General features: G+C 39.1%; 2 long non-coding RNA genes across 2 annotated transcripts; one reads left to right on the top strand and one right to left on the bottom strand.

The window, feature by feature from the left end:
* Positions 1 to 22,728: 22,728 nt before the first annotated feature.
* On the bottom strand, positions 22,729 to 55,245 carry LOC103550996 (uncharacterized). Its single transcript, XR_544921.2, has 4 exons — positions 54,919 to 55,245; positions 48,826 to 49,142; positions 47,193 to 47,350; positions 22,729 to 23,784 (listed from the first exon to the last, which is right to left on the bottom strand). It is a non-coding gene; the product is annotated as an uncharacterized lncRNA (long non-coding RNA).
* LOC139075814 (uncharacterized) lies at positions 23,687 to 67,697 on the top strand. Its single transcript, XR_011526675.1, has 2 exons — positions 23,687 to 23,805; positions 67,113 to 67,697. It is a non-coding gene; the product is annotated as an uncharacterized lncRNA (long non-coding RNA).
* Positions 67,698 to 72,089: the final 4,392 nt, after the last annotated feature.

Raw genomic sequence — 72,089 nt, 5'->3', positions numbered from 1 at the left:
TTTGGACCTTAGATAGATTACTAGGTTATTAATGAAAATCAGAAATGAAAAAAGAGCACTCTGGCGAGTGGTGGTGTTTTAGATGATACCTTCAGTTTGCAGCATGTTGCACTTGAATTGCTTATGACTTTCAGGCAGAGATATTGAGCCGAAGGTGCACAGAGTTCCCATATACCTCCTACCCCCACACATGCACAGCCTTCCCAATATCAACATCCCCCACCAGAGTGGTACGTTTGTTACAATTGATGAACTTACATTGACACCTTATCACCCAAAGTCCATAGCTCAGGTTAGGGTTCATACTTGGTGTTGTACATTCTATGGATTTTGAAAAATCTATAATGACGTGTGTCCACCATTATAGCATCACACAGAGAAGATTCACCATTCTAAAAATCCTCTGGGCTCTACCTGGTTACCCTTCCTTCCCCCTAACCCCTGGAAACCACTGCCTCTTTTTAATGCCCCTATAGTTTTGCCTTTGCCAGAAGTTAGAATCATATAGTATGTAACCTTTTCAGATTGGCTTTTTTCGCTTAGTTGTATGCATTTCAAATGCCTCCATGTCTTTTCACGGTTTGATAGCTCATTTCGTTTTAAGCACAGAATAATATTCGATTGTCTAGATGTATCACAGTTTACCAATCTATCTACCTACTGAAGGATATTGTGCTTGCTTCCAAGTTTTAGTAGCATGAATAAAGCTGCTATAAACACCTGTATGCAGGTTTTTGTGTGAACATAACTTTTCAACTCATTTGGATAAATATCAAGAAGCATGATTGCTGGATCATGTGGTAAGAGTATGTTTTTCTAAGTTTTGTAAGAAACGGCCAAACTGTCTTTCAAAGTGGTTGTACCATTCTGCATTCCCAGCAGCAATGAATGAGGGTTCTTGTTGCTCCATGTCATTGTCAGCATTTGTTGTTATCAGAGTTCTGGACTTTGGCCATTCTAATATGTGTATAGTGGTATCTCATTGCTATTTTAATTTGCAATTCTCTGATGACGTATGATGTTGAGCACATTTTCATATGCTTATTTGCCATCTGTATATCGTTTTTGGTGAGATTCATGTTCAGATCTTTTATCCAATTTTTACTTGACTTGTTCATTTTTTAATTGTTGCGTTTCATGAGTTCTTTTTATATTTTGCATAACAGTCCTTTATCATATATGTCCTTTTCAAATATTTTCTTCCAGTCTGTAACATATATTTCAATTGTCCTGAGCAAGCAGTTTTTCTATGTCTGATAAAATGGCTAAAATATTCATAGTGACCTACCACAGCATATTTCAACTTTCATTTTGAAATAATTTTAGATTTAAAGAAAACTTAGTACAGAGAGTAGTGCACAGAGTTCCTGTGTGTCTTTTACCCAGCTTCACTTAATGTTACCATCTGATATAACCAAGGTGCATTCAGAAACACTAAGAAATTAACATTGACACGACAACATTAACTAAACTATAAACTTTATCTGATGTCAGTAGTGTTCCCACTAATATCCTTTTTCTCTTCCAGGATCCAAGGATTCGATGTTGCATATATTTGTCATGTCTCCACAGTCCCCACGAATTCACAAGATTCTTAACCTTAGTTTTCATGAACTTGGCCCTTTTGAATAGTACTGGTCAGGTATTTTTTTAGAATGTCTCTCAATTAAGGTTTTCATATATTTATCCTGATTTTACTGGGGTTGTGATTTGGGGGAAGAATACCACAGTCGTGAGGTGTCTTCGTTATATCATATAGTATCAAGAAGTGCATAGTATCAACATGACTTATTACTCATCATGGTAACTCTGATTACCTGGTTAACATGGCACATGCCAGGTTTCATAATAACTGTAGCTACGGTAACAGTAAAGTTGATATTTTTCCCTTTCTATACTCTGTTCATTAGGCACAAGTCACTAAGTCCTTCCCCCATCAAAGGAGGAAAATTAAACCTCACTCACCATGATTTTTTGAAGCTCCCTTGTCCAAAATTAGCTGTCCCTAGATGTGTGGGTTTATTTCTGGGTCTCGATTCTGTTCCATTGATCTGTGTGTCTGTTTTTGTGCCAGTACCATTCTGTTTTGATTACTACAGCTTTGTTGTTTATTTTGAAATCAGGGAGTGTGATACCTCCAGCTGTGTTTTTTTCTCTCAGGATTACTTTGACTATTTGGAGTCCTGTTGTTCCACATAAATTTTAGTATTCATTGTTCTACGTCTGTGAAAAATGTTGCAAATTTGATATGGATTGCATTGAATCTATAGATTGCTTTAGGGAGTATGGATATTTTAATTATGTTAATTCTTCCAATCCAAGAGCAGGGAATATCTTTCCATTTCTTTGGATATTTCTTTCTTCTAATTCTTTCAACAATATTTTGTGGGTGTTGAACCATCTCTGCATCCCTTGAATAAATACCACTTGATCATGGCATATGATCTTTGTAATGTATTGTCGTATTCGATTTGCTAGTATTTTGTTGAGGATTTTTGCGTCAATGTTCATCATAGATATGTTCTTTTTTTGTGTTGTCTGTCTCTGGTTTTGGTATCAGAGTAATGTTGGCTTCATAGAATCAGTTAGGAAGGTTTCTCTCCTCTTCAATTTTTTGGAAGAGTTTGGGAAGGATAGGTATTAAGTCTTTGAATGTTTGATAAAATTCACCAGGGAAGCCATCTGGTCCTGGACTCTTATTTTTTGGGAGGTTTTTGATTACACTTTCCATTTCCTTACTGGTAATGGGTCTATTCAAATTCTCTATTTCTTCTTTATTCAGTTTTGGAAGGTTGTATGATTCTAAGATTTTATCCGTTTCATCTAGATTATCCAATTTGTTGGCATATAGCTTTTTGTAGTATTACTTTATAATCTTTTGTATTTTTGAGGTGTCTGTTGTAATTTCTCCTCTTACATTTCTGATTTTATTTATTTGAGACTTCTCTTTTTTTCTTGATCAATCTAGCTAAAGGCTTGTCAATTTTGTTTATCTTTTCACAGAACCAGCTCTTAGTTTCAGTGATTTTTTTCCATTTTTTTTCTAGTCTCTATTATTTCTGCTCTTATTTTCATTATTTCCTTCCTTCTACTGACTTGGGGCTTTGTTTGTTGTTCTTTATATAGTTCCTTTACTTGCACTCTTAGATTGTTTATTTGAGATTCTTCTTCTTTATTGAGACAAGCCTATATTGCTATAAACTTCTCTCTTAGAACCGCTTTTCCTCTATCCCATAAATTTTGGCAGGTTGTATTTTCATGTTTGTTTATCTCCAGGTATTTTTTGATTTCTTCATTTACCCGATTGTTGTTCAGTAACATCTTATTTAATCTCCACCTATTTGTGGCTTTTCCAATTTTCTTCTTGTAGTTAATTTCTAGTTTCATACCATTGTGATCAGAAAAGATACTTAGCATTATTTCAATCTTCTTAAATTTATTGAGACTTGTTTTGTGGCCTAACATGTAATCTATTTTGGAGAGTGTTCCATGTGCATTTGAAAAGAATGTGTATTCTGCAGTTTTCGGATAGAATGTTCTACATATATCTACTAAGTCCATCTGATCTAATGTGTCATTTCAGGCCAACGTTTCCTTGTTGATGTTCTGTTTGTATGTTTGGATGACCTATCCATTGATGTAAGTGGAGTGTTAAAGTCCCCTACTCTTACTGTGTTACTGTCTATTTCTCCTTTTATGTCTGTTAATAATTGATTTATATATTTAGGTATTCCTCTGTTATGTGCATAGATATTTATAAGTATTATATCCTATTGTTGGATTGTTCCTTTTATCATTATATAGTGCCCTTCTTTGTCTCTTTTACAGTTTTGGTTTAAAGTCTATTTTGTCTGATATAAGTATTGCTACCCCAGCTTTCTTTTCATTGCCATTTGCATGGAGTATCTTTTTGCTTTCAGTTTGTGAGTGTCTTTAGGTCTGAAGTGTGTCTTTTCTATGTAGCATATATATGAATCTTCTTTTTTTATCCAGTCAGCCACCCTATGCCTTTTGATTGGAACATTCAGTCCATTGACATTTAAAGTAGCTATTGATAAGAATGTACTTATTGCCATTTTCTTACTTTTTCTCTGGATGTTCTAGTAGTTCTACTCTGTTCCTTTCTTCTCTTGCCCTCTTACTTTGTGGTTTGATGGCTTTCTTTAGTATTATGTTTGGGTTCCTTTCTCTTAATTTTTTGTGTATTTATTACAGGTTCCTGGTTTGTAATTACCATGAGGTTCATATATAATAACCTACATATATAGCAATCTATTTTAAGGTGATGGTATCTTTAGTTTGACCTCTTGCTAAAAGCTCTACTCTTTGATCCCCTCCTCCCACATTTTATGTTTTTGATATCATATCTAATCTCTTTGTGTGTGTGTGTGTGTGTGTGTGTGTGTGTGTGTGTGTGTATCTGTTACCCTCTTATCATGGAAATAGATAATTTTGTACTTTTGTCTTTTGATCTTCATATTAGCTTCATAGGTGGTTGATCTGCTACATTTACTCTATAATTGCTTTTACCAGTGATTTTATTGCTTTTTCCTTTTTTGATAGTCTTCTTATTCCTATTTGTGATCTTATCCTTTCCACTTAAATAAGTCCCTTTCACATTTCTTGTGTGGCTGGTTTCTTTAGTTTTTGCCTGTTGGGAAAACTCTTTATCTCTCCTTCCATTTGGAATGATAACCTTGCCAGGTAGAGTATTCTTGGCTATAATTTTTTTCCTTTAATAATTACTTAAATATATTATGCCGCTCCCTCCTAGTCTGTAAGGTTTCTGCTGAGAAGTTAGATGATAGCCTAGGGGGTTTCCCTGTATGTAACTTGTTGCCATTCTCCTGCACCTTTTAGGATTCTCTCTTTATCTTTAATTTTTGACATTTTAATTATAATGTGTCTTGGTATGGGCCTCTTTGGGTTCATCTTGTTTGGTGTTCTCTGTGCTCCCTGTACGTGGATGTTTGTTCCTTCCTTAGGTTAGGAAAGTTATCGGCTATTATTTCTTCAAATAGATTCTCTGCCCCTTTGTCACTTTCTTCTCCTCCTGAGACACCCATAATATGGATTTTAGTGTGCTTCTTGTTTTCCCAGAGGTCCCTTGGACTGTCCTTGTTCTTTATAATTCTTTTTTATCTGTTCAGCTTGGGTAATTTCCTCCAGTCTTTTGTCCAGCTCACTGATCCATTCTTCTATATCATCTACTCTGCCATTGAGTTTCTCTAGTGAATTTTTCATTTCCAGTATTGTATTCTTTATTTCTGATTGGTTCTTTTTTATGTTTTTCCAGCTATTTGTTGATTTTCTCACTGAGTTCATTCATTCTTCTCCCAAGATCAGTAAGCATCCTTATGACTTTTAGTTTGTACTCTTTGTCAGGTAGATTGTTTATCTCTGTTTCATTTAATTCCTTTTCTGAGATTTTGTCCTGTTCCCTTACTTGGAAGATATTCCTTTGTCTCCTCATTTTTCCTCTTTCTCTCTGCTTATATCTACATATTAGGTAGGTCAGCTATGTCTCCTGATCTTGGAGAGGTGGCCTTATGAAAGAGATGCCTTATGAAGCCCAGTGGTGTGCTTCCCTCTCGTCACCAGTCCCATATATGCCAGGAGGTCCCTTGTGTGGGCTATGTGTGTCCTTCTGTTGTGGCAGGGTTGCTCTTGCTGTAGAATGCCCAGGCAAGCTAGGCTGTCCCCCGGCCATCTGGTTGTAATGCTTAGCTGTGTGTGGCTCCTATGGACTCTTCAGTCACTTTATCATGTGTGGGGAGCCCCAGCATGTTGGCTGCAAGGTTTAAGGTCTAATAGCAGATTCCTGTTGCAGTTTTTCTGTTTGAATGAATAGGCCCACAGCATGGCTGGTTGCTAGGCTCGGGGGCTTATAATAGCTTAAGGCCTCCAGCCTGCATGGCTGTTGTCATCTCTCTCAGAATTACAGCTGAGTGGGTCCAGCCCCAGCTATAGGAGCACCCAATTGTTTTAGGCTTTGGAAGGTGTAATTAATCCCATTCATGACTGTTTGAGAAGCACAAGTCTGCTGCAGCTAACAAGCCCCACTGCCCACAGGGCCACACACCCTGTCAACACCTTCCTGCCTCATGCGTGCACCCTGACCCACTAAAGTAGACCCAGTCACCCCACGGCAGAGGCCTCACACACTCCATGAATACAGGCCTACCCCTTTCACACACCCTGCCCCACAGAGTTGACACACATGCCTGGCTGCAAAGGTTCCATGCACCTGGCCTATGTGGACCTACAACTTGTCCAAGGGCTTGCTGTTGGGTAGGGCCAGTCCCTAGGGCAGCTGCCTGCTGTGGCTGAGCTGGATTAAATGCATGCTGTAGTGAGCAGAGTTGACCCTGGGCTAACATGCCAAGGGAAGAACTCCAATGTCATCTGACAGCATCTGTGTCAGCATACCTGTACTAGGTCACAATAATGGTTGACGCCAATGTCTCAGTCTCTGGGGTGGTCTCACCTCTCCCCAAGATACACCCAGAGCCTATCAAGTGAATCTCTTTTCACCAAAGGGCAGTGTACTTTTATCTCTGGTGATTTAAGGTTTCTTTCCAAAAGGGGTGAATTCATGCATGGGCCCTTTAAGATCAGGCACTTTTTTTTCCCTATGTCTGATAGTTTTTCTGGGAGTATTCTCCATTGTAGTTAATAGCCAGTAAAGCCAGATATGACACTTGTCTAAGTTGTGCTGAGTCCAAAAGCTGCTTGTTGTGGTAATGCTCCCCTGCTCAGATTCCCTACTCCTCCAGGGAAGGCTTCATATGCTAATATTGCTCCCAGCCAGCTGTGAGGCATCATGGCTCAAGGTGGCTTTTTTCTCTCCAGAAAGGAATTTCTGCCTCTTTTACCTCAGCCAACACTGTCCCTTTTTGTGGGGGTTCTTTTTATCCAGTTTTCAGTTCTCTCTCAAGGGTAATTGTTCTAAGAGTAGTTGTAAATTTTTGCATCCGTGGGAGGAGGTGAGTTCAGAGTCTGCCTACACTGCCATTTTGACACCGTCTCCTGAATTTCTTTACTGAGATCTACTTTTTACTGTCAAAGTCACTGCTCAGAAATCATTGTAGAATAGTGCAAAGAATATGCAATTTGAAATTAAATAACCTGGTTTGAGTAGTGGCTTCTCCACTTGAAAACTGCATGAAGATTAAAAATGAAACAAAATATAAGATACTGTCTATCCTGACCTGGCAGGATAAGCTGGGGAGTCAGCTGGAGAAGAATAAGAATGTGCAAAGGTGTGAAGCATGAAAATGCCAGTAAATACCTGTAGATAGAAGTGGTAGGATGTAAATCAAAAATTAGGTTATCTCCAGGTTTAAAAGAATGCTAGATTCCATGTTAAGAAGTTTGAGTTTTAGCTATAGGGCATGGGAGCTCATCAGACGTTTCTGAGTAGGGCAAGGCCTGATCACATTTATGTTTTAGGAAGATGATCCTGGAGAAATATGAAGCTAGGTTAGAGGAGGCAAGGCCGAAGATAAGGAAGAAAAGGTAAAATGAATGACACATTCGTGAGGTGAAGTCAACTGACTTTCCCATTACTTCCTGGATGCAGTAGAGTGACAGTGGAGTTACGAGAGACGCAAGAGACAATGAAGGGGAAAGATGGTCAGGGCTGATGATGAAGTGGATGTGAGGGAGGGGAAGAGAGATTCTAAGACTTCCTACTCTCTGACTGGTGCAATCGGAGTATGAGTTTGGGTGGAAAGTGTGAGTGGAAGAAAAGAAACGTCTCAGGTTTGGAGAAGGTGAAAAAACAAAAATCAGTTGCAAGCCAAGTGTTTGAATTTTTGCCACTTATCAGAGGGTTGGGAAGGGTGTTGTTCTTTCCTCACTCTCCATCTTTGGGAGGAAGATGCTGGTCCAGATCATCTCTCATGACATTTCTGGCTTTAGCATTCAGATTCTATGTTTTCCAGAAAGGTTCTGTGAGCTCTCATTATTCTCTGAGGCACTCAAGAGGTACAAGAACTTTCTGCTGCTGTTGGATGATTTCAAACTCAGTTATAAGCTCCCACAAGTGTTTTCTGAGACCAAAGGTTTTCATGCACTGAAAAAAATGCTACACGAAGGGAAAACAACCTCCCACTTTGGGGAATGTAATGAGAAAACTTGAACATTTCCAGCTAACAGCTTTTTATGAGCTATGAATAAGTAAACACAGAGTGAAATAGGAGAGAACAAGCATGTGCTTCACTGGAGAAATATTTGTTTAGTGAGCCAATCGGTACTAGCCCAATTTATCCTTCGGAGGGGTAAAGATGGGCATCCTCCCTTCTGAACTCAAGTCTGACATAGACATACTGTGGTCCAGATTGTATCACTGGAACTTTCATTCATTTGTACATTCACATATCAAACATTTATTGAACATCTGTATTGTGCCAGACTCACTGCTAGGTCCTAGGGCAGAGATACGCAGAGCTTATAACTTTAAAGAATTCCCAATTTAGTGAGTGAGATATACTTATATGTAACTAATTACAATGTCATTTGGTAGGTCTGATATTGGAGACACAGTGGTGCGCTTCATTTCTTCAACTCTCATCTTATAGCCATTATCACACAAGAATGACTGAGCACTTGTATTCTGTGGGGATTTTCTTGGGCTGGGGAATAATATAAAACATCAATAACATTTTTTGCACCTACAATGTGTTTTCTTTGAAACAATTCTGCAAATAATCCTTTTATAATTGAGTGGCTAAGACAGAGAGAGGTTAGGTGCCTTTGCTCAGACCATAATGGTAAGTAGAAAAGCATTGATATGACTCATATGTCTTACTCCAAAGCCCAAGTATTTTCCTTCTTTACTTCATGGCTTGGAGATGTGGTCTGAGAAGCCTGCTATACCTGGCTCATGTAGCAGGTGTGGCTTCAGGGTCCCAATATGGCTGAGGAGCTGCTCAGACATCTGTTTATCCCTTGGTTACTCCTGAACCCTTTCATGTTCACACTGGTAGACCAGTCTGCCATTGTCACAGAAATGCCACTCCACGCAATGGGTCCTAACTGGGCAGTGTGTGTTTGTCAAGACGGTTTCACTGGGTGACCTGGACTCCTTAAAGACTGGAATCCAAGAAAATTCAACCTGGAGGGGTCACCAGGCCAAAGAAGACAATCAGGAGCAGTTTCCCAGATTTGCTGACCATTCTTATCCATCTCAGCACCTTGTGATTGAGGAGGACATCATTCTCTGTGCCTTGGCCTGAGATGGCACAGGCTCATAAAGCAATTTATAGGAACAGGGAGAGCCTGAATGCAGAGGATTTCTGTAGCTAAACTGTGAACTCGGTATAATTTTGATTCAAAATCCCAATTCCTGTGTCTGAGTCTTCTCTTTCCCCTGCTTCCCATGGGTAGGTGGCTTTGTGTTCTTTTTTCCCTCCCCATCTCAGCACTCCTCATAGAAGCCTCTGCAGAGCACCCTGCAGCACAGTTCAGTGGAAAGAGCTTAGGTTTTGGAGGTGGGCAGGCCTGGACTTGCAGTGTGACTTAGGTAGGTAGCCGAATCTCCCTGAGCCTCATTTCCTCACAACCAACTTGAGGAATATGGTGTGATTTAATAAGATTAGGTTCCTAAATCACCTGGCATAGTCCTGTGAAATTATAGTTTGGTCTATAGATGGCAATTCTCGCAGCAAGCATTGCTATTTACTATAGATTAGTAAGCAATTGAATTGCGTCTCACATTATATATTCAGCTTTACTTTTTATCTTTGTAAGGAATGTTTTGTTCTCAGTTAGGGCTATTTTCATCATCATGGAAAGGTCAGGAACAATTGTTTTGGGCCAGCTGTCCCTTCCTTTTGCTCCTGAAATACACAGATAGTCAAGGAAGTGCTTGGTTATTCCCATACCAAGAACTCCTCTAGTGCGGTACTTAGAACTCGTCTCCTTAGAAACCTAAAAAGAGGGCTGGCCTCTAAGCTGTTTCTTCTACTCTGCCTCTACCACCCATTGGTAGCAAGAGAATTGTTTTATGCCTGGTTAGCTTCTGATGGGCCGCCTCTAGTGGGCATAGGACAGATGGTGAGGAGGCCTAGAGAAGGCCCTTTTAAGGACTTCATCACAACCACGTGATGATTAAAGATGGTATGACTTCTGGAGTATTGAGTGAGTTGAAGACAATTATACCAAAAAACACTCACCTCATTCATACAATAAACATTTCTTGAGAGCCTTTCAGTGCCAGGTACTAAGCTAGGAACTAGGATAGAGCAATAAGTCAGCTGCAGTCCTGCCCCTGAGAAGCTCATAGTCTTTTGCAGGAGGTAGATAAGTAAAAGGACATTTACAATATGCTGTAGTAAGTGTTAGGATAGAGTTATGCATAGTATGTCAATGAATCTGCAGAATATGGCATTCTAATTCAGTCTTCCCTCAAAAAGGAGAAATCTATGCCAAGTTAAGTGGGAATTGGCCAGGCTGTCACAAAGGCATTGGAAGAAGAATAACACTGAAAAACTCATGTAGGCAAGATGTATGGAGCTGTCTAGGGCTCAAGGTCCATGTTGATGAGTGACAATCACTGATGCTGGAGGCAAGCAGAGCTAGATTTCACAGAATCTTGTATGCCATGATGAGGAGTTTGGATTTTATTCTGAATATGATAGGATGCTATTGAAGAATTTTAGTTCATTTATTTATTCATTCCTTTCCATCATTTAGCAATGTTTGTTGAGCATCTGCCATGTAGATTAGACATAGAGTGGAAGTTAATATCAAGGACTCTGGATTCAAATTACTTGGGTTCAAATGCCATTTCAGCTACTCGCATGTTCTCTGGCCATGGACTAGTTTTCTAATGTCTCGTTGCCCTAGTTTCCTCATTTATAAACTGGTGATAATAATAGCACTCATTTGACAGGATTTTTATAAAGATTAATTTAAAATGACAGGTAAAACATTTAGAGCAGTTCCAGACTCATGGTAAGCATTCATTGTTAGCTATAATCATGTGTCTGACAGGGTCTGGAGAAAGCACAGAGAAAGGCATCATCCTTGCTCTCCATGAGCCTCGAATCTGTGGGAAAGGGAAACGATGCTGTGAGAACAGACATCGCCAATCCGTAGGATGTGTGCCATGATGAGAGTGCCATGTTATGGAAGCACACAGAAGAGGCTTCTAGCTTAGACTTGGAGGACCAGAGGAAGCTTTTGGAAAGGAGTAATATTTCAGTTAGACCCAACATTTGAGTAGAAATTAACTAGACAAAAGGAGCACCAAAAAGTCCCAGGGCAAGGCATGCTCAAACATGCTTTTAGGAATGCCCTCTCTGGCAGCAGGTGTGACCTGGCCAGAAGGAGAGGAGTTCACGGAAAGAGAGACCATGCAGAGGCTCTCCAAGGGAGTTGCCTGCAGCTCATGGAATAGTCAGACCAGAGTCTATCTCCCTTTCACAAATGAGAAAGAGAAACTTAAGTGCCTGCTCATGTTCTCATGGCGCCCTATCAGGAACTGAGCCAGGGTTAGTCTCTTTCTCCTTATTACTATTCCACTAGTTCGCAAATCCCCCAAAGAGATTTTATACCAACAAATACAGTCATGCACACGCACCGCATACCAGCACTTTGGTCAGTGATGGACTACATATATGATGGTGGACCCATAAGATTAGTACCATATAGCCCAGGTGTGTAAGACGCTATACCACCTAGGTTTGCATAAGTATGCTCTATGATGTTCACACAATGACAAAATAGCCCAATGACATTTGTCAGAACATATTCCCATTGCTAAGTGACACATGACTGTTGTGGAATCACACGGGCTTACACAATTGTGTGGGCATTGATAAATACAGACAGGAAGACCCTGATGCTTGAATAATTCTCCTTAACATGCTATATGCATGTGATCATGTTTTACTGTTTCACAGAACATCTCAAACGAACATATATTATGTGTGTGTACAAGTTCCAAAATCTCACAGCCCAAAGTAGCAGAATAAAACTCTTTGGTGGTCAAATGATGATAGCGTCTTAGAAAGGGAGACATGCTATTGTCCTTAAGGATGTCTTTAAATGTTTCTCTTCTCACTAGCCAAGAAGTTTTCTGCTTGGCCTTCCATAAAGCCATTTTTGGCATAATGGCTTTGATAGTTGGATGAGGGCTGAGGCTGACATGACATAAGTGTTTAATAAAACCCAAGAAGATCAGTGAGCTACGTTGGAAACATACCCCAAGAGATAAGAAGTTAATGTCAATCACATCCACAATGTCTGCTGTTTAGGTCTCTACAGAAAAACAGTCTAGACCTCTAGTTTTAGGACTCCTAATCTGGTATCCTTTTCACCATAATATGCTTCTGCTTTAATCTACAAACCATCACAGGAGGCCATCTGAATTGTCATTCCAATGGAGGGTAGACATTTATGTCTCTCTTGTTGTCAATCACAGTTGATATTCAGAACTTCCTTTGTTGATTTGTTTAAAACATGGAAACTGCCTTTTGACAACAAAGATGAAGGAAACATATTTGTTTTGATTCATCAGAAAACATTAATTTTCTCACATTCATAATGTTTCTCTTAAAGGTATGAGCTACTCAGGACTAAAGTGATTAAATTTGAATTTGCTTTCCAATATCTTGAACTATTTCATAAAAATATCCCAGAAACATTCAAATAATTTAATTTTTTCTCAATTCTGGCTATTTTGGTCAGGATTTATAAATTAGTAACGCACCTAAGAAACCAATAACCTCCCAAAGGAAATAGAAATTAGATTTAAAATGTTACCTTAAAAAATTATTTTCCTACTGACATCTGGGCTACAGCCCAGTGAAGTAGGTGAGCTACTTGCCCTGTCAGTTGCACAGTGTGAATATAAGTTGTGGAAGAATATGAATAAACTCATCCCAATGCAGCTCAAACTGTTGTGGTTGGCACATCTTGGCTCTCCTACCAGCCAACTTGCCAATGGACAGGTCTGTTAGTAAAGTGGCCAATAATAGCTGCCCACCTGCCCAGCTTACTTTGGTTTTTAGAGTTATCAGAAAGAAGGGGAGAGTTTGGACAGGGTGTTGGCTAAGAGTACAGGTTCTCCAGTTAAACAGCCTGAGATCAAAGCCCAGCCCAGCCACTAACTAGCTGGGAAAACATAGATAAGTAATGTGTTTTCTCTCTGCCTTGATTTACTCATTTGTGAAATGATGATGATAATGACTGTTATATGGATTAATTGAGATAATACATTTAAACACTTTGAATAGTTTCTGGAACATAGTCCACCCTCAATAAATGCTAGCTATTACCATAAAGTTCAATTTAAGTATATAAACACAATCTTAAATTGCGTGGGTGTGAGAGTTACTGTAGCTGAGGTCTCCCATTTCATAGATGAGGAAATCGAGACATAGAAAGGAGGAAGCAACTAGTTTAGTGTAACATAATAAATGGATGGTCAGTGGGAAGCCTGCTGGCTGATTCTCATTATAGAACTATTTTTACTTTGCGAGATTTTCCTTCCACTTATTCAGAAAAGGAACATAGTAAAGCTGAAAGTTAATACAAGTGTCTTTGATCTTTAGATTTTGTGAAAGTTTTTAAAAAATGAATTTAATTGACTTTTTAAATTATCGTCTGTTATTCCATATAAGTGAGTTAAAAAAATGAAATGAATTGTCTTAAACTTATTGTTTTGGAATTCATTAAAAGTGTATTTTGATTAATTTTGTTATATTTGAGGCCCTGGAGCCAGCTTTTTGTGCTGCTTCTGTTGAACCATCTGCCAACTTGAAAAATGATCCCGTTCTGCACATGGACCTGCGTTTCTGCAGGAGGAGACCCCCTTGTGGGGTGAAATATAACCTGTGCTGTACGTGGGCTATGGGCAACAGTGATGCCTGGTGATTGACTCCAGCTAACGATTCCTTTGTGAACAATCTGTCAGTACCAATAGCTTGCACACACTTTTGGGTCTGAATAGCATCCGTGCTGAGGACTGGCCTTCTTGCAGAGCAGACATCAGCATGTGGCAGCTCTGGCTTGGAGTAAGCAAATTTTGGCTTTTGAAAATTTCTGTTTCTATTTTATATTCCTCTCTACATAAAAACTTCCTGGCATTTACATTGTTTAAGCTTTTGGAAACTTCTGTAGTTTCTGTCTTGTAACTGTCAAGCTGTTAATCTTTCAAGTGGACATAGATATTTATCTTAGAAATCTTCCCAACCCAGTGGAGATGGAAGAACTAGGCATATCACACAGTAGAGAAAAAAGCACTGGAATTCAAGATATGAGCCTTAATTTCCATCTTTGATCAATGAAACAATTCAATAAACATTTATTGAACACCTGCTAGGAACCAGGAAACTTGTTCATCTCTGTAAATGGAGATACAGAAATGAATGTAAAACAGTCCTTGACCTCAGGAAGTTCACCACTGAGTGAGAGCAACAAGCACATAAACAATGGTAAAGACAAAAGCAGTGATGGAGTCCATGGTCGTGTGGGAGCCTGAGGCAGAATATCTAACTCAGAGTGGATGGGAAGCAAAGGAGAAGATTCCTAGGGGAGTCGGTGCCTGAGCTGGGTTCTGAAGTGTGAGTAGAAGTTTCATTGACAAACCAAAGATGAGGAGGCAGAGGAAACAGTGTGATAAAAGAGAGAGAAAGCCTAGAAAGAAAACAGGAAAATTGGGAAAGCATCTCAGTATTTCTGAAGCCCAGAGTATATGCAGTGGGGGGAAAGATGAGCCTAGAGCCTGAGGACCTTGTTTGCCACATTAGGGAGCTTGGGCTTTATCTAGAAGGTGATTGAGATCCTTCAATCAACTGTGGGCAGAGGAGTGTCATGACCATATTTGCATTTTAGAAAGATCCCTGTATTAGTGTGGGGAATTGATTATAGAGTGACCAGTGTGGTTGTAGGAAGAATATTTAGGATATCCTTGTCTTTGGGGCCTGAACTTAAGTGGAACATTAACATTAACATCCCAATGGTGAGTATAATGATTCAGAGATATTACTTGATAGAATCATTGGAATTTGTTTATCTGTTGCATAGAGAGAGGGAGGCTGGGAAAGACATTGAGGCTTCTAGATAAGCAACAAGGCAGATGGTGATTCTAGTTTCTGAATGGTAAACATTAAAATGTGTAGCCACCCCTGACACAGGAAGGGTTAATAATCACTGGAAAAGGCTTGCCAAGAAACTGTGACCCAGAGGTGAGAAGGCCTGTCAGCCAATGATGGGTAAGACCTCCACGGGGAGGCAACCTAAGCCAGGTGCTGTTGCCTGGGGGCACAGATGGAGACACAATATTGATATCGGGAGCAGGAGGGGCCTTTGCCTAGGAGGCCTTGCCTGCTCCGAGATAAAAATATACGAGCACAGCAAAAACATGATAATATCAAAACAGAGGCCGAGGGAGGGCTCCTTGAGAAATCACTAAGAATTCTTGGCATTCGCTAATTACTTCACCCAGAACACCTGTGTATGTTTAACAGATGTAAGCTATGTATATATTGAAATGCTGGTTATAATAAACTCAGAGTGGCCATCAGCCCTCTCCACATCTATCCTGATGTGTATATTGGATTGTGACACTGACAAAAGGGAGCAGAAGGAGGATGAGGAGGATGAGGATGAGATGGAGGAGGAAAAGGGGTAGGTCATAAAGGAGGAGGAAGTGGAGGTAGAGAAGGAGGAGGCAGAGTGAGTTTTGGGAAAAACAGTGAGTTCAGTTTTAGATATGAATTTGATGTGTCCGAGATGATATCTAGTAGGCATTTGGGATATGAGAGACCCAGGCTGGAGATAACTATTTGAGAGTCATTGACATAGAAGTGATGAGTAAGCATGAAGTCACTCTGAGGGATCATGTAGAGGGAATGGGAAGAAAGAGACTGATAAGCCTCTGCTATCTACAGTCGGGTGTCTAGGATGATGAAGCCCCTTAATGTTGATGAAAGAAACCAAGACAAGGAAACTTTGAAATAACTGGGGCTGTAGCCGCCCCTGACTCAGGAAGGGTTAATAATCACTGGAAAAAGCTTGCCAACAAACTGTGACCCAGAGGTGAGAAGGCCAGTTAGCCAATGATGGGTAAGACCTCCAGGGGGAGGCAACCTAAGACAGGCATCGGTCGCCTGGGGGCACAGATGGAGACGCGATATTGGGAGCAGGAGGGGCCATTGCCTAGGAGGGCTTGCATGCTCCAAGGGAAAATATACGAGCACAACAATAACATGATAATATCAAAACAGAGGCCAAGGGAGGGCTCCTTGAGAAATCACTAAGAATTCTTGGCATTTGCTAATTACTTCATCCAGAACACCTGTGTATGTTTAACAGCTGTAAGCTATGTATATATTGAAATGCTGCTTATAATAAACTCAGAGTGGCAATCAGCCCTCTCCGCATCTATCCTGATGTGTACATTGGATTGTGACACCGACAGGGGCTGTTTCATTTAAGAAGAGAAGAATCTGGATGAGTATAAAAATTTCTGAATAGGGCCCAGCCCTGTAGCGGAGTGGTTAAAGTTCTGTGCACTATGCTTCAGCGGCCCGGGTTTATGGGTTCAGATTCTGGGTGCAGACCTACTCCACTCACCAACCATGCTGTGCCAGTGACCCACATACGAAAAAATAAAGGAGAATGGGCACAGATGTTAGCTCAGGGCAAATCTTTCTCAGCAAAACAAAAAAAATATCTGAATGCTTTCACAGAATAAGTGAAAGTTTTCTTCATGGACCTAAAATTAGGCTTCTTGGGAAAAGTTGCAAAATTTGGTCCTGTATATGGAGACACTTTTTTATAAAAAGCTTTATTGAGGTATAATTGATATACAAGGAACTACACCTATTAAACAGGTACACTTCGGTGAGTTCAAACATATGCAAACACCTGTGATATCATCACCAAGATCAAAGTAATAGACGTATACAACACCCCCCAAAGTTCCCTTGTGTCTCTTTGTTTTTGTTTTTGTGGTAAGGATATTTAACGTGAGATCTATCCTCTTAAATTCTGAAGTGCATAATACCCTAATGTTGTAACTATAGGCGCTATGTTGTACAGGAGATCTCTAGAACTTATTCATCTCGCATAACTGGAACTTTATACCTAGTGAACAACAACTCCCCATTTCCTCTGCCTCCCAGCCCTGGCAGCCACTATTGTCTTCTCTACTTCTATGAGTTTGCCGTTATAGATACCTCATATAAGTGGAATCATGTGATATTCGTCCTTCTTATTTCACACTCCTTGATGTATTCAGAGCAGTCCAACAAAACTACCTTGGGAAGCAGTGAACTCTCCATTGATAGAACTGTTTACAGAAGAGGGATGACTATCTACCAAAGAAGAGGGAGAGCAGTGAATCCTACACTTTGCTGCTTCCAAACCACCTCAGGACCTTCAATAAAAAGTACGAATTCCAAATCACCGCTCTACAACTTCTGGACCAGGTATCTTCATGTATGTATTTTTTAGATAATTTTCCTTGGTGGTATTTATATTGCCATATTGGCATAAGTTCATAGGACAGCCCTTCTCTTGGCTCCTAAGTCATGCTTATTATAGCACAGGGCTCAGGTCTCAACTTGTGTCCTCTCTAGTCCCCTAAAGCACAGGCTCCTGAAGGAAACGGAGCATCTCATCCATCTTCTTCTGCAATACTTATGACATCTGACTTGGAACCAAATTCAGCATAACTGCTAGGAATTAGGTATTGGCTAGTTCTTAAAACTTATTGTGCCAGACAAATAGTATATTGAAACAGGTTCCTTTCTCTTCTAAAATTGATAGAACTTACTATTACTCATTGATCTTGCAAACTTAAGGATGTTTTCCTGCATTTCCAATGGGAGGTTGGGTCCAACAAAATAAATTGGAAACCATATATAAAAATGAATCATTTATTTTTTATTGAATACACACTTTCACGTTAAACATCTTTAATACTTAACATGCATTCCTGCTAGCTTTAAAAATCAAACATAGTTTACGGGCTCAATTTAAAACCTTTCATTGAAAGGAAATCTATTTTTAATTTTCATTTTAATCTTTAAATATTTAAAGATGTTGCCTTTGGTCTCCAAACTTCTTTCAGTCATATTGGGTATGACTACGAAGGGACTCTTGCGACAATGGACATTTTTATTAACAGGGTGTTTCAAAACAAATGCATTTTTTAACCTGGAAAATGCATCTTCTAACCTCTAGTTTTACTTTTGTATTCCATCAGAGGTGTCTGTGAATTCTGTTTTAATATGCCTGTGAGGATCTCTGTTATTACTGGAATAGATAGTGATTCAAAAATGCCTTGATATTTAGCATTCGGTAATATGAGTGGGACTCATGGTTCAGCTTCTTGCTTCTGCTGAACTCATCTCCATTGTCTGGCATTCACTGTTCTCACAGGTGATGAAATTAATCTGCAAGAATTCACTTCAAGTGTATTGGGCTCTGGAGGTGGAATCTATCAAGTATCTTCACTTCTAGCCTGATGAGGAATCTAGGTTGACTAGGCATAGGCTTCATATAGACTTGAGTACCAAATTCAGCTCTCTCATTTATTAGTTTTGTTACTCGAGCAGTTTATTTACCTTCTTTGAGATTCAATTTTCTCATCTAAAATAATGTCTATTTCTGCAGATTGATGTACGCATCAGGAATAATACATGTCTGACTCATAAAACGTCCTTGGTAAATGGTCACTCTTGAAAATGTTGCCAATTTTCCATGAGAATGAAAACCCTGAAGTAAGGAGATGCTGTGTGAACACCCAGGGGAATCTCAATTTATCCTTCATATATCTCCTTTCCTTGTTTTTAAGTGTAAATGCCCATCTTGTAAAAGAACAGCTCTGTAGCCGCCTAAGTGTTTGAAGTACAGATATGCTGGGATTCTGGAAGCAGAGGATGCTGATTTGCCTATGAGCAGTGAGTGAGATAACTACCCTCTGTTCTACTAATGTGGACTTACCTTTGCTTCCAAGAGAGAAGATCCTCTGCAAAAAGACATCCTGCACCATGGATATTGCTGTGGCTTCTTTCCAGCCCCCAAGTAGCCTGGATATAGCCTGTGCTGTTTCCACACCTGTATCAGGCCAGCCTTATGTTGGAGAATGAGGTGGAGATGAGACATATAGGCAGATAATTTCAAGGATGCTGGGAAAGATCCTCTGTCACGTTTAAAACTACTCCATCTCCTCTTCTGCTACTTTTAAAAGGGAGAATAGGCCTTTCCTTTCCTAGTTAGAAGGATGCAAATGGTTTCATCCAAAAGGGAATTTAGCTCTACCACACCTTGTTCCTCTTATGCCCATAGTTCTTCTGGGGAACAAGATTGTTATTGAGAAGATATTTCTCCTACCACCTTTGACAGCATTCCTTCCAGTGCAAAGTATCTTCAATAGTCCCTTATTTTGTGCATTGATCCCATTCAGGGAATGAGCATTTATTAAATACCCACTACATCTGCCATTGCATTAGGCACGTTACATACCTGATCTCATTCAATTCACACCACAATCCTCTTGAATAAGGGGCATAACCTACATTTTTATGCATGAGGAAATGTTCAGTACAAGATTTTGAGAAGCATCACCCAGACTATACAATGAGAGAAAGACAAAGTTGAGATTTAAAACCAAGTTTGTGTGACTTCAAAGTCCTCGTTCTTTGCATAACATGATGGTATTTGCTTTAAGCAAAACATGAGATTCACTTCATGTTCACTCCTCCAGCTCAACTTTAAAATCACTTACACTTTCAAAAATTGACTAAGTGATCAGAACATCTCAAAAGGCAATCTTTATTTATTGTTATAATTTTTAATTTGCTGAAGAAAGTCTTTGATTTTGACCGTATATCTAGTGTATATTTTTTCATTTATCAATATCCATGAGAAGTTTGGAAATATAGCATTAAGAAAGAGATCTCAGAAGTATACTGCAGTGGACAGCATTAAGACTCTGGAATTAGATATGCATCCATTCCAACCATTAGCTGTCTGATGATGAGCAGTTTGCTTGAGCCAAGTCCTGACTTCTTCACATATAAAATGGGGACAGTCACAAATATTTCGCATGGTTATTACAAGAATTAAGCAAAATAAGAAACTCAATGTCACAGAATCTGGCACACTGAGACATGCATTAAATGAGAGACCTTATTATTACGACTATATTGCCATCTTATTATCAACACAGTAGCTTAAATACGTATAATGTGTATAGATAAATGATATACAAACACTAACAAAAATGTCTCTATTTCCCACTAGACTGTGTCTTGTTTACCACTATATTATCAGCCCTTAGCACAGTGCCCAGCATATAACAGATTCTGAGAAAATATTGATTGAATTGAATTGAGGACAAAGCAGTAATTTAAGAGACCTAGGTTCATGATCTAGACCTTTATTAGTCTGTCATCAATTTCAAATGTATAAAATAAAAATTGGGGGCTAGAAAATCTGTAATGCTCTTAGTATTCCAAGATTGTATGTTTGAAAGTCTCTGAAATGAAATGTATAAAGTATTTTTGTTTGAGCATCAATTAAGTAACATTAAAGCCAAATAAGAGACGTTCAGAGCATCAGGTAAAACCAATTCTTCTTTTGATTAATCTATCTCATGGCAAGGAAAAATATGATCACTTTTAAAGGGTGAATTTGAGGTCTTCAAATACATTAATATATAATAAAACCGACCATCTGATAAATGTATAATGAAATGCAGATAGTGTATGCTGCTGAAAGCAATGATACAAGATGCTGAAGAGGCATCTTCCGATTCATTAACTATCTCTAATGAGATGTGGAAAAGATAAGTTAGTTGGTCGGTGCTGCTGATCAGGGTGCAGACCCACGCTTGCCAAGAAGTCTGAGCTGGAGTTTGGGAGACTCAAGAATTAATGGAGAGCTATAGCATCTTCATATTTCTTGTCCTCCAATTAAGTCTTATGTGTCAGAATTTTATTCTTGATTGTACTTTTTAATTGTCCTATATGTATACATCTTTTTCTTATTATACTATATGTTCTTTGAGATTAGGGATGATGTGAGCAATTTCATATACTCTTCACACTCATGTAAAGTCATAATGAGACTGAAAACTTTAAAAGGGGTGTAATCTTTCTTATCTTGTGGAACTTTTCTGAGGTTTGAATAAGGTTGAAATGTAGAACAGTTAGCTCAATGCCTGTCAGTTCAATCAATAAGCTTACTGTTATTATTATTACCATTACTGCAATTGTTTGTGTGCTAACTAGATAGTGAGGGTGTGCCCCCACTAGATATTGAGGGTTTGCCCCCCTCATTGTCATGCTTCTTAAAGAGCTTAATAGAATAGAAGAAGTCAGAAGGGCATAAAATGAGGGTAATCATAAAGTATTATCTCCACTAATGATGTTCTCATATTTTCCCTACTCCAGTGTACTTTAAGCCCTGGTGCTATCTCAGCTTTAAATAAATTTGGGGATTAAAAGCCCTTAGTTTTTCTCCACCCAAAGGGAGTTTTCTCCTCTTAAGTTGAATCACTGAAATATTTGGGCCTTCCTCCATTATTCCTTGATGAGGAGAATGTTTTCTAGTGAATGAAACTTCCCTTAAAGCAGGATAATTGCCACTTCCCCATCTTACCCCCACTGCTCATGTGGACAAAATGATTCTGCGTGGATCTCTTCCTGATGAGATGTTCCCTGGAATCAGGTTACTGAATGCTTTTACCTCTGTATATTTGAAACTTAGGTGTGTACCAAAAGAACTTTGCCATGAAAAGCAACATAACTAGTACTGGGAAGCTTGTAATTCACTTTAATTAAACTTTAACTCAACTCTAGTGGAGAATGTGGCAATGCAATTTTGCGGACCTTGTTTTATTTTAGGATCTACATATTTAAGTACTTAGAACTACTTAAAGGAAATGTACATAAAAAAGAGACGTATAAAAACAGAACCTGCAAAGACATATTGTTGAAAAAATATATATGGAAAAATAGAGGAAAAACTATGGGAAAAGAATGCTTTTTCTTTCATTACTTTTCCTGATTTTATTGTAACTTGATGATCAAGTTACACAAAGGGTTTTGGCAAATTTGCCATGTAGGTGTTGAATCCATCAGAAAGCATTTATTCCTTTCTTTCTCTAGTATTTTTGATGCCATGGCCACAGAGAGTCATTTTCTAGTCTAGACTTTCACAGGCAAATGCATTGCTCTTTTAATGTAGTGAAATTCTGTTTAGAGACTGGTCCAGTCTCAAGGTAACCAATCCACATTTCACGCAGACAGTCTCTGAGTTATAGCCGAACACTCAGCTGTCGAATGCTCCCCCACCTCTTTCCCTAGCAAATGCCTGGGGAGCAAGGACATTTTCAACTAACTCTTCCCTGGTGTGAGTATCTGTAAATGGAAAGGAGAAAAAAGTAAAAGACATATTGAGTTGTAACGGAAAGGTTTCCCCTTACAGAACTTAGAATAGGGACTGTGGCATATGAATGATTCAGCTGAGGTTAATAACCTAATGCATCGATGCCTTTGGGAATCGGAGTCCCTTTGGAATGTCTGCTTCTGTCCTTCCACAATGTCACCCTCTGAGTGATTTCAGTTTGTTCTTTTGGCACAGCTTCAAGCTTAACGTGCATTCAGTAAAACTCCATTGAAAAGCAGAATTTGGGGGTTCTGTGGACATTTAGGATGTTTGGTGTTTCTGAATTACTGATGGGATGATACCCTCCAAAGCTTGTTTGCTTAAATCATTTTTATGTTCATTTTCTGCTTTATAGAGAGTCTGGTGTACATTTCCCAGGTAAAGATCTGGTAGAATCTTGTTCTTGAACATTAATTCTCATCACATAGGACCACTGGAAGCAGTGTTTGAAAGGTTGTTGCAACTCACAAGTTATGTACATGGCTGTCTTTCCTGGCTGCTTCCCCTCATCACACCTGTGTACTTAGCTCACTTCAGCCTCTGCTGTCAATTCTATTCCTTGTGAGAGGTAATTGGGGGAGGAGCTTCCAGCCACCATTAATGCAAAAAATCTTTGTTAATGTCACTGTGATTTGTTTTTCCCGTGTCCAATGTTCCATCTTATAGTACAGAGTCCTAATCAACCTTGTTTAGTTGCAAGGAACAGTGATCTCCTTCAAACACCCCAAGTTATAAAAATAAGAGTGAATTATCCCAAAATAGCAGTCATTGGAAATCATAGCAACTTCAGGGGCCAGTTACCCTCCTTATAACTCCCAGGGGCCACCTGCTTTCTCTTTATAATGGCATTTCTGCTTCTCTCTGTGAACCCAGTAATTCTATTGACTAGTGTCCTCTACTTACATTTTTTGCGTCCTTATAACTTCTCCTTGCAAATAGCTTGTCTTCATCTTAACTTGGCTCTTGGCATCCTTTCTGCTTCTGACCCCACCACTAACTAAGCACTTTTCAACAATTTCATTGTGTAAATTTTTGATAAAAACCCCACTTCTGTTTTTTGCTTCAGGCCCAAGGTTTCTAAGTAGTTGATGAATTTCTGTCCTTCAGTTAGGTGCCCATCCTTGATTCGATCAATCTTGGTTGGATGGTAGAGCAAAGATCTGTTGTATTACTCACAGCAGTTCAGTCCCTCTCTCTCATTGGTCAGTGATGTGGGTGGCCGGTTCCCTTAGAAGGACTAATACATTGTCAACAATGTGAAGCACAGTGAATCATTCAACACAGACTTGAAATACTCATTGTTGTGAATCTGGCCTCTTGAGTGTTATTTTCCTCATCCGTGAGTAGGGTAGTGACAGTATCTCAAGGCTCCTGTAAGGATTACAGATATAAGTGAGTAGCAAAATGTTTTCCATTTTTAATCATGGATGCCATGATTAGTTACAACAGTCATATAATTAGTAACAATAACTGTATAATTTTAGTAGTAATAGTTGTAGTGATAACAGTAGTGTTTTACTAGTGATAGTTGTAGTATTAGTAATAGGAAATAGTAGGAATGGTGAACAGTATTGATTTAGTGGCAGAGTTCTGGTCAGGAGTAGAAGCTGTGTCTTCTTTAGCCTTTGCTGAGTCCCTGCCTCAAAGACCTGCCTCTAAGTCCAATTCTTGAGGCCAGGTCTGCAAGAAACAAAAATAAAACTTAGCAAAATTAAGAGGAGAGAGAGGATTGGTTTATTTGTTTATGTAACTGAAGGGCATGGTCTGACTTCAGGCTGGTCGGATCTTGAGGATGAAATAATGCTGTTAGAACTCCACAGAGACCTTTCCTCTCTTGGTTTTACTTTCTCCTGGTTTGATTTATTCTCAGGCAGATCTTCATGATAAGGTGTGACAGACGACTGTTGGCATATCTAGTTTTATTTTCTCCTTTTAGCTAGCAATCCTAGAGGAACCAGGCATGCCTTTTACCCACCAAGCCAGCAAAATGCCATGGAAAACTGTTTGTTTGGGTGCTGGATCCAGCCATGAATCAGTCACTGTGGCCAGGAGTGGGCTGGGGATGGGGACTCTGACCTGATGTGGGTCCCTCTCCAGGTCTGAAAGTGGGTTGGGGGTAGGATTATTCCCACCTAAATCTCACAGAGTTAAAATGGATGTGAGTTAGATCCTCAATAGCAAGAGGCAAATATGAACAGCAAAGAAGCAGATGTTTACTACACATGACATACAAGTTGGTGGTTGTTGGTTATAAGGCTAAGATGAGATGATAGATGCAAATTATTGAGTAAAGGAGCTGGCTAACAAGTAGTAAGCAATTAATAGTTATCCCCCTCACTCTTTTCCCCATTGCATCTTCCATTCTTATGTGGTATTTGGCCCCAATCCCACTTTTTAAAAAATTCTGTTTTTCCAGACATAAATTAGATGACTACTTGGCATTGATTTCAAATATCAGATAACAGTAGGTTGAAGTGTTCTTTTTCAATCCCAGATCTCTATGACTTAAGGTCTTATTGTTAATGGCTGACACATTGATCCATCTTCTGAGTTATATAGCCCTAAATCTCAAACTCATCTCCAGCTTCTCCTTTCCCAATTATACCTGTCCTTCTGTTAAACAGCTTTCTGGATTTTCCTGTTTCTATCCCTGCCCTCTATATTTTATGCATTCCTTCTACTTCTTCCCACAGATAACACCCAAGTGCAGGTCCTAATTTTTTTTTAAATTGAGGTAAAATTCACATAAAATTAAATTAACCATTTTCAGATGTACAATTCAGTGGTATTTAGTACATTCACAATGTTTTACAACTGTCATCCCTATATACTTTAATTAATAAATAATTTTCATCACCCCCAAAAGGAAACTCCATACTCATTAAGCAGCCATTTCCCATTCCTTCTTCCCCCTAGCCTCAGGAAAGTACTAATCTGCTTTCTGTCTCTATGGGTTTGCTTATTCTAGACATTTCATATAAATGGACTCATATGACATGTATGTGAAAGAAGCCAGACTTTTGTGTCTGGCTTCTTTCACATAGCATAATGTTTTCAAGGCTCATCCATGTTGTAGCATGTATCAGTACTTCATTCCTTCTTATGGCTGAATTGTATGGCTGCCCCACATTTTGTTTATCCATTCGTCAGTTGATGGACCTTTGGAAGATTCTCATTTCTTTACCCTAACCCTGACTATAGCTAGAGTCTCCTGCTGGGCTGCTGCATTGCTCAACTACAGAAAGCAATAGTCACTTTCTATTCTGTATGACTAGTCTTCCCTGGAGTTGTAAACACAGGGACTATGCTCCTAACCGGAAGCCTTGTCATACTTTACCTGAAATGCATACTGATCACGTTGACCATCTATGCTCCTAAAGCCCATCTTTGGCCATATCATCTTCTACTCAAAATCCTTTGATGATCCTCTTTTACTTTTATGTTAATTATAGTAATAATAATATATAATAATAAATGCAATATATTAAATTCTAGATATGTGCCAGGCATTTTTTCTATACCCCTACACAAGTAATTCTCACAACAAATATATAAGATGTATATTCTTCTTCCCGTTCCATTAATGAGAAAACTGAGTCTTCGCATATTAAGAACTTGTCTAAGGTGACACAGCAGGAAAGTGTTGGAACCAAGATAGGAACCCTGCCAATGGCAGACAGATTCTAAGGTGAACCCCAGTGATCCCCGCCTCCTGCTGTTCATGCCTTTGTGTAATCCTGTCTCCATTTGTGTTAACTGGAACTGCGACTTGCTTTTAATCAACAGAATATGGCGAGAGGTGGTGGGATGTCTCTTCCATGACTATCTTATATTGTGTTAGGTCTCTGCTTAGGAGACTGGAGCTGAAGACTGTCCTTGCTGGTTTGATGAAGTAATTGGTCACGTTGGAGAAGCACACATGACAAAGAACTTTAGCCAGCCTCTAGGACCTAAGGGTGACCTCTTTCTTCAAGTCAGCAAAAAGCAGGGACCCTTAGTCACATAGCCACGAAGAAATGAATTCTGCCAAAAACCTCAGTGGCCTTGGAATCAGGTTCTTCCTCAGTCAAGCCTCCATATGAGAATGCAGCCTAGTGGACACCTTGATTACAGCTTTATGGGACCCTGCAGAGGACCCAGCTAAGTCATGTCCAGACTCTAGACCCATGGAAACTTGAGATAATAAATGAGTATAGTTTTAAGCCACTAAGTTCATGGTACTTTATTATGTAGCAATAGAAAACTGACACAGATTTTGGTTCCTGGAAGTGGAGTGCTGCTTTAACAAATACGTAAAAATGTGGGAGGGCTTTGAAAGTGGATACTGGGCAGAGGCTGGAAGAATGTTGAGTATGATAGAAAAAGACAAAAGTGCTTCAAATAGACTCTTAGTAGAAATCTAGACTGGAGGACACTGCTGGTGATGATTCAGAAGAAAGTGAGGAACATGTACTTGGAAACTGGAGAAAGAAGAATACTTGTTACATAGTGGCAGAAAGCATAGCAAGACTGTCTCTTTTATTTATGTATAAGGAGAACTTGTAAGTGATGAACCTGGATAAATAGCTAGAGAGATTTACGACTCTTGCAACTTTATCTCGAACTATTAAACTAGGTTTTCCACAGTGAGCTTCTCTCCATCTACCAGTGCAGTGTGTTTCAAACACATGCAAACCTTTCAATTTCTTGAATTCCATCTGCACATTCCTGCCTCTGCACTTTGGTAGAATGATATTTTTTAATTTATTTTATCCTACTTAGAATGCTTGTCCCTCTCCCCACGTCTCCCTGTTCTTCAACGCCCAACTCAAATGTTCCCTCATTACCTGATTGCCTAGCCAGAGTTATTCTTTATCTCTTCGGTATATTTTGTTCCTCAGTAACTCTGCTGTGGACCAAAGTTCAGTGTTTACATGTTGATCATGCCTGTTAGATCATAACCTTATTTTGTGTGTGTGCCCTTTAAAAAATTTTTTTAACTGTTTTATTGAAATATAATTGAGATATATACATTTAAAGTGCACAACTTACGTTTTGACATATGTATGCATATGTAAAATCAACACCATAATAAAGATAATGAACATATCCATCACCTCCAGAAGTTTCCCTGTGCCCCTTTGTAATGGTATCCTCCACTCTCCCTATCCTTCCTTCCACAGGCAATCAATGAGTTAGTTTTTTGTCACCATAGATTAGTCTGAATTTTACAGAATTTTATAAAATGCAATAATACCGTATGTACTCAGTATTTCTCTGGCTTTCCTCCTTAGCGTGATTATTTTGAGATTCATCCATATTGCTTTGAGTACCAATAGCTTATTCTTTTTATTGCTCAGCAGTATTCCATTGTCTGGATATGCCACTGTTTGCTTATGCATTTAGCTGTTGAATGGATATTTGAGTTGTTTCTAGTTTTAGGCTACTACAAATAAAGCTGCTATGAATTTTCATGTGCAAGTCTTTGTATGGATGCATGCATTCATTTCTTTTGAGTGTATTCCTAGGAGTGGAATGTCTGGATCATATGGCATGTATCGGTTTAATTTTTAAGAAACTGTGAGACTGTTTTTTAAACTTATTGTTACCTTTTTACATTCCTACCATCAGTGTATGAGAACTCCATTTCCTCCATATCCTTGCCAGCACTTAATATGGTCAGCTTTTAATCTCAGCCGTTCTAATGGATGTGTAGTAGAATCTCATTGTGATTTTAATTTGCAATTCTCCAATAACTAATGAAGTTAAACAGCTTTTAATGTGCTTATTTTCCATACATATATCTTCTTTAGTAAAATGTCTATTCAAAGCTTTTGCTCATTTTTTAAGTTGGGCTGTTTGATTTATTATTATTAAATTGTGAAAGTTCTTTGTATATTCTGGGTACAAATAATTTATCAGATACATGCTTTGCAAATATTTTTTCCCAGTCAGTGGCTTGCTTATTAAGCTTATTAAGGGTGATTTTTAAAAAGCAGAATTCTCTATTTTTTAATTTTTAAACTGTCCTTTATAGCCTTATGACCACTGTCCAAAAGTTTGTTGCTTTATATATTATTTTGGTCTTTTGGTTGTTTCAGGCAAGAAGGTGAATCCACCCTATGCTACTCCATCTTGGTCAGAAGCAGAAGTTCTCAGTCACAAACTTGCTGAGGGTAGAGAACAGGTCTTTTATTACGTAGTCCTCTCCCACATGTAGCAAATTATCTTCTATATGGTAAATGCCAAAAATAAATGTTTGTGGAATAGTTGGAATTTGCTTAAAAAGTGAAAACTTAAATAAATCCCCTGTCTCAGCTGGGTTTTGCATCTATAGCAGCTTTCTCTGAAAGTGATGTGCAGTGAATTGAAAATTCAGCTTAGTTCAAAGCCCAGAGTAATCGGAATTTAGAACTGAGGCTTTGGTGATTACTCTCAAGGCAGATTTTTATAGCTACAGAGCATTTTATTTCTTCTTTTGTAATTAATGGAAAAATATTATTGTTTTACTGCATAAAAATCCATCACAAATTTAGCCTTCATGGAAGTTTGTATTACTGGTAATAAACAAATGGCTCTTAAATAAGTCTGAGTATTCTTTTTAATTTTCTTTTGTTGTTAGTTTTCTTTTTCTAATTTATTAATTGGGAATATAATAGGAGTTTTTAGCTTTTTAAAATTCATAAAGTTTCAATCACATTGACCTATTTGTTGAATTGAATTAGTTTGTTTTCATGTTTAAGATCCTGGAGAACATATTCTGTGTCAATCTTTTATTTTTGTTATTGGGATTGAAGACATTAACTCTGATTCTTAAACTCTGATTTATAATTTGTCACAATAGCATTTAAAGAGTAAGATTTTTGCTCTTTTAAATTTTGCAAAGTTTAAGCACTTTGAAATATTTATCCAATTCACTTTTACAGAGCTCTACTTTGTATTAATTTGTCATATGGCTGATGTTTAAGACCCTAGAGAGCACATTCTAAACCCAATGCTTCCTCTTCTTTTTAAAGTGGGATTATGGTAGGAGATCTTACCTCTAATTGAATTTTATCTTTTATAATTTATTTCAGAGGAAATGAAGTGGAGAATAGGGTGGTCTTAAACACCATTGGGTAAATACCTGAAGTTCAAAAAACACTCATGTAATTAAATTGTTCTGGATAATGGAAGCTAGCAAATTACTTGACATTTTCCTTGGCTTGTGAATTAATATTCGCTTGATGAATAGTACTTTAACTCTTACTCTGAGTCAAACATAGTATTAGATGTTGAGAGTTAACAAAGTGAAAAAAAACTCCACCTTTGCCTTTTAAAGCTCACAGTCTAATTTGGATGTGGTTAACTTGGAATCAAGGGTGGTTTTAGAGTTTTCTGTGAACTTCCTAAAGCTTTTAGGGGGTGGGTTCTAAGAGGCAGCGAAAACAGGAGAAACTTAACATCTTTTTTCACATCTAAAAGAAGACTTAACCCACCCTCCATCTCCCGAGGATTAAGAACTATTGATCTAGGGGTAAGACAAATATGCAAATAAAAAACTATGACACTATGTTACAGGTTTTTTAAGTGGTAGGTACAGGATTCCCCGTACATAAATCAAGAAGATACAACAATCATAAATATATATGCATCCAACATTGGAGCACCTAACATATAAAGCAAATATTAATAGAACTGAAAAAAATAGACAGCATTACAATAATATTGGGGACTTCAATACCTTACTTTCAACAATGTATCATCTACACAGAAAATCAATAAGAAAACAGCAGACTTGAACAACACGGCAGACCAAAAGGACCTAATAGACATATAGGGAACATTCTATCCGATAGTAGCAGAATATACATTCTTCTCAAGAGCACATGGAATACTTTCCAGAAAAGGTTATATGTTAGGTCACATAACAAGTCTTAAATTTAAGAAGACAGAAATAATAGCATATATTTTTTCCAACCACAATTGTATGAAACTGGAAATCAATAACAGAGGGAAAACTGGAAAATTCACAAATATGCGGAGATTAAATAACATACTTCTGAACAACCAATGGGTCAAAGAAAAAATCAAAAGAAGCAGCAAAAACTAACTTGAGACAAACACAAATGGAAGCACAACATATAAAAACTTATGGGAAGGGCTGGCACGGTGGCACAGCAGTTAAGTTCACACGTTCTGCTTCGGCGGCCCGGGGTTTGTCGATTCAGATCCCGGGTGTGGACATGTCACTGCTTGTCAGGCCATGCTGTGGTAAGCATCCCACATATAAAGTAGACGAAGATGGGCACAGATGTTAGCTCTGGGCCAGTCTTCCTCAGCAAAAAGAGGAGGATTGGCAGCAGATGTTAGCTCAGTGCTAATCTTCCTCAAAAAAACAAAAACTTATGGAAAGCAGCAAAAGCAGCGTTCAAAGCAAAGTTTAGAATGATAAATGCCTACAGAATGTAGAAAGATCTCAAATAAACAGCCTAACCTTACACCTCAAGGAACTAGAAAAAGAATAAATTAAACCCAAAACTAAGAGAAGAAAGAAAATAATAAAGAGTAGAACAGAAATAAATGAATTAGAGACTAGGAAAATAATAGGAAAGATTCACAAAATGAGTTGACTTTTAAAAAGATTCGAATTAAAACCACAATGGGACATCACCGCACATCTCTTAGGAAGGCTATTATGAAAAAGACAAGAGGGGGCTGGCCCTGTGGCGAGTGGTTAAGTTCGTACGCTCTGCTTTGGCAGCCCAGGGTTTCGCCAGTTTGAATCCTGGGCGCCGACATGGCACCGCTCATCAAGCCATGCTGAGGTGGTGTCCCACATGCCACAACTAGAGTATACAACTATGTATTGGGGGGCTTTGGGAAGAAAAAGAAGAAAAAAAAAAAGAAGATTGGCAATGATTGTTAGATAGGTGCCAATCTCTAAAAAATAAAAAAAGATAAGAGATAACAGTTGTTGGCAAGGATATGAAGAAAAGAGAACCCTGGTACACTGTTGTTAGGGATGTAAATTGGTATAACCGTTATAGAAATTAGTATGGAGATTTCTCAAAAAATTACAAATAGAACTACCGTATCATCCAGTATCTCACTTCTGAGTATATATCCAAAAGAATAAAATCAAAATCTCAAAGAGATATCTTTATTCCAATGTTCATTGCAGCATTATTCATAATAACTATGATATATATTCAACCTAAGTGTCGGTGAAAGAATAGGTTTGAAAAATGTGGTATATATAGACAATGGAATATTATTCAGCCTTAAAAAAGAAAGGAATCTTGCCATTTGTGACAACATAGATGGACCTGAGGGACACATGCTAAGTGAAATGTCAAACACAAAAAGACAATTACTGCATGATCTCACTTGTATGTGGGATCTTAAAAAGTGGAATACGTAGAAGCAAACAGTAGAAAGGTGGTTGCCATGGGCCAGGGATGGTGGGGGAAATGGGAAGATGTCGGTGAAAGGATACCAAGTTTCAGTTATGCAGGATGAATAAAATTCTAGGGATATAATGTATAATATGGTGACTATAGCTAATAATACCGTGTTGTATACCTAAAATTAGCTAAGAGAGTAAATGTTGTATTCTCACAAAAAATTTTTTTAAAAGATGACTATGTGATAGATAAGTTAATTAGCTTAATTATGGTAATCCTTTCACAATGTTTTTATATATCAAAACATTATGTTGTACTCTTTAAATATATACAATTTTTATTTGTCAATTATACCTCCATAAAGCTGGAAAAAACAAAAGGAAGGAAACAGACTGGAGAGGGAGACAGCAGACACCAGTTAATGGTAGAGCCAAGGCTTAATGCAGTGTTACATACTCCAAAACACAATAACTTTAACCTCCACTCTCTACAAAGCAATGTGACAAAAAGAGGGAATACATTTCACTTGTATTCCAATAATATAAATAACTTGGAACTTCCAGAGTAGCAATTTACTTTTAATGTCTTGATTTTATTTTTATTTTTGGAAAAAAGTACAGATGTCACCTCTATGCGACAAGTGATGAATCCTCACAAAATCAACAGAGACAATTGTGTGACAAATGTTCATATAAAGTTAATGAAAGAGTTTTTGATCATTTTGGTGATCACTTAAGATGTCAGAATTGGTTATGAGCAAATAATCAAGCATAGAAATTAGACTTTGCATTCTCTTGCCCACATGTTCAGCAAAGTCAACTATAATCTGTGAAATTGAAATATGGGACCAACATTGTTTGCATTACTAGAACAAAACTGGAAAATATACAGATGTTCATTCACAGGAATTGATTAAATAAGTTATAGTATTGTTATTTAATAAAATAATCCACAGTCATTAAAAGATGTTGTAAACCTATAAATGTCGACTATAAAAAGTTAAAAATGTATTAGGTGAAAAAAGCAAATCATAAAATATATGCAAATGTCTTTATATTTTGGTATTTTATACAAAATGTCTGGACAATGGCTACCTCCAGTGGGACTGAGAGTGGGAGCAGGGAAAATAGACCGTGTTTGTTGCATACTATTCTCTACTATTTGATTTTTTTTATAACAAGCATGTATTGTTTTTGTAATAAAATTTTAAAAACTTCATTTTCCTCTAAAGGAAAAACTATTCAGGTTCCTTTGCCATTTTCTACATTCTAAGACATAACCCAGAGAGAAATGAAACAGTAGTGGGAAAGTATCTTTATTGTGATTTTGAAAGTGGTGTTATAATAGGAAGTCAGAGTATATTCTACAGGAGCAGTTTAATTTAGCTTCTGTAAAGTAGTGATAAAGTTCTCTAAGAAACTGTGGAGATACTTTTAAGTTTAAATCTCAGATAAAATTTTATTGATGTATTGGTGTAGACACAAGATTCATTCAAAATGAGAGAAAAGCTTTTCCTGTGTTTTATATGGTAATTCATTCTGCATATAATTACTGAAGCAGAGTTTGGGAATACCAGCTTTCTTCAATTAAGAAGAATTGTTCTAAATTTGAGTCTGGCTGATCAACTAAAACTTTGTTTTGAAGGAAAATTTGACTCAGTGCACTTGATGTCTTCGTAGCATCTCCCATGATTCTCAGTTTACTGCAATGCTGAAGGGCTGCAGCTATCTCAGATTTCGTATGGAACATATGGAGGTCCCTTCCAGGGATCAAATAAAAAGTTCATAGTCAATGACTCTAGAAAATTATGATTGTTTGCCTTTTGATTAACTCATTAATTTATATTAATTGTATTAAAAACTAAATCACATTGATTATTGGCTGCAATTATTCCTCCCTTTTCTTGAGATAAGTCTAAGTTTCAGATATGAAGAAAGCATAAATTGATTCTGCAGGTTACCCATCATCTCCTACTACTACCACATGGCAGGATCTCTGGAAGCATGGAGAAGAGTGTAACAGTGAACATTTATTTAGTCCTTATTAAGAATTTGCTGTATGTTAAGTGATTTATGTTTATTTTCTCATTAAATCTCTATGACAAACCTATGAGATGTTATTATTCTCAATGCACATTGTCATAGAAGCTATTCCTTGCTTCTGAGTGGCAGCCCACAACTGGAACTTAAAGGATAAGTGTTGAAAGAATGAATTAATTTTCATAATAGTCTTGTGAGTCAAATAGAAGAATCATAACTATTTTCGTCGGATAAGTAAGGGAGGAAACTATAGTTAAATGACCTGCTCACATGGATCTAGCTAATGATAGGGATGGAAATCAAGATCAGAGCTCCATTTTCTGAGGTCTGACTCCTACTAATATAACACTTCCTTCATTTATTCACTTTATCAATCTTTTACTTATTCATCCACATTTATTGTGAGCCTTCTATGTGTCAGGCATGGTGCCAAAAGCTGAAGATATTTGAAGGTTACAATGACGAAACATCCCCTCTTGGTAGCAGCCACTCATGCCGGATTTATGGCAGAGAAACTTAGGGCTTGTAAATATTCCATGTGCTCCCCTGCATTCTCAGCTTCCCTCATAGTTAGATAAGAGCTTCATGACTAGTTTTGGCCAATACACAGAGAATGGAAGCTATGTGTGTGATTTCCAAGCCAAGGCAATTAAAAGGTTATGCATTTCCTCCAACTTGATCTTCACATGTAACAATGGCCATATTCATGTATTGAGATGATATATCACAGGATGGAGGAGCCTCTTCACTGACACATAGTGGACTTCTGTGAGTGAACTCTAAGCCAACAAGATTTAAGAATTTATTTGTTACCACAGTACAACCTAGATTATCTGACTAAACAAATATATTTTAAAATTTTCTATCATTTCCCTGAAAATATCTCTCCCTTATTGATGTACTTGTAGACGATGCCAGGGAAAGAATGTGCCAGTGGACATAATTTCCTGTCCACTATTTTTTCAAAGTGATGCTTTATTTGTAGGTTTCCCCCTAATTAGAAGAAACTAAAATATTAGATGAAAATAACACAACACCAAAAAGATTTGAGAGTAGTTAAAAAGAAGATAGGGTGTATTAAGTACAGAAATTATAGAAACAAAATGTAATAGAACAAACAACAAAAATAAAAAACAGTCTCTAAAAGACAAATAATAATAAGCAGGCAAAACTGGCAAGATTGGTCATGTACATCAAAGTGCAAATGCAGAAGATTAGGAGTGAAAAGGAGAATATAACCTTAGATAGAGCAGAGATTTATTTCTGAAAGAATTGGAGATTACTGTTAACAACTTCATGCCCTTACATTTCAAATCATAGCGACGCAGAAATTTGCTAGAAAACTGTAACTTAAAACTAATCCAAGGAAAAGTCGAAAACCTGGATAAGCCTGTGTACATATTAAGCAAGTTGAATCCATTATTAAAAATAATATCCATACAAAAGTCTCTAAATCCAGATGAGAGAATTATACCAAACATTCAGAGAACACAAAATACTTAGCTTGTCTTGTACAATTGCTGCAGAGAATAGGATAGAAGGAATGCTTCTATCTTATTTAATGAGCTGATAGCATCTTGTTTCATTCAGGTGAGAGATTAAGGAGTAGTGAATAAGGAGGTGGCAGTGGGAATGCAGAGAGGTGAATATATTCTGCCGATATTTAAGAGATATAATCAATGGTATATGGAGAATGGTTGGCGTTGTAGACTGTGAGGTGAAGGTTAGTGTGCAGGGAGATTATTCAGAAGTGCTCTTGGAATAAATATCTGTGGGGAAAGGGAAGGAAGCAGGACTGGGGAGAGGGGGAAATCGGGCTGCAATGAAGACATAAGAAAGCATTTGTTGGAGAGCTCTGAAACTGGGTGGCCCTTTAGAGTTGCCTTGAGTTGGGCTTTTAAACTCCTCTGTGGACTTATCATTTGGAACAGGCACTTGGATCTGGTAGCTCTCTTGGGATGAGGGAAAACCCAGAGAGGGGTGATGGCTGAAAGCTCTCAGCCATCAGCATTTCCACCAGCTGGGGAAATATATGCGTGTATATGGGCAATCTGAACAGTACAGCAGAATGTCTACTACAATTTGACATTGGGAGTAAGGGAGAGGGAGGAGTGAAATGTGGCACTAGAGTTTCTGGTGGAGGCATTTTAGTGGATGTTGGTTCTATCCAGAGAGATAGGGAGTATGGATTAAATAGTTTAGTTAGGTGAGAAGAGGATAGCTCAGTTTAGGTCACGCAGAGTTTGATTCATACAGATGGAGATTTCCATTGGCAACTGAATATTTTGTTTGATATTTGCATAGATGTGCACTGTGTACGTGTATGTGTGCATACGTGTATTTGTGAGTATAATTTAGATCAGGGCAACTGCTGACATATAGAATGCTTTTGTATAAATTAGAAAAAGGCACCCTCTCTAAGCAAACACTGGCCTTGGGGTATTCAGCCTGGCAAGTAGAGCACAGACTGGATTTCTGACTCCACTCTCTTTTTCAACTTAGCACGTTAGGGCAGTGCACAACCTACACAACCTTACTGAGTGGCCCTGAATTAAATAACAAGTGAATCTTGGGAGTGAAAGAGATTGCCTAAAACGAGTAGCTAGAATGAGAAGAGTGTCTTCTGAAAAATGACTTAGGACAACCAATATTTAAGAGGTGGGAAAAGGAGGTGGTGCCCACAAAAAGATTTAGAAAGCCCAGTCAGGGAGATTGCGGGAAACAGTGTTATTACTGAAACAAAGAAAAGCTAATATTCTAGAAAGAGTTTTGAACAGAGTCAAAAGCCGCAGAAAACGCAAGTAAAGTGAGATGAAAAATATTTCCATTGAATTGATCAACATTATACTAATAGAGACTAATTAAATATGTTAGCAGTAAAACCTTTTTGATCACCACTTATTACTTGTGGATTAAGAATCCCTTTAGGGTCTTAAGAGGCTAATCTCAGAGTCGTCAATATGAATACCACTTCTCAGGCACTGGCTATGTTGAAATGTAGAGTCTAATAAAGATATATTAACATAGACTATGCAAATATTGAATGATTGAGTCTGAATAACATCTACCGTTTTTTCTGGCTTCCTCTGTGTACTAGACACTCTACACATTACCTTATTTCAACCTCACAACAACCTTACGAGGTAGACATCAATTTTATATCAATTTTACGGATGAGCAAATTGAGATTCAGACTTGGATTACTTGTTCAAGAATAAATAGTGATAAGTGAGTGACTTGAAGTTTTGTCCCAGGTCTGATGATTCCATAGCTCATGTCTTTTGCTCTGTCCTTGTTTCTACAGAATCTTAAGGTTCTATTAAAAGCACTACTTGCTCTCTAGTATTCAACTTCTGAGTATCAAGCAGAAACCAGCCAACAAGTACAGGATTTTTTGAGGAATTATATGGCCTCCTGCTGTGGTGGCCTGGAATGACCCCTGGTAGATGGACGCCACATTCTCCATCAATCCAAACTCAATATAAACAAAACTGGGGCTTGTTTTACAACATAGACCCTGCCACATAGTCTAAGTAGTGGCGTATATTTTTGCAACTGCAATGATTGTTGTCCTTAAACCAAGGATGTTATTGGTCTATAAATCAAAGGTTGGACATTAAATTACTGCTCTACTGAGTTATAAGTCAAGAAGAGCAGACACAAATGTAAAAAGTTGTAAATTTTCCACTACTACCAGATTCTCCCTGAACACTGAACCGTAACTTTCCTCTCTACTCCAGAAACAAGTCCTAAATTTGCTATATATGGGGAGAGCATTTAAGTCCCTGGATCCTGTTATCCTGAAAGAAGGTTCTAGCCTTGACTTGACACTTGATTACATGAACAGATAAATTCTCTTTTATTGCCTAAGCTAATTCAAAATAGACATTTGACAAAATAACAACACTCTTATTACTCTTCTCCAACATAGTGTTGGAAGCCCTACCCAGAGAAATCAGCAAGAAAAAGAAATAAAAGCCATCCAAATCAGAAAGGAAGAATTCAAATTTTCTCTGTTTGAAGATGATATTATCTTATATAGGAAATCCTAAAGACTCCAGAACAAACCTGTTAGAACTAATCAACAAATGTACCAAAGTTTCAGGATACAAAATCAACATAAAAAAAATCAGTTGCATTTCTATACATTACCAACAAAATATCTGAAAAAGAAATAAAGAAAACAGTCCTATTTACAATAGCATAAAAAATAAAATATTTAGGAATAAATTTAACCAGGGGTATGAAAGTCTGTATACTGAAAATTACAAGACTTTGATAAAGAAATTGAAGAAGACACAAATAAACGGAAAGATGATCCATGTTAATGGATCAGAAAAATTAATATTGTTAAAATGTCCAACTACCCAAAACCATCTATAAATTCAATGCCATCCCTATCAAAATTACAATGACATTTTCCCAGAAATAGAAAACACAATCCTAAGATTTGTATGGAACCACAAAAAAACGTGAAAAGCCAAAGCAATCTTGAGCAAGGAGGAATCTTGAGAAAGAACAAAGGTGGAGGAGTCACACTTCCTGTTCTCGAACTGTATTACAAAGCTATGGTAATCAAAGCAGTATGGTACAGGCATAAAACCAGATACGTGCACCAATGGAATAGAATAGAGAACACAGAAATTAACCCTTGCATATACAGTCAGCTAATATTTGACAAAGGAGTCAAGGGACTCAATGGGGAAAGGATAGTATCTTCAATAAATGGTTTTGGGAAAACTGGATAATCGCATGCAAAAGAATGAAATTGGGCCCCTATCTTACACCACTCACAAAAATTAACGCGAAATGTATTAAAGACTAAACATAAGACCGGAAACTGTAAACATCCTAGAAAAAAACATAGGAAAAAAGCTCCTTGACATTCATCTCGGCAATGATTTTTTTGGATATGGTACCAAAAGTACAAGCAACAAGAGCAAAAATAAATAAACGGGACTACATCAAATTAAAAACCTTCTGAACAGGGGCCAGCCTGGTGGTGCAGCTGTTGAGTGCGCATGCTCCGCTTTGTTGGCCCAGGGTTTGCTGGTTAGGATCCTGGGTGCAGACATGGCACCTCTTGGCCAGCCATCCTGTGGTAGGCGTCCCACATATAAAGTAGAGAAAGATGGGCACGGATGTTAGCTCAAGGCCAGTCTTCCTCAGCAAAAAGAGGAGGATTGGCAGCAGATGTTAGCTCAGGGCTAATCTTCCCCCCCCCAAAAAACAAAACAAAATCCCTTTGAACAGCAAAAGACACAATAAAAAAATGAAAAGGCAATCTGTGGAATGGGAAAAAATATTTGCAAACCATCTATCTGATAAAGGGTTAGTATTTAAAATATATAAGGATTTCATACAACTCCATAGCAACAAAACCAAACAATCTAATTTAAAAATGGGGAAAGGATTTGAATAGACATTTTCCAAAGAAGATGTACAAATAGCCAACAGGTTCCTGAAAAGATTCTCAAGATCACTAATGTTATCATTAGTGGAAATGCAAATCCAAACCACAATGAGCTATCACCCCACACCTGTTAGAATAACAATTATCACAAAGAGGCAACAAGTGTACACGAGGCTGTGGGGAGAAGGCAACACTTGTGCATTGTTGATGGGAATGTAAATTGGTGCAGCCATTATGGAGTACAGAGGTTCCTCAAAAAATTAAAAGTAGAAGTACCATATGATCCAGCAATCCCACTTCTGGGTATATATCTGAAAGAAATAACTATCTCAAAGAGATTATCTACACCCCCATTTTCATTGCAGCATTATTCATAATAGCCAAGACCGGGAGACAACCTAAGTGTCCACTGACTGATGAATGGAAAACTAAAATGCGCTATGTATATATGACTTGATAGCATTTATATCAGATTTGACCTTCATTTATGTTTCCCTTTCTTGATCTTTGCAGCTCATGTTTTATCTCTTTCTGTTTTATCATTATCTATTCCTCACTTTTGTGTATTTTGCTTTGTGCATTTGTTAAACAGCGGCAATTGTTTCATTAGGCTTTCTCTTTTTTAAATCTATGACTATGGCTCAGTGTGTTTACTTGCAGGAAACAGAACTTACACTAGATGGTTAAAGCCAAAGGAGTTTATTAAGGGATATCTGGTAGCTCATGAAATCTCCTGGAGAGCTAGGGAACCAGGCTTGGGTACTGCACAACCAGGAGAGTGCCCAACCACACTCTGGCAATGTTCTAGCAGGAACTGATTGCTGCTATCTCCATTGCTCAGTGCCTAAGACACTGGGGACCATACACTAGAAACTGCCCCAGCGTCACAGAACCACAGCCTCACTCCCTGTGCTTGACACAAGATCAGCTTCTCCGTATGTGGATCCCATTATTTCCTTCCTTCTAGAAATCACAGGTGGGTGATTTTGCTTAGTGGATCTTTGTCATAGGCAGAACTCTAGCTACAGAGGAGTCTGAGAAATGATACTTTGTGTTTCTCAGCCAGCTAGAAAGGCTGGAAGAGAGTGGAGTGGACATTGAATTAGCCAATCTACAGTACCACCACATTACAATGCAATGTTTGATCACGATTTTCATTTTCTCTGTAGCTATGTTTTTCTGATGAGTGTTCCTTATATGCCATGTGTTTTCTCTGTTCCATTCTTTTGTTGTTGTTGTTTGTTCCTTTCTTCTAGTTTCCATATAGTGCTTATGCTATAAGGTACCTTTTTGATGATTTATCTTAAGCAGTCGACTTTTTCCTGCACCAGCTGTTTGCAGGACCTGGTTGTGGTGAAGGAACAGAGAAATTCTCAAGGTTAGCAGGAGTTTCCTTATGGTCCAGTGTTGTGTTTGTGAGTTCTTTTAGCCTTTATTTCTTTCCGCAGAAGAGAGACAGGCATCTGCAGGACTGTTCAAAATGTAAAGCTCCTCTGCTTCCCTGTGCTCCTTGAGCGATTTCTCTTTCAGTCCTGCCCCTAGGGTTTCTTGATCAAACAGCCTCTGAGGGAGCTCCCATTGCTGGATGTGTGTCCAGGGACCTGGGTATGCGCCTCAGCGTGTCCCTTCCTTGGGACGTGCTTGTCCCCTCCCTGACAAGTGCACTCTGATTGCTTTTTCTGAGATACTCAGCCATGGGTTTCACCTTTCTGCTTTCTCCCACAGTCCTGACCAATATGGCAATGCATTTGGCACCATTTGACCTGTTTTGTGGTTGCAGCTGTCCGCTAGTTCCCTTAAAGATGTGGTTTACAGCTTTTTTTTCATTCTCCTTGTTGGTATTACATGATTTATGACAGGTGAGGGAAAAGCCTCATTTCACACTAACATTTTTATAATCTACTCCCTTCTTGAAACTTTCTTCACTCTCCTCCATTTCCCCCTCTGTTACTGGTTGCTTCTTAGTTACCTTTGCTAGATTTTTTTCCTTTTTTCAACTTCGAACTGTCAGAATAGTACTGGATTCAGTCCTTAGAACTTCTTTTCTCCATCTGTGCTCATATCCAGTGCCCCGACTCAATATTTGGTAGTGACTCCCAAATTTACATTTGCATCTGCATTCCTAACCTCTTTACTGAGCCCCAAATTTGTATGCCCACCTGCCTACTTATCATCGTCACAGGGTATCTACTAGGCATCTCAAATTTGTCACGTCTAAAACTGAACTCCTTTTAAATTTCCCCCTCAAACTTAAAGCACCACCACTTTTAGCTAGTAGCTCAGAACAAACCCTGGAATTATCCTTAATTCTTCTCTCTGTTTCTCCCACTCCATATCAATGCTAATAACAAATTCTGTCAGGACCATCTTCAACAATACATCTGGAATCCTACCTCTTCTCACTATTTCCACACATAGCCCTAGTCCAATCTGCCACAATTTCTCCCTTGACTACTATAATAAACTCCAAATAGAGTTTCCTCTATCCGTTATGCTCTGCTAGTCTATTTTCCATAAGCAACGAAAGTAATCCATTAACATATGTCATGTCAAATCATATGATTTTGTTGTTGTTATTCCAATGGCCTCCCGTCACACTTAAAAAATAAATGCAAGCCACTGGTCTAGAAGGTGTCTCATGATCTGGCATCTATCTCATTGACTATTCTCCTGCTACCCTCTACCCTGACGCTTCTGCTCCAGCCACACTGGCCTCTTTGCTGATCCTCATGGAACCATGTATGCTCCTGCCTCAGGCCCTTTGCACCTGCCATTCCTTCAGTCTGGAACACTCCTTCCCAACATTTGCATGGCTGTCTCTCTTCATTCAAGATCAAATTTCTCCTTCTCATAGGTGCCTTGCCTGTCTGTCTTATACAAATTTGCCGCTCTAATCAAACTCTATCCCCTTACCTTTATTGTTTCATAGCATGTATCACTACTTGATATAATAATTTACATTCATGTGTTTCTTGTGTGCTTTACCATCACTAATGTGGACTCTAAGAGGACAAGAACTTGGTCTGTCTTGGTCTCTGATATGCCACTCTCATCCAGTGCCTGACACATAGCAGGCTTTCAGTACAAGTATATTGAACCAATAAATGAATAAATAAATATGTAGGCCTAGTGTTTCTTACCTATGAACTCAGATGGTAAACTATTGTGCAGATCTCTGATTCTTTGTTTCTTTATGGTAAGGAGTTGACCACCTGAAACAAAAGCCCATTTTTCAAGTGTTAAGAAGTTTGGTGGGGAGTGTAAGACATTGACAGTCACCTCTTCGCTTGGCATCTGTGAATGGCAGAACTCAGATTAGGACCCAGGGAACAAGCAGAGCTTACATGCTTAACCACTGCACCATCTTGCCAACATCCTCGACGTATTAGCACCTCTTGCTCAGATGGTTTCAGTAGCATAACTTCATGGCCTGAATCAAGCTAGTCTCCTTCAATCCATCCTACACACAGTGATCTTTCTAACGTGCAAAGAGAATCATGTCAACTTCTTCCTTAGAATCTCAATTTAGAACCCATCCCATAGAGAATACAATCCAATCGTATTGTGGAATGCCCGAATTACCCCCTCTCTCATCAATCCCACTTCACCTTGGGACATCCCAGACTTGCCTGAAATTCATGCATTTTTCAGTAAATACCATCGCTGCACGTGCTTTTCTTCATGCCTTCTTCTCAGACACCTCACATTTGATGTTCCTTCTGCCTGTTCCTTCCTGCTCCATCTGCGCCCCTTACTCCTCAGTTCCTTATCTAAATCTCCCTCCGCCTTGAGGACCAGTTTGGGTACTATCTCTTCTAGGAAGACTGCCCCAGGCGCTCTCCTTCTTCCACATGCAGTGCAGATCCAGTGAGAGAAAAGGAGAGAATAAAACCCAAGAGACAGGAAAGAAGGGTAAGAGAAAAAAGGAAGGGAGAGTGGAAAGTAAAATGAAAGTTTGGGGAATGAACCAAAGTGGAGAAAAAGAAAAGAGAGGAAAAACTAGACACAGCTAATACAGTCTCAGAGATTGCCCTTGGGTTTTATACAGTTTGAGAAATGACCGACCTCTGAGCAGGAAACCTCCTTTGTGCTGAGTGCTACCTTATTACAGAGCTTGTCATGTCTTCCTAGACTGTGTGCAATGTGGGGACAGTGGCTAACTCTTAGGCAACTCTGTATTAACAGTGCCTAGCACAGCCTCAGCTCTATAAATATTTCTTGACTGAATGGATAAACAAATTCCCATGAGAAGGATCAGAGAAGGGGAAGTATCAACCCTGTTTAGGGAGAGGAAGGGATGGCTGTGGAAGGCTTCTTAGAGGAGGAAACATTTAAGCAGAAACTTGAAGGATTAGTAGGAGCTCGCTAAGCGTGCAATGAGGGGCATTTTGGAATGGAGGAGGGGTCTAATTATAATAAATGCTAACATTTTTGAGCATTGTCATAATGCAGGTACTCTTCAAAGAACTTTATATGAATTTGTGCATTAAGTCCTCACAACGTACCAGGAAGGTATGTTTAATTATGGTTATCTTTTACAGGTTAGGGAATAGGAGCAAGGAGCGGTTTTCTAATGTTCCCATGATCACACAGCTAGAAAGGGGTAGAACGAGGCTTCCAGTCCTGGCAGTGGCTCCAGAGCCCACACTTTACTCCATGTCTCTCGTCTACGCTTTCAGGGAGAGGAGCACTCTACATGGAGCAACGACCCGAAGATGTGGTAGTTTGGGGTGACAGTGAGCATATCATCAGACTGAGAACCCAAAACTTCCGTTGTTCAGGCCCCTGTTATTTCTACTCCTCTCTGCTGCCTCCAGCCTAGAAAACAATATTTAAAAATCAATCGAAGAAAGACCCAGGCCAATAATGATTATATGAGCAATGTGACTGATATTATTTACTCTAGCTAGATTAAAATGTTCCCTAGGAAAAAAAATCTATAAAGACAACAGGAGCCATTATATAAAGCTATGTGGAGCCTTCCAGATAGCAAAATGGATGTCATAAATTATTTCTGCCTCTGTGGAGAGGGAAGTCTCTCCACATGGAATCATAGGAGACATCATATCAGATTAAATTCACCGAGTTCCAGCTTTTAATTCCCCTCCCAACACCCTTCCTAAGTGTTTTCCTTGCAGTGGCCACCAAACCAAGCCGAAATTAAAGAACTTCAGGGAAATATGTGGAAAAGGGAAGCAAAGCTACCTTCTCTAATGCTTACAGAACCCCTGATGGAAAGAACCCCTGTAGGAATCTGACATTAATCACCAGGCTCCTCCCTAGGGTCACAGTTGTCAAATTGTTAGTGGACATATCCATAATTATTTGTAATATAACTTTCAACAACCCTCCTTGTAACACTTATCCTGGTGGGCCATCCACCTTCATTTCCCTCACCCACGGCCAACCCGTCATACTCAGGCCTTCTTCTCCACTGAGGCATAATTGTATATGCATATACAATTACACATTATAATATCCTTATGCATTGTACAAATATACACATGTATACAATAATACCTATATTATTATATATACTATGTTATACATATTATTATATTGTTGAATATCCAATCACACCTCAGTGGAAAAGATATGTATCTATATATCTATAGCTACATCTTGAGGCAAGAGGAAAGATAAGATGCCCATTCTAAGGCAATGAGTATCTTATCTTCCCTCCTGCCCCCAAGGTGGACTTCACTGCCTTTGGTGATGCTGCGCTAAGCTCTGCATTCATTCACTAGGGTAGGATAGGAGCATGGTCTGTGGTGATAGACCTGAGTCCCAAGCCTGAATTTGCCCTGACCAACTGCATGATCCTGGACAAGTCTACTCACTTCTTTGAGCCTCAGTTTTCTCATCTACACAAAGAAGGTAACAGTTCCCCCCCCACACACAAGATTGTTATAAGGGTTAAGTGTAACCTCTCATTAGGGGCAACACATGATAAATATGCAACCAATATTAATTCTCCTTCTTACTTTAAGATCTGTGTGTGCTACATTCATTAAGCAAACCCTGTATTCAACATTGCTTCAGTGAGGAAAATGACATGGAAGAAGATGGTGACGTTTTGTGAAAACCTGAGGGATGACTACTATAAATCTGGGTTCTGTTTTTAGAGTTTTATTCAAAGTATCCAAAAGGAAGAAAATGCACTGGGGAGAACTTTATTATCCATCAACAAGGCAAAAGGGGCTTATTTTGTTTGCCAAGCGCTGCAACAATCATTCCCCAAATCATTAAATTGCATTGCTGAATGTAACAATGAAATTATCCTTAACTCTGAAGCGTAAAACATCACAAAATTCTCACAAAAATTAAGGAAAGTTCTTCTTTCCTGTAAAGACATGCATGACTGCAGCGTGAGAATGTGCTCCCGTGGAAGCTGCAGCTGTCCTCACCCTGGGAAGGAGGCAGAATCAGTCTCGCCTGAGTTGACTGCTCAAGGGCAGTCTTGCGTAGGTGGGTAAGTGGGTGGAGGTGAGAACACTGCAGACAGATGCCTTCTTGCTCCAAACTCTACCTCCCTTTTCCTCTCTGAGCCAGGACCCACCTGGGTTACTGGGTTGTTGGGACAATGTTCTGCTCTGGGACGTTTATTTTCCCAGATTCAAAACTATCCACAGAACTCAGAGAAGAACTTGTGTGCCGTTGGCATCCAGAAGTTAGGACAGTCCCTAGAAAGTGTCAGGGTCAGGTGAAATCTGTGCAATTTAGCTTCTTGGCTAGCTTACTTAATTAGATTTGCCAGAAGACACTTCAGAGGTGAGTTTTCTTGCCAGGGCAGGGAGCTGCCTATTTCCAAGCTTACAGTGAGGATCACTAATCAGTATATGGATGGGGACTGTTGTCCAGTTCTCTGTCTTGTAATGCTTGCTTCATTCCTCTTTCTATACTCTGAGTTCTTCATTCCTTTAAAGATAGCTTAGCAAATGAAGGGACAGCCAATATGAGGCAGCATGTAGTGATTCTCTTTCAGCTGGCACAGCTGTTAGGGGAGTCGCAGGTGGCTGTGGAGGAGGCTTGACCCTTGCAGGCTCTGATGCCTCTGAGGACAATGGTGCTAGACTGGTGCTTCAGTAAGAGGGAAGCATATTGCTCTTGGTCAGATGTAAGCTGTAACCTTAGACTTTGAGTTGACTACTCTATCCTTTTCATTTTGTACATGGGAAACCTGAAACCACAGGGGTAAATGATCTTTCTGGAGATCCCAGGGTTGTCTAAGTATATATAGCCACCATTTATCATGTGCCTGCCACATCCCTTTTCTGTAATGATCACAATAATCCCGCAGCACACGGGTAATAGGCTCATTTTAGAGAGAGGAAAACCAAGCGATCATGGATGAAGAGCGTGAGCCCTGGGGTCAATCTTCCTGGGATTGCGTCCTTGCTCTGCTTCTTACTGGCTACTTGATTTCTGGGATATTAAGCTCCTAGTGTGTCACTTGCATTGTATGTTTACTAACAGTAAGCATCCCCCTAGGTGGTCTAAATACTTCACAATATGATGAGAAGTGTTCAATAAAGGTTAGTCACTATCATTTCCAGTGTCCACAGCTAGTTAGTTTTATTTATTTTAAAATTTTATTTATTTATTTTTTTGGTGAGGAGGAGTCACCCTGAGCTAACATCTGTTGCTAATCTTCCTCTATTTTGTATGCGGGTCGCTGCCACAGCACGGCCCATGACAAGTGGTGTAGGTCTGCGCCTGGGAACAGAACCTGGGCTGCCGAAGTGGAGCCTGCCAAACTTAACCACTAGGCCACAGGCCCTGCCTCTCACAGCTCTTTAGTTTTAGATTTGATGCTCACACTTATTCTGGCCATGCTCCCACCTTTATGCCACATTGCCTCCAGCCCTGTCATGTGACCTGCACCTCCCATTGCCCAAACACCAAGCCCATACCTTCCAATCCTTCTCAGTTAACGAGTAGTTTAGAGAGTGGAGCTCTTACCTGTTCATGCTTTTCTGCAATTTCTCCTCCTTTTTACAGACAAGCCAGCAGACAGTGGAGGTAACTGCAGAATAAGTCCTTACCATGGGATATTTGGGAAAAGTGTGATTTCAGAGTACAGATAATCCTCTTGGTTCCTTTGGCCACCCAGGCAAAACCTTAAACAGTGGTGTTATCATTAGTGGTTTCATAAGCATCTCAAATTCAGTACCCCAGAGTCAATCAGGCTTGGGGAGGCTGATTTATACTAATAAAGCTTATAAGATACTGATATTTAAAGCCAAAATGACCATTTACTGACATCTTTTGTGAAAAATACGGTTGTCAATTGTACAAGATTTTTTTTTGCTGTCCTGGCTAGGTTAAAATTTCCCAATAATCAGTGACAAGGGAAGTCAATTAAAAATCAGATGGTTGCTTGTTATATATGAAACAAATTCTCATATTCAGCAAATATTTATTGAGAGACTCCTGTTTGATGTGCACTATATTATTTTCTAAAATTATAGCAGGAAAGAGGTATAATAATAATACAATGCACTAGTAATAATAATAGCAATCACAATATGGAAGTATTCTTCTGTATTTTATATGTGTGGTTACTTATATATACTTTCTTACTAACTCTGTGTCAGAAACTCTTCTAAGCACTTTATATATATTAGTTCTTTTGCTTCTCACTATAGCCCTATGAGGTCATTGCTAGAATCATCTCTAGTTTTCAGATTAAGAACCTGGAGCACAGGGGGTGAAGCCATAGTTTCTTCACTTAAAAGTGTTACAGTCTAGTTGATAATGGGTAGAGTAAGCAGCCATTCAATCTGATGTAATAAATGCAAGGTGAGGGCAGGTGCTGGTGCTCTGAGAACTTGTGAAGGAGCGTCCAGCCCAGGCCTTAGGGTTCAGGGAAAGCGACATCATATGGAGAGAATGGAGGAGCACAGGACAGATTGCCAGGAAAGAGAGGGAGGGGAGGGCACCACAGGGAAGCGGGCCTGTTTGCACTATATGGCAGGAGATTTCCTTGGGAGGGGAGAGCAGGTGTGAAATGATAGTGCAGAGCTTGGCAGGAGCCAGCTTATGAAGCCTTTTTAAACCATGTCAAAACATTTGGATTTTATACTGAACATAACAGAAAACCATTGAAGGATTTTAAGCAGAAAGTAACCTAAAATTCACGATTTAGAAAGATCTTTCTGGCTGCAGTGTAAAACACAACTGGAATGGAGACGGGGGTGGAATGGCTTGGAGGCAGGGAGATGTTAGGAAGCTGCTGCAGTGAGAAATATGGGTGACTTGAACTGTGGTGGTGGCAAAGGTAATGGTGGAAGGGGTCACATTTGAGTTATTTAGAGGGCAGAATTGATGGAAGATCAGATCAGTGCATGTAAAACATGAAAACTTAGGCAAATTATCAGAAAATGCAAGAGAATCAAGCTCCCAACTGTCTGTGTCTGTGTTGGGGATTTACCTGCCTGACAGAGTAGAGAGACCCACAGGCCCATCAGCCACCCAATGTCCCCTCTCCCAAAGGCAGTTCCTTAGCGACTTCACTTTTGTTATGGTTTGGAGGCATACCATATTCCCTTCTGAGGAAATGCAGGTGCCCTCAGTTAGCCAGGTAGGCATTTACCTGGAAGGCATTCCACTTCCTTAAGGTGGCTCTGCAGGACTCTGCTATGACCCATTTTGTGTTGACTTCACAGTATAAGTGCCAGAAGGCAATCATATTTCCCTTATTTCCAGGTTATTGGGGTGTGCCCATGCAGATGTCTCCCGCACATACTTTCTCATTGCCTTGGTTTCACAGACACCTTGAAGGGCCACAGAGTCATCCTTGCTCCCTGACTAATGCTTGAAACATCCCTCTTCGAGGTTTATGCTGTGCCTTCACAGGATGGTCCCCGAAACAAGATGGTGAGTGGGGAAGTTGGATGGCACAGGGGAAACCTGAAAAATTAAATAATTTCGTAAGTGATGTGAACAGTGAGTGGCAGGGCCAGGGCTCAAATTTCAAAGCCTTTGCTCTTTCTATTACACTGTATTACATTGCTTTAGTGAAATCTTTAGAATCGTCTCCCAACGCAGCAGTTGAATGAAGGCTATGCACTAATTCAGCTCATATTTGTATGTGTACTGAGCATACATTACATGTGTAAATATAAATGTGCATACACACCTCCCGCAAAGTAAACTCTGTGAGGATAGAGACGATATTTGCATGTTTGTCTCATTCATTCTTGCCCCCTAACACTTAGCACAAACCTGGAACTAATATTTTGAAGTGACCTATGATAGATGACATCAGCCACATTCCTTAGAGTTCTAAGGCACATTTTCATGAAAGATAGTCCCTATCCTAAAGGAAATCACAAGACAAGTGCCATGGCCGAGGTCTGTACCAATGCTGTTGTCACTTTGCTTAGACAGTGAACTCTTCAAGGAAAGGTGTGTGCCTTCCCATATGATTCTCTTTGCAGTGCTGGCTTAGCGAGGCTCTGACATCGGTTCCCCATGAATCCACCTGCCTTGTTTCATCTCCTTCTCCAAGTCCATAGACTCCAAGTCTGACCTCCCTGCTCTGAATCACAGATACTTCAATATGCTCCAGGCAACTTGGTTGCTTTTTTCTTTTCTGTCTCCCTGTTTTGATGGGAAAAGGTTACAGGCCCTCAGCTGTCACTCATCCTATGACAACTCTCTGGCAGACTCCTGCCTGTCAGTCACCTCCCACAGCCAGTGACATTTATCAGTTTCGATTCCGAAAAGGTCACAGAGACCAATAATGGGAAATGGCTTCAGTCATAGTGAGAACTGTGTCTGGTGCAGTTAAAATTTTGGGATGTGCCACATGCAACCCACAGAGATCCTAAGTAATCTCAAAAAGCTAGCAGACCTGATGAGAGGGGGCTAGCTGTATGGGGTAGGAGCCCTCTAGGGAAGCTCCCTGGATGAGGCTCATAGTCCTGGGTTCATGGTCATGTGGTCTTTTAAATGTCAAGGAGACTAGGCATAGCTTCAGCCTAGAGCTCCGGGGTTATTGGTTCTAGTCTGATATTCCCCTTTAGGTGTGTTCAGCAAGACTCTTACTCTTCTGTGCCTCCAATTCCCTTTATAAAATGAGGGTATTATACTAGATTTCTAAATCCCTATCCACATCTGACATCCTACTTTTGATTCCACAGGACCTGCAGACATGATCAAGAAGAAAGCAGTCCCCTGTGGAGTATTAGGCCTAATTATGGTGAATGTGGGGAATCTGAGAGTACAGATTTACGCTGATATCAGGGGCTTGATTTAGCTGCAAGTTCTGCATCCACCTCATCACACACAGTGCTATGCACTAAAATATCTGGATGAAAGACTGTTTCCCCATGGCCCAAGTCTTCCAATAGAAGGATCATATGAAGCCACATCTAACGTCTGTTTCCCAGACTGTGGGAGAAGCCATTGGCTTTGGGGCAAGCTGCCAGCACAGGCTGACAGATTGCAGCTGTCCTGTCCATGGTTCTGGGGAGTTGATAACTCATGTTCCCAGAGTAAAGGCCAGAGCAGGAAGAGGACATGTGAAACATTCATGAGCAGATATTTTGGACATGGAAATCCTCCCGGGCTGGGATTTCCAGTATTCCAGTGGGGATACCAGGTCTTAGCCAGTCAGCCCCAATAGTGTCTTTCTGATGATCTTGGTCCTTCTGGTCCCACCACTGTGGCCCTGCTTAAGGCCTGAGGGCTCCACAATTGGAGAATTGTTTCCTGGAACTTTATAAAAAAGGATTTTTGAATTTCTTTTTCAGTTTAGAGATATTAGGAGCTTCCTATTACCAGAATGTAGGTCCAATCCTATATCCAAAGTGAGATGTATTAGGAGGTCTCCTAATGTCTGCCAACTCAACACTTAGATCATATTTTGGTCCAAGTGTCCCAGAAATAAGATTGACATTTTTCTTAGACCCTCATTACTACTTCCAAGATATCATTCCTCCATCTTGTCTTAGCCCCCTGCTTTTTGAGTTTGTTGCCCATCAGCTACATCAGCCTCATCACTCATATCTACCTCAAGTCATTTTCATCCTTCTTTAAGAATGTAGCCATTGGAATTTTTCTTTTGTCCCATCTGTTCTTCTATTTTCCCTCTTTTTCTGCCTTCTTTAGATTGAGTATGTTTTACGATTTTATTTTATCATCTTCGTTGGATATTATCTATGTCTTTGTTGTATTATTTTGGTGTTTGTTTTAGGGTTTAGAGTTTATAATATGTGTGTTTAATTTGTAACTCCCTTCAAGTGATATTATACAACTTCCCTTACAGTATAAGAACTTTACTATAGCATACTTCCATTTCTCCCCTCCTGGTCTTTTGCTATAGCTGTCCTATGTTTCACTTATACATAGATCACAAATTCAAAAATATAGTTATTACTTTTGCTTTAAGTGGCCTATTGTCTTTTACATATATTTAAATAATAAGGGAAATCGTATTTACATCTACTGGTGTAGTTACCATTTCCGGTGCTTTTTTACTCCTCTGCACTGAGCCAGATTCTATTTGATATCATTTTCTTTCTTCTTGAAAGACATACTTCAACATCTCTTGTAGTATAGATATGCTGGTGACTAATTCTTTCAGCTTTTATATGTATGGGAGATCTTTATTTTGCCTCCATTTTTGAAAGATTTTTACGCGATAAATAATTCTAGATTTTGCTTTTCAGAACTTCAGTGATGTTGCTCAACTGTCTTATAGCTTGCATTGTTTCTGAAAAGAAATCTGCAGCCATGTTTATTTTATTTCTCTGGGATGTTTGTCTTCAAGCATCTCTGAAATCAGTCTCTTTGCTGGCTAGGGCTTTCGCCAGGATGGGAGTGACAACTAGCATCTCAAGGTAGAACGTGTTAATGATTAAGGTTAACTCTAGGATGAGAGGGCTGGAATCTGGTTGCCAGATTCCATTCTACCCTAACGTCAGAGAGAATAAAGTTGTAGTCTAGAGTCTCCACACTTAACGGTAGAAAACTTAAATTATCCAAGCCATTTAATTTAATTTCTTTAGAAATTTCCACATGATGTATTTCCTATAGTAAATATTTACTTCCTGCTTTCTGCCTGCTGGGGAGGGGAGGGGAACACCACACAACATTTTGGGCAGTTGTCCCATATATTGTTCAACTGTTCCTTCTCCTACTCAACTCGTTATTCCTGCTTGCCAACATATGTGCTAGTCTGAGCTCAGTAGCTCTTTGAGGTCCTTTGGGTAAACTGGCTGCTACTTCCTTGGTGGCTCTCTCATGGCACATTCTATGCTGTCAACTTCTCCACCAATTTTGTCTGTCAACCTACTCCTATCTACAATTTTCTTTCAGAATTTTTACAACTATTTATCAATAGCATTTCTATCTCCCACTTCTTTCTCTTTGTCACTATTAGTTTATTCCTTTTTTCTTTTATGCCTTATCTTAGTGGGATCTCAGGAAGAGAGAGGCAATCTCACACACCTAGTCCTTTGCCTTAAGCTTAAAACACCTCCGTAACCCCTTTTTAATTTTGCTTCTTCAAATGAGTAAATCAGTTTCAAAGTAATTATGAACAAAATCCAAATATTCATAGCTAGTTGCTGATGGAGTCTGGTCCAGATTCTTTGGCCACTTCATTGACGATCAGTATTTGCCATTATATAGGTTAAATCAATGCATTGATACTTGCATAGCACTCAGCTGCTCAGTGAGGGTGGGGACAATTTCTGATTCACCATTGTATCTTTGATTCTTGCAAGATGCCTGGCACAAATTAGCTTCTCACTGATAAATTAATAATCCTCATGGACTAAATGGCTTCCAAGACCCCTTTCAGCAGTAAGGATCTGTGATCTATTGATTTTATTTGAGAATTGAATTAATTCCATTATAGAGGATATTATCTGTCTTCTCATTCTGCCTCTATGGTAGACTATTTTTGTTATGTTTGGTATATATTGATTTAGAAAATCTAATCCTAAAGCAGCACATGCCCCCAACTTTGACTTTTTCACATATAATGGGGCTTGTGCTTCTTAGTGGTAACTTTTTATCTATACAATGAGATTTAAGGAGGACAGGATAGCCAGAAATCACTTGATTAATTACGTAAGCGAAAAAAAGAAGTCTCCACAATGCCCCAGATCTGGTCCTGGGCACTGAAGATATGAAGCCATAAAAAATATATTTCCTGACCTACAGGAGTCCCTAGGCAAGATATGTAAAAATGATTCTTAAAATATATGATCCTAAAAAAAACCAAGCTTGAATTAGAACCACAAAATTAGAAGACGCAAACTATATATATAAACACTTTTCTCAGGTGACCAGTTCCTCTGGAATCATCAAAGCCAACAAGAACCCTCAAATACACCTAAACCTGTAGCTTCAGAACCAAGTATGATTTAGCATCTTATTTTCCCCAGCTTGCTTTCTCAGGATGCATTTCCAGAGAGCAGGCTGGCTGAAGAGAAGGAGCTAAAAGGATCCAGAGTAGATGATCAGTGACACTAGACAGTGCTGTCTTTATTAAAGATTTGCTTGACTTTGGACTAAGGTGAAGCACACCTATTTCTAAATTATCTTTTTTTTTTAAAGGAATAGATTTAAAATATCGATGGAAGAACTCACAGCATGTTCTGGTTACTTTTTGTAATTACAGGTAGAAGGAGAGTATTTTAACATCCTAGTCATGCTGTCTAACAGAAAGGGGATGAATTCTCAGATCGCTCAGAGATTTCTCTCTTAGTTTGGATTCCCCATAATGAATCAATTATAAGAATGTCTTTGTAACTGATCACACTAAACCAGGGTGCTCTGATTTCATTTCACTCTCCATATCTAATCAGAAATATTTTCTATCCTGGTGAAAAGCACATTTTTCTTGAATGTGCTCTTAATTGCACTGTGCTGAGGGCATTTCTGAGGGCCCTGTTAAATATTATATTACACAGTAGTGTGCTTTCTTACAATGAAGACCACAAATATTTGCATTTTAATGTGCACAGTGAATCTCAATTAAATGTCTCTAGTCTGTTTAAAGACCATTTTCTCCCACGTTTCAGTCTCTTTGGAAATACCAATGTTATAATAGTGAATAACCTTGAAAGAACTGCTGGTGGATAATCATGTTGACTTAATTACAGAAAAAGACAAGTTACCCCAGAGGAACCCAGAACCAAAGACTTGAGAGGGAAAAGAAGTGACCCTGTCTCAACTGGCTGCAGTGATGGGAAGGCAGCATTGATGTGAAGGCAAATAGAAGAATTTATGCTTTTTTTCTGAAGATTTTGGAAGGCTTTGCTTTTTGTTCAGAAAGTGTGGTAAAGTAACTGTACATTTACAGAAAGCTCTGCCAACCATCACATTGAAACGAAATAGAAAATCTCAGCTGTGCTACAACTAAGAAAGGTCCCTAATCTCACACTACAATCTCTGAAAAATATCTGTAAGATGCAATTTTATTTTTATCAAATTGAATCTGGCCTGAAGTTGACAAAGAACAACTCTCCTTAAGATCAAAGTTGAACCTAGTGTGGGGAAAAGGATAATGATTTCTGAAGGCCCCCAGTAATATCTCTGTGATTGGAGGTAATGAGACTGGAACATAAATAGGCCACATAAAGGGCAGGGAAAAAATTTAGTTCGTTTCAATTTTACAGATTAGCAGAGATGGTGGGGCAAGGAGAGAAACAGCACGAACATACTTTACCATTGTCTTCTCTGGTCCAGCTTCCAAACAGGAGAGATGATATATGGACGTGAGCTGACTTTTCAGCAATAGGCCCAATTCAGGAGAAATTATACAGCTATCCACCAAAAAGAAGAAGGAGATGATTCATTGCTACTCATCTTCTCACCAAAGTGGGCAACTGACAAGTGACTATGTGCTGAAATCCAAGACGTGGACGTTCCCCAAACTTGAAAGCATAAAGCATACGCTAAAAAACAGTGAAGATGTTCCTGCGTTCACGGAGAAACTCAGAAACAGAACTCCACAGTCGAATATTCCCCAAGCCCCAGAAATTTCCTCTCAGATAAATTCTTCATCCAACATCCAACTTTTCACTCAATTCCTAAGGGAGGAGGCTGAAGGGACTTTTTGAGTTAATAAGGAAGACAGTCAAAAATATCCCTCCTATACTATTTTGGGGAAAATAGCCAGCTGAGTGGGAATTGCCCCATTCAAAGAGAATGAAGGAGAAATTTATCAGCCTGTGGTCTATGCATAGTCGTAAAGTAAAAAAAAAAAATTCGGCCTGGCTTCGTCACCAACTGGTTAAAGTCCTGCATGCTTTGCTGTAGTGGTCTGGGTTTGTGGGTTCGGATCTTGGGCACAGACCTACTCCACTCACCAGCCACACTGTGGAGGTGTTCCACATCTAAAAAACTAGAGGAGGGTTTGCACAGATGTTAGCTCAGGGCTAATCTTCCTTGAGGAGGGAGTGGAGGCACCATAACACAGGGCAATAATGCCGTATCTGGGAAGAGATTTACCTTCCTGCCATAAACAACAAGAAATTTGAAAATACCACTTTTACATACAGAGAAACAGGTAGTACAGGAATATAATCCTTAAGAACATTACATTTTCTGGACTATGGTGTAGGGAGGGGATCACAACAGGATATGTGTTCTCACTCAGTGAATGAGACAAAAGAAAAAGAGTTTGGGAAAGAATGCTGGAGATGGGGAAGGTATGTAGATAAAGAGTCCCAGAAAGCTATAAACTGTCTTCTGGAATCTTCAGCTGAATATTAACCAGCGCTCGTGTAAACTGAAACTCCAAGTGGGATATATGAGGTTGGTTCAAAATAGAAAATCTACTAATGTGATTTGCCAAATATGTTAATTTTCTATTGCTCATGTAATAAATTTCCACGAACTTAGTGGATTAAAATAATACAAGTTTATCACTTTGTAGTTCTGAAGGTCAAAAGTCTGATGCAGATCTCACTGGGCTGAGATGAAGGTGCCAGCAAGGCTGCATTCATTTTTGGAGGCTCCAGAGGAGAATTCGCTTTCTTGCTCATTCAGGTTGTTGGCAGAAGCCAGCACCCTGTGGTTGTAGTACTGAGCTCTCCGTTTTCTTGCTGGCTGTAAACTGAGTGCTGTTCCCAGTGTCTAGAGGCCATTGCATTGGCTCATGGTTCCTTTTCTCCAACTTCAAAGCCAGTAATGCTGGGCCGAGTCCTTCTAACACCACATCTTTCTGACCCTCTCTTGTGCTCTTCTCTTCCACTTTTTAAGGATCGTGTGATAGGACTGGACCCACTTGTATAATCCGGGATAATCTCTCCATCTAGAGGTTTATGTTTAATCACTCTAGCGTGTAAACTAACATAGTCACCGGTTCCAGGGGTTAGGATGTGAACAGCTTTCCGCCTACCACATGATATCAAGAGACTGATGGAGAAAAGCTATGGAATCATTTCAATAATGTTAAAAGAATATTCAGTGACATTAAACAGTTTATCATTATTAATATATCTTAATAAATTAGAAATAGAAAAGATCTTTTAAACCTGAGAAAAGGTGTCTTGCCAAAGAATCCTACAGAAAATATAGTCAATAATAAAATGTTAAAAACATTCCCCCAAAGATACAGAGAACAACAAGGATGCTAATTATCAACTCTTCTTAACCGGTCATCATACCCAAAAAACTAATATAAGAAAAATAAAGCAGGGGTGTGGGATTTGGAAAGGAGGAATTAAACTATCGTTATTCCCAGGTAACATCATTGTTTCCACAGAGAACCCAAACACAACTATGAGAAAATTGTTAAAATTAATAACTGAGATTAGTAATGCTACCTAATATAATATTAATAAGCAAAAGCCAATTGTACTTTGAACACCAGCCCACAGATTTAAAAAAATGTGATTTCATCAAAACATAAGAAAATATAAGGTACTTAGAATAAACCTAATCAAATATGTGCAAGGAATGTATGGAAAAATTTTAAAACATTTTTGCAAGACAGTTTTAAAATTCTAAATAAGTTGAGGGACATATCTTGTTCATGAATAGGAAGATTCAATATGATACAAAAATATAAACTAAAATCGATCTATAGATCCGATACAATTCTAATCAAAATCTCTGCAGGGTCTAGACAAGGTGATTCTAAAATTCATATGAAAGAGTAAAACGGCAACGGTAGGAAAAAGATTCTGAAGAAGTAAAAGGTAGAAGAACTGACCCTATCAGATATCAATAATTCTTACGAGGCTATAGTGATTATGATGGAGTTAGGGATAATTAGATAGATCAATGGTATTGGTTCAAAGGATAGAGAAATCGATTAATGGAACTGAATGAAAACTCAGAAAATGGCATTTACAGAAACTTTATACATAACAGAGGTAGCTGGAAGATTACTGGGGATGTATTATTAGTTTTGAAATAGTTGAGTATCAGTATAGGAAAAGTTAAAATGGAACTCTATCTCACACCCTACCAAAAAATCAATTCTAGTTAGAATAAAGGCTTAAGTGTGAAAAGCAAAAGATCAAAATTTTGAAGTCAATATAAGGAATATGACATCAGGACGGTAAAGAATTTCTTAAGCAAGTCATAAAAAGCACAAACAATATAGGAAAATATTGAGAATTTTATTATAGTAAAATTAAGATTTTCCCATCTTTCAAAAGCCATCATAATCAAATGGAAAACACAGACCAAAATATGGCAAAAAATATTTATCATCCATGTAACAGTCATAGGAGAAATATCTGTAATGTATAATAAACTACTACAAATCAATAAGACTGAAAACCGAAAAACGAGGAAAGGATTAGATAGATGTTTTGCAAAGGAAGTAACACTTTTAGCACATCAACTGTATGTTCAGTCTCTTTAATAATCAGGGAAATACAAATTAAAACCATGATGAAACACCAACCAGATTGACAAAAATTATGACGTTACATGATTCCAAGTGTTGGCAAGGCTGTAGAACAATGGGAATACTAACCTACTGCTTGTTGGAATGCAAATTGTTCTGCACCCCCACCTTACAGTATGACATTATCTAGAAAACTTGTAAATTTGAGCACTCTACAATCCAGCTGTCCTCTTCTAGGTAATTCCCTAGAGAAAGCTTTCCACATGAGTATCAGAAAATATGCATGAGGATTCACAGAAGACATGGTTTGCAACAGTAAAACACTGAACACAAACCAAATGCATTAATGTATTATGATCTATATGAACCAGAGAATACACTATAGCAAGGAAAATAAATTAACCATAGTTACATACATAGGAATATATCCTGCAACTGCTGCTTTCTCGTCTATCTTTGTCAATGATTCATTTTTTGATTCTTTGAAACTTTGTTTCCTCACTTGCAAGATTAGAGAGTTTGAATGAGATGCTCAGGGAGCCTTCTAGCTTTGAAGTTTATGATTCCCTTTATTTGCTTTTCTCTCCCGAGAAGAGTAGAGTTTCATATGCTATTGCTCCTCGATTGTGTCCACTCTCCTAGCATGTATTCTTAGAACACACTTTAGTTTCACGTGATTAATCTGCTAGGCTACTTGCAAAATGGATGTAGATTTACTTGGTCACCAGTGGGCAATAGGGAAAGATACATGCTTTTAATTTCTCTTGTAAGATTATTACACATTCTATGGGGCCAAAGTGAGCGAACTTTAGACTGTGGACACCAGGTGTTGTTGGAAGGAAAAGCTGATTGTTCTTTCTTTCTTCCCTAAAGGATCATGACTATGATCTGTCATATTTGCTTCCGAGTGACTTTGGCCAATGGGTGGAAGAGGAGCAAAAATGAACGGAACAGGAGGGTGCCTAGAGGAGCTCATGGAGGCTCAGCCTCATCTCAAGTGCAAGAATTTCACTCCTGGGCTCAGAGGTTTCAGAAAATGAGGCACTGAGTGGGGAGAGGTAAAAGGTATCTTGGGTTTGATCTCCCCTTGTGCTTTGGGTTTACTCCATGACTTTTTTCCTCAATATTTTTGGATTTTGCTTTTGACACTTATTCATAATCTTCAGTCTAGGCATAACTTGATTGATTTTAGTCTTTAGCATCAAAGTTCTCTGAAATTCAGTGCCCTGAGACTGCGGGAAATCCCTGCGTCTCTGGAATCAGAATATGGGCTTTGCTGCCCTCTGCTGTTGGACGGGGGCGATACTTTACCTAGGAGGAGGAAGAAAGAGCAGCCAGGCCCTCTGATGTCAGGAAAAAGTGTGGCAAGAAGAGTCAGGAGCAGAATGGCTCTTGTTCTGGACGCTGGCATAAGTGACATAGCCTTGCATATTCCCACTACGGCACGAGGAGGAATTTCTTCAACCTTCCAGGGACTTCATGGATGTTAGATAAAAAGTTTTACTTTACATGAGGGTATCTTTCCTATTACAAAAAATGCCACACAATGTTTTAAATGTTATACTGATGTGCTCATTAATGGTTTTTATAGTAAAAACTGTCAATGTCCCACCCATCTTTCCTTGGCCTACTTCTAAGATCCACTGCTGACACCAGCTATCTTGACTGATTACCTGGAAACCACACTGAGACAAAAAGCTGCATACAGAAGATTTATGGTGGATTACTTTCAGGAGATATACCTATAAAGAGGTGAGGTAGGCAGAATTGGGCAGAGAGAAAAGGTGACCGATAATGTGGTTACAACGGAGGCCTCAGCCAATCCTACAGGGAGCTCTGGAGCTCAAATGGCCTTTTAGAATTGTTCCAAGTTGAGACAAGGAGGAGTGGGACTTTCATCCCTGCCCTGGCCAATCGTTGTCCATGGGCCACCTCCTGTCAGGGCATAACCTTGGACAAGGCAGCTCCCTAAGGCCAAAGGTCATTCCCTGTCAAGGTCACAATTATAAATTATCAGAAGCTGATCTTTCCAGATGCTGAGACCATAGTACCTTGGCCCTGGCGAAGGGATTTGGGCAGCATAATACAATATCCACTCACTGAGGATTGCCTGGTTAGGGGATTACAGAATTTTGAATTGAAAAGTCTCTAGTTGGAGGAGGCCCACCTTCCAACGTGAGCTTTGAATATTCTTTACATATTTGGGATTATTTGAACTGAGTCTTGAGAAATGGAGGTCTCTGCACAAAGGATTGCTGGAGAGGAAGAGAAGATGAGTGGAAGATGTAGCAACATAAAGGGATAGAGGCAGAATATTCCAGAACAAGTCTTTGCAACAGCAAGATTCTGGATATGCAGATAACTATTCTGAAGGGGAACAGCAAGCTGCAAGTTTGGTAATATTAAGCTAACTCAAAGAAATGTAAAATTAGTCTTGGAGATTGTCCAAGTCCCAGTTCTGTGGCTGACTAGCTGTGTGCCATTAGACCGGTTTCTTAATCTCTGCAAGCTTCAGTTTACTCACCTATGTAAATCGAGAATAATAATAGTAACTTCCTCACATAGTTTCAACGAAAATTAGAGACCCACATAAAACTGGAACCCCAAAAGACTACAACCTCAGTGTTAGGAACGAGCAATAAATAAATCTCACTATATATATACACACACACATATATATCTGTGTGTGCGCCCGTGTGCATGCATATATAAATATGCATTCATGTTTGCATATGAATATCTATATATCTGTCTACATCTGTATCTACATATATCTTAGTGGTTCTCAATTAGAGGTAATTTTCTTCCCAAGAGGATATTTGTCAATGTCTGGAGACATATTTGGTTGTCATAGTCCCTGGGAGAGAGGGTGCTACTGCTATCTAGTTGCACCTAGTGGCTCTAGAGACCAGCGATGCTGCTGAAAATCCTACAATGCACAGGACTGTTCGCCACAAGAAAAAATTATCTGGCCCCACATTTCAACAGTGCTAAGGTCAAGAAACTCTGATCTATCTATACTTTTATATCATATCTATTTTGTCACTGTGTGTAGCCCAGAGTAACAAAAAACATGTGTCTATAATTGCTATTATTCTGATGATTCCAGGGTTTGGAATATGCTTCCAGGCTCCTACTACATATCCATTCACCATTCTTCATTAGTAACAGAACCCACTATTCATAAGGCAATGTGTCCAGTTCATTTCTCAGTTTTCTTTTTTTTTTTTTAAAGGTATGCTTTTTTGGTGAGGAAGATTGGCTCTGAGCTAACATCTATTGCCAATCTTCCTCATTTTTTTCTCCCCAAATGCCCAGTACATAGTTGTATATTCTAGTCGTAAGTCATTTTAGTTCCTCTATGTGGGATGCTGTCACAGCATGGCTTGATGAGTAGTGTGTAGGTCCATGCCCAGGATCTGAACTGGCAAACCCTGGGCCACTGAAGCAGAGCACAAGAGCTTAACCATTCAGCCACAGGGCTGGCCCTCTCAGTTTTCTTGCAACAAAGGTGGTCATCTTGCACAATTCTGGCTAATGAATTGTCAGTAGAAGTCTTCCAGTGAAGCTGATATTTTCTGATAAAAGGGAAGAATTCTGAAAGGTCACCTCAGCTCCAGAGCTCCCTGTAAGACTGGCGAAGGCCTCAGTTGTAACTGCATTATGGGGCACCTTCTTTCTCTGCCCGTGTCTGCCTACCTCACTTTATAGGTATATCTCCTGAAAGTGATCAGCAATAAACCTCTGGTGTGCAGCTTTTTGACTCACAGTGGTTTCCGGATAATCAACTAGATGATTGGTGTCAGAAGTAGAAAAAGAGGGACAGAGACAGGCTTTGTTTCCTGCAATATCATGTACTAGATACACAAAAATGCCTTCCTTAGAAAAATAAGCTTAAAACTCCATTAAACATTTAAAAATAAAGACTTTCTTTAAGTCCCTTGTTGATTTTGCAAGAAAGTAAGTCTTCCTTAGAAACCCAAAACAGAGTGAGGTAAGTGAATGCTGGGTAAGCGAAGCTGAGTAAAATAGCTTTTACTTCAGCGGAATCTGTTCAGGCATTGAAGGAAAAAAATGTTTTATTTGAGAATGTATAATCACAAACAAGCTCTCAAAAGCAGAGAATTTAAATTAAAGTATTCCTTCATTGATAGGGCTCCCAAGGAAGTGAAAGAAACAAACTTTCTCCGGAGGAACACAACTTCAAAAGAAGCCTTGAGAATTCCCAAAGATGAAGTTGTAAAGAATGTGAACTCACAGGCGAAAGAATGTGAGAAAATCATGTACTGTGACTAAGAATCAACAGCAACAACAGATAATAGAATTGGTTCCACAAAAATCCAATCAGTCCACAATTGTTCAAGGAAAACCTTTGGAACTAGATACGGTTCAGAATACAGAACTTTTTGGCTATTTAAAAGTATGGTAAAATCCATTTATGGTCGATTCTGTAACAGCCTGAGTGGAGTCTGCAGTAACATTATATAATCAAAATTTCCAGAGGAAAATACAGGAAGTGGTAGAAACAGAACCTGAACAGTCTCAGGGCAATGCAGTTTGGATGTTGCTGTGATGAGTACTGTTCACCCTCTTCTCAGAAGAAAATCGTGTTTTCAGAGCTTTTTGACGTCAGAATTTCAGATAGGGGATTTTGAAACTGAATTAGGATATCGGATATGCCATGTAAAATAAGTATATTGAATATTTTTTGGAAAATAAAAGAGACACTTAAAAAACATAAGCCAGAAATAAGAGAGAATGAAAGCACATTTGAAAAAACCAGCCAAATAGAACTTCTAGAAATAAAAATTACATGATTGAAATTTAAAACACAATGGATGCATTAAGCCAGAATATTAGACTCGCCTAAAGAAAGAATTAGTAAAGTAGTTTTGCTCAGGAGGTGGGTAAACCAATTAACCTAAGATGTTGTTAAGTACTCATATTAAATGATCTAAAAATAGCTACAAAAATATAACTACCAAATTAGTAAGGGGGAATGTAATGAGAAAAAGGAAAAAATAAAAGAGAAATTCAATCAATGCAAAAGAAGGCAAAAACAAGGAGGATAATCTTCTTCCAAACAAAACTAAAAAACTCAAAATAGCACAAAACAAGACGGTAGATAAATCTAATTATAATATTAATTACCACAAATATAAATGGACTTTATTCATTTTAATTAAAAGAAAATGACTTTCATCCTCTATTTTTAAATTGCGTCTATGTTTTAAAAAAACACCTTAAAACATAAGCAGAGAGTTTACATCAAACCGTTAGGAAAAGATATTCCAGATACCTAATAGCCTAAGTAAATCTGGTATGGCTATACAAATATTACGCATTTGGGGACTTCAACTTTTGGTTATGACGGAGTAAGTGGCTCCAGACTTGCTCTCCCACTGCAACCAATCAGACAACTGGAGTAAAGATATGAAACGACTACTTTCACACATTAGACAACTGGCAGAACAGGACTGGGATATAAACAAGGTAAGCCCTGCTGAACCCTGCCTTTCTGCATGGAGGTACTTTCTGGGCAGCAGCTCATGGAAGGAGAGTCCAAGCCAGCACAGGAGTGTCACTGAGATGAAGAGACAGATTGTTGAGATCTGGGAGGCGGAGGTGGTGGGAGTTTGCAGGGCAGAGTACAGGAAAGGAGGAAGCAGAGGAAGAGATCCAGAAATGTACATCAGAGTTCCCTTGGGTCTTTTGCTAAATACCAAGCCATGAACACATAGGGTCAAACTTCATGAGGCTGGACAAAGGAGGAATGCCAGGTTGTGTAAGCTGAACAGACACCTGACACAGCTGGGAAATGTTCGAGGTTCCACCTCTTGGTGGAGCAAGTAGACAGAAAATCAGTAAGGTTCTATAAGCCCTGAAGAACACCATCAAGTATCTCGTCTTTATTGATATTCATAGGACAATACACCGACAATAGTGAAATATCCATTTTTTAAGAGTATATGAAACATAAGCAAATATAAATAAATTTTAAAGGATGAAAATTGTACAGAGTATTTTCTCTGACTTCAGTGCCTGGGTTCCCTAATTAATGGGAGCGGGAGGATGAGGGAGAATTGTGCAGATCCCAAACTGCCGTCTCCTTAGAATTTTCCAGGGGTGAGTCCTAAGAGGAGGTACATGCAATGACTAGAAAGTGCCACTAGGAGGAAGTATTTGCTCATGAAACCAACGACCTGAGCAATCAGTAACAGACTCAGATCCAGGCTATACGCCTGGATTATCCCAGGAAATGGGAACTGAAATAGTCCAATGAAGTATAAACTGAAAGACATTCTTGCTGAATCTCTTCTTGCCAGTGTTCCAGTTCAGCCAGAGGATGACCAGAACATTCGACCCTTACCTGCTGTTTACCCACAAGCTATGACATTTCCTGGTGACCTGACCCTGGATCCCTGGCATGGGCTCAGAGGGCTGCTGTGTCTCTGAGACATCTCCTCCATTCACCATCCCAGGGAATCTCTTCTTCCTTCTCATCTCAAAGGGCAGCACCGTCCAGTTGCTGTATGAGAAATCTCAAAGGTGATGAACATAGGGCAGACAGTTTTTAATGAATCTCCGTGACAAACTTCAGACTCTGATTTAGTCCTATCTCACCTCTTAGGGAGTAAGGCAGACTTGGGTTCAAATCTCAGCTCTTCTATTTACTAGCTGCATGAACCTGGGTAAATTTCTTAACTCTCAGACTTTTTGGTTTACTCATCTAACACAGGAAGCTGCTGTGAAGATTAAATCAGAACAATGAATGCAAAGCACCCAGCACTTAGTAAAGGCCCAAGAAGTGAGTTCCTTCATTCTGTTAGCTATTTTCTTAACCAACCAGCCTTCTTTTATTTTATTTTGAGGAAGATTAGCCCTGAGCTAACTGCCACCAATCCTACTCTTTTTGGTGAGGAAGGCTGGCCCTGAGCTAACATCCATGCCCATCTTCCTCTACTTCATCTGTGGGACGCCTACCACAGCATGGCTTGCTAAGTAGTGTCACGTCCACACCCAGGATCCGAACCAGCGAACCTGGGCCGCTGAAGTGGAAGGTGCATGCTTAACTGCTGTGCCACCCCAAGCAGCCTTCTTTTAATGTGTCCAGCCTTGTGCTGATGTTTCCGGTGATAGAAAGTATTCTAAGAAAGTAATCTGAGATGTTTGTTCAAAGCTCGAGCCAGGTGTGTGGAGAAGAACTCTGTAATTTGCAATAGAACATTGCTTCTCAAACTGCAGACATTCTGATTCCAACTTTGTAGTTTCTGCTCTGTTTGCTATCTGCTTGTTCCCTTATTTGTTTAATATTTTTTAAATCAGTTGATCTTTTTTAAACTTAAATTTATCTTAAGAGGAAAATTATCTCTCTTCTGTAAATGGAAAACTAGCACCACTTGCAATAAATATACGGTCATTATAAAAATGAACATTAAAATAAACCAAGTAATTAAATAGTGTAACTACAAGTAATAGACCACTATATCAAAGTATTTCTGAGGGTCTGCAGTAAGCTTACTAGTCCTAGGTAAGTTTGGTAAGTCATTTCAATCTGTATAGTAGTTACCCCTCATCCATAGGGGATACGCTCCAGTACCCCCAATGGATGCCTGAAATCATGGATAGCACTAAACCCCATTTATACTACGTTTTTTCCTATACGCATATAGCTATGATAAAGTCTAATTTACAAATTAGGCACAGTAAAAGATTAACAATAACTAATAATAAAATAGAACAATTAGAACAATATATTGTAATTCTTCTGAGAGAGAATGTGGTCTCTCTCAAAATATCTTGTTGTGCTATACTCAGTCTTCTTCATCATGAAATGATGCAATGCCTATGTGATGAGATGAAGTGAAGTGAATGACGTAGGCAATGCGATGTAGCATTTCGGGTGGGATGGAGTGGGATAGCAGGAGATGTCACCAAGCTACTCAGAATGGCGCACAGTTTAAAACTTATGAACTGTTTATTTCCGGAATTTTTCATTTAATATTTTTGCACCAGGGTTGACCATTGATAACTGAAACTGCAGAAAGTGAAGCCACGAATAAGAGGGGACTATTGTATATACCAGGAGTTTAGTGACTTCAGTTATCATAATGAGCACAAATACAGTTCTAATTGAATGTGCAAAGAAAATATATCTTCATTATTCTTAATAACTAATTTGATCTCTTTTACATGCTTCTACCTGGTAATTCAGTCCATTCCCATAAGTTAAAATGTCTCTTCAGAAGCTCTGTCTCGGCTAAATTATCCAATTAAATTCTCAGCTTTCGGATGTCTCCTGTCTTCCTCTGTTTCCCTCCAAGCTGGCAGCTGGGTTATGGTGAGGGCTATAGCTTTTGTGATCTTGTGTTGATGCCTGTGTGGGCATGACATCCATGAAGTATGATACTGACACTCTGCTGAAGTCTAGAGGCCAGAGTGTCTGCCAGAACTCTCAAATGCCCGACTCTATGGTCCAAGCTCTGACTCCGGGCCCTTGTGTTGCACTGACCTTCTTCTAATGTCCTCATTCCTTCTCCAGGACACTCAGTGCATAGCCACTTTGCTCTCCCTCTTTCTCTCTTTTCTCCCCACTAACCGCTAGCTAAAAATGTCTGCTTATCACTCCATCCAGCATTAGTGCTTGATAACTTGAAGATGGAGATAAAGAGATTTCTTACTATTAAATCCTAGTTTTGACATAAAGTCAAAAGTTAACTCTTCCTTTCACTTCCCATTTTTTCTCTAATATATATACTGTATATATCTCTCTGAGGTGAACGGATACCCTTGGCAGAGTGAGGAAAGATCAATTCAAGAAAATGCAAAAAAGAAAAGCAAACTAAGATACATAAAAAAAAAATGCTTGGGGCCGGCCCCCCTCTCTGACTGTTTTAAACAACATTGAGCAGTAGCACAGAGGATGTTTCAAGACTAGGTACATTTGTGAATATAATATTCCACCATATTTTCAATGTATGTGTATATCATGGGACTCAGGAAGCACCAGTCTCCATGCTTATGAATGATTTGATGTTTCTGCTCTCCATTACCAGTGCAGCAAGCCAGTCCTCCCCCAGCCTACACCAAGCTCTCAACTCTGCCAGAAGGAAAGTCTCCCTCCTGATCTGCAATGCTCTTAGTAAGCTTCACCATGCAAACTTTGCCAGAAGTCATGAGTCCAGGAGCCAGAGCTGCACGGCACACTTGGGTCTGAAGTGTTTCCTGTATCACAGTAGTTTTTACCAGGGGTTGATCTTGCCTCCCAGAGCACATTTGCAATGTCTAGAGACATTTTGATTGTCATGACTGGAAAGTTGCTATTCATCTAAGGGGTAGGGGCCAGGGATGCTGCTAAACATCCTACAATGCACAGGACAGCTCACAGTGAAGATAATATGTTGGTGTTGCCAAAGTTGAGAACTCAGGTCTGCTCTACCAGAATGCAGAAGGAAGTATAACGAACAATCTTTCAAGCCATGAGAAGACAGAAGCAGTCTTGTTGCTTTCAATGTTTGATCTCAATTCTCTATCTGCAGTGCCTCTTGGAGCCTGGTAACTGAAGACACTCTAAAATCTATGTCTCTATAGAATGAGAGACTGTCAATAAATGAGAGAGTGCGTGAATGCTAATAAACAAATATTCCGTTTTAAGTATTCTTTCTTGAAGTCTATTGCCAGTGGGAGGATTCTGGTGAGGACCAGGCAGAATTAAGAGTGGGAGTGGTGGTGAGAGGTGAAGAAAAGAAGGAAATTTGGTTAGAAATAATATTTCCTTTTTTTATTTTTTATTTTTTACTTATTTTGGTAAAGCAAATGTGATCCCTAAGGGGTGGTAATCCCTGACAAATATTAGAAAATCTTTTCTTTTTTCTTCCCTCAACCTCCCACCCTCTCTGCTGTAACCATCACCTTCCTCCGCTGCCACCTGTGCCCCTCACCTGGGGGCCGTGTCCCGCTCTGTACCCTCTCCCCCAATGGATGGGCAGGTGCTCATCCTTAGCAAATCTTATTGCCACTATTAATTCAGTAGGATATTTACTGTCTCATAGCTTTTATGAAGACAAGACAAGATTTGTAAAATGTCTTCCATGTTTTCCCAAGCATCATACTTTCAAAAATTTCTAATCAACCTGCAGAATATTCAAAGTGGATGAGTCATTCTGAGGTTCCATCATTGAATCTTTTTCAAAGTGAAGGAGGGAAGCCTGTAATTGTTCCATTTATCCCATTACTGCAAACTAGTAAGATACTTTCTACCAGGATGCTAGTTTGCTTTATGTCCATTTTTGCTTAATGGACAGTCAAGTTGAAAGAAGTGCATTTTTTAATTTAAACTTTTTTATTTTTCAGTAATTGTAGGTTCAAGTGCAGTTATAAGAGATAGTACAGAGAGGTCTTATGTGCCCTTTACCCACGCAGTGCATTTGTTCTAACATTTTGAAAGCCATTGTCTGTTACTCCAGTGCAATGGGATCACTTTCATTAATTGGATACTGAGAGCTGCCCTGCTTTTAAAATGAGGATCTCAAAGACCAAAATAGAAGAACTCATTAAATTATATGACATTAAGACTAGCATGTAATGCCTTTTTTTGACTTGTTTGTTTTGGATGATTCAGAACATTGGGTTTTCGTCTAGGTAGTGAAAGGCATAGAAACTCTGGAATAAGAGCATGCTTATCTTGTGATGTGACACACTGTGAAATATCTTTGGAAATATTTTTCAAAATGGATGAATGAGGAAACAAATCCATGATCATGATGGAAGGACCAGAAGTCTCCAGGACCCAACTGTCCATCGGCTGACCTGGGGAGAAGCCCTAATACTCCTTTCTGGAAGACCCACATCACGACAGTCAGACTGGTAGAAAGGAAACTGTATTTCATGTAGTTATATGGGAAATATTTGGTTTTCAATCCATCTTAATTTCATCAAAAAGGGCCTTCTAGGAAGAGCCATAATTCAGTTGTGCTAAAACCAACTAATAGTTGACGCTGAAGAGAAAATATAAGCCGTATAGAATATGTTACCGTAAATCAAAATTCATTCTTCATCTGAAGCCTACCGATTATAAATCAAGAATTAAACTCAGGTCAGTAAATCCAAGCAAACGACACAAACCTGAGAATTAGCACAACTGAAACAGAAGCTTGTAAGGTAAACCTGCATAAATCAGAGGGGGAAACAATGATTTTTCTTGTCCAACAGAGCAAGAGAAACGAACTCTCTAAGCCCCTCTATGCAGATAAAAGTTCTGGTTTTTATAGAGCTTGATATATTTATGTACGGAGGAAGCACTGCCTGAAATTAAGCAAGAAAAATGAAATAGTGTAAAGACCAAGCTAGAGAAGTGGCCCAGCAAGCAGTTTCACAGTTGGGTCATTAACAAGAATGTTTGAGAAAACACTCCATTAGCATTCATCTGCTCTTTGCCAAGGGATGGCGGGGGTGGAATGCTTTCAGAATCTGTCAAAGCTGTTAGTCAAAGCCGCTGCCCAGTGGTCAAGAAGAGAAAGGTCTCCTGCAGCTTTGGGATGAAGCTGCTATTCTTGACAGATTTTACCTTCCATGTCACAAGAGCCATCTGAATATTTGCTCTGCAGTGAGCCCCTCTTGGCTTAGGGGCTCCACAGTCCTGAGGTTTTAGTGCTGTGGAATGTTAATGTCACCTTTATAATGTAATTTTCCCTCATTTTCGAAAATTTCTTAAATCTAATTTACTGCCCTGTGGTTTCACAATCCCCTTAGTAAGACAGCCAGACCCTCAAATCATTTTGGTTTATTGATTAAATGTTAAAAACCACGTGCATAGAGAGCTCGATTTTGTTTTGTAAAAGGGCACTGGCATAGCCAACCATGTTGCTTAGCTTATTTGCTTTAATTGGAATGACATTTTAAAAAAGGCTTTAGTATTTTCATGTAACCCACAGTGGGAAGCGGGGTCCCTCACAAGGCTTCCCGTGCTGCATTTAATTTCTGATTCTGAACTAATCTCTGCACAGAAGGGTTTCTAATCTAAAAGAGAAAACCTTGTATAACAGTGTTAGGGGGGACCCATGTATATCTGTATATGCAGGGTTCTTTGCACAGCTATCCAAAGGAGGTAGTTGGGCATGTATGTCTCCTCCACATCAACGCCTGCACATACAGGTAGAAATCCCTTGCCGTGCCTGAAAACCAACTCAGCTTGTCAATGATTCTTCTTTGATAAGTGGCTCATTTTGAGGCAAAATATTCAAGTGCAGGAACTTTCCCCAATTGCCTACACTTACCCCTGATCTGGAGACCTCTAAAGTACCCAAAGTACGTGAAGGAAATATTTATTTGTTAAATTCATTCCACAAATATTTAATTAATGACTTCTAGTGCCAACGACTGTTTCAGGAGATGAAGAAACAGAAATGAACAAAACAGACAAAAAGTTGAATGTCAAATCAATTCAATTTCCTGATTGGGTCTCTTTGGGCTGAATGTCTCCTTAATAACCCTTCATTCTGATACAAGACTTAAATAATTCTTACCACGATTCTTAGGGTAGCTTCTCATCCCAGACCCCAACAGGTCCTTTTATTTGGTGAAATTTTATCTTAGAGTTATGCTAACCTGTAAGTTCATATCATGGGCAGGGAATAGACCCTTTATAACTCAGAAAAAGAAGAAAATGCATAAATTTCATATAAACTAGGAAATAGCCATATAAAAAGATGGCATTATGTAGACAAAGGTTTGGGAAGAATAAGCAAAAATTAGGGAGTGTTAGAATAGGCCATAACCACAAAGTATGACCAGTAGCATCTGTATCACCTGGGGAATCATTAGAAACACAAATTCTCGGGCCCCATCTCAGGCCTACTGAGTAGAAACTCTAGGGGTGAAGCCCGACTCCTGTGCTTTAACAGGCCATCCAAGTGATTCTGATTTACCTGAGAGTTCAGGAACCCTTGGTGAAGGGAGACATTGAAGGTTCTTTTACTTAAAAACCTTTTAACGGTGTAGTTACATTATAAGTACAATTATTTTACAAAGCTTGAAGGGTTCCAGAGATGAGAGAAACCCATCCATTATTTACGGCAGATCTATACAAGCAAAATTGAATTGCTGACTAAGCCGGTAATTTGAATGCTTTTTGTTCAGAAAGTTGCTCTCTCTGAATCAGAAATGCCTAATTCTTGTAGTCATTGGTCAACATTGGCCTAGGAGTCCAGACACAGCTGTTCATGTGTCTGTATTCCTGGGCTGGTAAAACCCAGCCTCAGTTTAGGCTGATCAAGTCTTAAGCTGTGCATCTTGGTCCCCTGCCCACTTGTTGATGGAATTAGAGCACCCTAGTCACTGAAAAGAATCAATCTGCTAAATAGATTTTTTACAACAACTTCCATGTGCTGGCCACTCGGCCTGGTGCTTTTAGAGAGGTGGGAGTGGCTAGGGCAAGGTGCCCCTGACCCAGAAGTCACAGGGAATTTTAGGCTTATCGTCTGTAAACAAAAGCACTCACCACCCCTGGCTTTGTGCAGCTGGTGCTGAATGACTATTCAAAGGACAAGACATTGCAGTGGTCTAGGTCAATCAGGGACAGCTTCACAGAGTTCCACACAGTTGTACAAGGGGTTGGGAGGGATATGAATGTTAATATGGTGTGGGTGTAGGAAAATCTATGACATGTTTGAGGGAGAGTTCTGCATGTGTTGTTTAGTAGTGGGAGAGAAGGTTGAAACTGATGTTTGAGCCAGATGGAAATGGATGTTGGATAGTATCCCACAGACAAGACAGAACCATTATAGGTTTTTCAGCAAGGGCATGCTAAGATGAAGATGGAGGCTTAAGATGTCGAGTTAAAAATAATTGACTTAATCTAGGCTTCCTAAAGCAGTCATGAGTCACCCAGGCTGTGAAATGGGTCCATTTGTCAGTAAAGGGGAAAAGGTGACAACAGCTAAGAAAATAGAGAACAGCAGGCATCCCAGTCAGAACCTGGCCCCAGAGCGAGAATGCACACATGGTCCGCTTAGAGATGAAAAATGCTTTCCTTG

Source organism: Equus przewalskii, chromosome 14, assembly GCF_037783145.1.
Source record: "Equus przewalskii isolate Varuska chromosome 14, EquPr2, whole genome shotgun sequence".
NCBI lineage: Eukaryota > Metazoa > Chordata > Mammalia > Perissodactyla > Equidae > Equus > Equus przewalskii.
The sequence above is the reverse complement of the archived record's forward strand: the minus strand, read 5'-3'. Positions and strand labels throughout refer to the sequence as shown.